The 53,469-nt window shown below is 35.1% G+C and overlaps 3 protein-coding genes across 3 annotated transcripts; 2 read left to right on the top strand and 1 right to left on the bottom strand.

The window, feature by feature from the left end:
* Positions 1-1,663: 1,663 nt before the first annotated feature.
* On the bottom strand, positions 1,664-19,068 carry LOC121430058 (major facilitator superfamily domain-containing protein 1-like). The gene is made up of 15 exons (XM_041627332.1): positions 18,711-19,068; positions 15,097-15,149; positions 13,666-13,778; positions 12,576-12,686; positions 11,988-12,096; positions 10,814-10,910; positions 8,844-8,942; positions 8,046-8,157; positions 6,555-6,611; positions 5,415-5,571; positions 4,852-4,949; positions 4,119-4,231; positions 3,438-3,552; positions 2,647-2,749; positions 1,664-1,802 (listed from the first exon to the last, which is right to left on the bottom strand). Exons 1-15 carry the CDS (start codon positions 18,898-18,900, stop codon positions 1,743-1,745), a joined length of 1,587 nt encoding a protein of 528 aa, XP_041483266.1. The 5' UTR covers positions 18,901-19,068; the 3' UTR covers positions 1,664-1,742.
* A 296-nt stretch (positions 19,069-19,364) lies between these two features.
* On the top strand, positions 19,365-35,306 carry LOC121429986 (ribonuclease H2 subunit B-like). The gene is made up of 10 exons (XM_041627255.1): positions 19,365-19,543; positions 21,757-21,825; positions 27,130-27,237; positions 27,998-28,074; positions 28,832-28,946; positions 29,974-30,144; positions 30,905-30,986; positions 32,397-32,460; positions 33,294-33,383; positions 34,021-35,306. The coding sequence occupies exons 1-10, from the start codon at positions 19,465-19,467 to the stop codon at positions 34,117-34,119; spliced, it is 954 nt and encodes a 317-aa protein (XP_041483189.1). The 5' UTR covers positions 19,365-19,464; the 3' UTR covers positions 34,120-35,306.
* A 2,860-nt stretch (positions 35,307-38,166) lies between these two features.
* Positions 38,167-53,097, top strand: LOC121429786 (zinc finger B-box domain-containing protein 1-like). Its single transcript, XM_041627017.1, has 14 exons — positions 38,167-38,288; positions 41,288-41,355; positions 41,911-42,024; positions 44,147-44,264; positions 44,615-44,651; positions 45,508-45,614; positions 46,871-46,998; positions 47,525-47,651; positions 48,372-48,525; positions 49,140-49,385; positions 49,687-49,808; positions 50,250-50,988; positions 51,473-52,057; positions 52,607-53,097. The coding sequence occupies exons 2-14, from the start codon at positions 41,300-41,302 to the stop codon at positions 52,849-52,851; spliced, it is 2,778 nt and encodes a 925-aa protein (XP_041482951.1). The 5' UTR covers positions 38,167-38,288; positions 41,288-41,299; the 3' UTR covers positions 52,852-53,097.
* The last annotated feature ends 372 nt before the right edge of the window (positions 53,098-53,469 follow it).

The raw sequence follows: 53,469 nt of genomic DNA, 5'->3' as shown, positions 1-53,469 counted from the left end.
CAAAAAAAAACAGGGTGGTGGATTTCAACAGGTCAAACCCCAAGACAGATGTAGAGGTTGAGGATGAGGAGGGACCTCTCCCAACTCGTCCTGCTTAAAGGGATGGTCCGGGCTGAAAATATTTATATCTTAATAAATAGAGTAAAACTCACAGAGCAAAATGCTGAAAATTTCATCAAAATCGAATAACACATAACAAAGTTATTGAATTTTAAGTCTATCAATATTTTGTGAAAACAGTTATATGAACATCATCATGAATATTCATTAGGTGGGCTGATGATGTCACATCCCCACTTTCCTTTTTCTTATGTTATTACATGAAATCATAATTATTTCATACATGTGTAGATGATGTGCCTCCATTATAATGAAATAACTTACAGCAATAAATAACTAATGCACTTAATCAGTTGTCAATCCAATCGTAAGTTCTTGGTAGAAACATTTTGAACAAACCTTATTTCATATAATAAAATACAAAAGAACAAGTGGGGATATGGCATCAGCCCACCTAATGAATATTCATGAAGATATGCCTAGAACTGTTTCACCGGAATAACGCAAATCTTTAAAATTCAATAACTTCATTATTTGTTATCCGATTTTGATCAAATTTTCAGCATTTGCTCTGTGACTTTTACTCTATTTACCGAGATATAAATATTTCCAGCCTGGACCACCCCTTTAAGTGCCCGAGAGATTACTGCTGTCATCGGAAGTAGATAACGATTGTGATGAGATTAAAGATGATTCAGGACTCAGATTCAATCAGCCATCCTCGCACACAATCGTTGCACTCCTCCACTCCCTGGGAATTAGTCCAGCCAGTCACGTCAATGTGCACAAAATCAAAACTTTCTACCGGGTACTCATTTAGCACCTAGGGTTTTTAGTTTGAGGAGTAATGCCGAAAATTTGTTTACAAATTATAATTTCCTCCAATTAAAGCCTCTTTATTTACTATCTATTGTCCACGGCGAACTGCATTTGCAAATTATGCATATTATTGAGTCAGAAAGAGGATCGAGGGTATTTGAATTCCAGTTCATCATGATTTAGCCGTGAACCAGAAAAGCGTGGTGGTTGAGTCGCTGCCCGGAAAGCACTAGATGGCAGGTTCGAATCCCACTGGTTCCAATTTTTTCTGACTCATGATTTTCATCGAAAATCGAGCATGCGATCATAATACATAGGAGTAATGCCAAAAATTTGTTTACAAATTTTAATTTCTCATTATTACACCAAGAATAACACATTTTTGCCCTTTTTGGGGGGTTACCCCTATTGCAATATTCCTCTACATGATTTTCCAAAAAAAAGTCTTGTACATTAACAACTAAAAATGATATTTTACAAAGATACAAAATGAAATGAAACCTCTGCCATCTTAGCCTCAAAATATGGCTATATATATATTGCATAATGAAAAAATATTGTCACAAATCATAATTTTCATTTGACGACCATAACGTCATAGATAAGTGTAAGTACAGAAATACATAAGACATCTTGTAAGACATTATATTCAAATCTGGCAGATTTTTAACAATCATTACAAAAATACAAATATATATATATAATCTTCTTATTGGTAATCAATGCAGAAAAGAGAACTGAACAATATACTTGTATACATAAATCCACTCTAACATAGAAAGAGAGAGTAAATTGTTCACAAAGCCATACTTAGAAATAGAGGTAAAAGGAGTTGGGACCTTCTGGCTGTGAAGGGGAAGTCTCTACTGCAGGATTCCATGTCTCGATAGTGCCATTGTATGAGGGTTGTAAGTCATAGGTAACTGAAAAGTAATAATAAAACAAATCTCATTAATACAATCAATCAGCCTCAAAGCTCTGCCACTTATTTTACAATTTATAAGAGCTTCCAAATTTTCCAGGGATACAAGAAAGACTGTGGCTGCAGAAGCAGGGGGCTGGGAGGTGGGGGGCTTCAGCCCCCACTTTTTTCCAAGACCGTGTACAAAAACGTAAAAATTACCACAGGAATGTGATTTTTTGCATGGTGAGTCCCCCCCCCCCCCCTTTGAAAACTGTTCCAACGCCCCTGAAAGAAAGCAGACACAATTCAATGAATATGGGAGGAATGCAGAATTCAAAGGCAACAATATTAAGATAGAAACATCTATGCATGTTATTCATTTGTCTTCATTGTTACAACAAATGTTGAGATGCCATCCGATCAAGAACATATCTGTATTTAAAGGCTGAAAGTCAGTATTTTCACAGAAATAACATAGGACAACACATAAACTGAAAATTTAGAAATCAGTAAATTGCATGAAACCACCAGTACTCTTTCTCAATTTTCAGTAATGACTGAAAACCAGAACTATTTGGCGGCTCTGCAAATGAAACTGCCTTGTTACAAATGGCTGGTAATAAAAATTTAATGAAACTGGACTCTAAGACATGACATAAAAATATTCATTCACCTACAAGATTGAATAAATTCAGGTCACATCAACAGTATATTAGGAGCAAGTACTAGAGCCTCCAAACTGTTGAAGATTTACATGGTCTGAAGCTCCAAAGTATGTATTTTTTCATCAAAATTAAGATGATGTTCATCCCATTTCTTGATTTTCAGTTGAAAAAAATACCATATTAAGTGGGAATTCTTACCTTAGCTCCCAGTCTTGAGAGGTATCTATTCCTAAGAGCAAAGGCTGACTGGGGCTGAATAGTACTAGATGTAGAAGGTAATTCAGACTGGTGTAATTTCTCTCTGTAAATACAAACGATAAGGAGTTATATATAGATGGTAAAACAGTTAAGACTGGTGTAATTCTGTAAATACAAATCATAAGGAGTTACATTTAGATGGTAAAACAGTTAAGACTGGCGCAATTTCTCTCTGTACATCCAAATGATAAGGAATTATAGTTAGAGAAACAATCAATTCAGATTGTACAATGCCTAATCAGCCTGTGTTAAGCAAGCAAATTGGAAGCTGAAAGTACAACATTCATCAATTTGCACATGTAGCATCCAAAATGTACCATTGCACGGTTTAATAGGTGATGTCACAATGCGCTTAGTACATAAATGCAGGTACATTAAAATACGCAAAGGGCCTACTTGCTATAAATACACATTGCTACTAAAAATATGATATGGGCTTGAATCATGGAGGATTTTGCTTTTTGCTTCAATAGGTCTTTACTCATTTTCATGAATTATCGTACCAAAAAATGATTGTTTGAATTTTTGCTGTACAACTTCAGAGACGTTTTACAACACAGATAGCGAATACTCATAAAAAAACTTATCTCAGAGGCATGAAGGTATAATATTTTCAAACTAGCTATTATAATAGACAGTCAAAGGGAGACCACACACTGTGTCATTCAGTTCCCTCTCCCCTTAATAATAAACAAATTTGTCTAAAATAAATTTGTAACATTATTACTCACTTCAAATCTTCTTCTTCCTTCTTGGCAAGAGCTTTCCTTTCTCTCGTTGACAGATTCAGACTACCTCCTCTTGATGAATCTACTAGATACATCAACACACAGCAGATCAGGGCAACTAAGAGGAGAAAATTAAGAAAAATAAAAGTTAATGCAATTTAGAATAATAATAGTAATAACAAAAGTAGTAGTTGTAATAATGAAAATAAGAATGATAATAATATTGAAAATAATGATGATGGTGATGGTGATGATGATGATGGTGATGATGATCATGATGATCATCATGATGATCATGATGATGTTGATGATGGTGATGATAATCAAACATGCAGTGTTGCAGGCATGTGACATCACAAAATCAAACTATTAAAATCCATAACTCTGTTTAAAATAAATGATAGATTTTCACCAATATGTTTCCTTTGACTTTCTGCTTCAATTAAAATCAAATTTATGACAGGGTTTAATTCTGCTTTAAAGCTGGTATCTCGTGGTATTTTATTTATTTATTTATTCATTTATTTATTTATCTGTTTTATTTTTCATTTATTCATCCATCTATTTATTTATTTTTAATTTTTCATTATTTATTTTTTTATTTTATCTTCTTTCTTTCTCCTTTTTATTTTAATTTTTTTGGGGAGGTGCTGATACTCTGCACATTGAATAAGATGAACTTACTACATAGACAGGATAGGTTGAAGACTTCATATAGGAGATAACCATTGGAATCAACAATCTTGCCTGCTATTACAGCTACTATAGCCAAACCTAGGTTCTGAATCGACTGCATACTAGGGAGGGGTACGGAAGAAGAGACGGGAAAGAAAGAGGGAGAGATAGTAAAGAGAACAAGTAAGAGGGGAAAGAGGCAGAGAGAGCATCGGTTAAGCCATAAGGGATGAGAACATAAAAGTACAAAAAAGAAGGGCCAACAGAGAAAGAACAGAAAGAAAAGTAAGAATTGTGAGTCATAAGAGAAATAAGAAAATGGAAAAAAAACGATGGGGATGAGAAAGGAAGAGAGAAAGGAAACAGAACTTTAAAACTAAGAACAAATGCAGTCAAAATTGAGGTCTAAAATCTGTGCATTATTTGTTTTATAAAACAAAGTATAATACTTATGATGCTTGCCTATGTGAGTGCACTAAACTTCTTGGTACAGTCTCTTAATATAAAAGGACGTTTACATTTAATGGCATTTGAATTTTTAACGTTTTGTACATATCCATTGTATATTCCTCCTATAGATAAATTCTTTTGTTATATTTCTAGTCTGATACAAATGATTTGAGTGTCAAAATAAGCTGAAAAATTACATATGTACTGTTAGATATTTGCGCTGCAAGTGGCTATCCATAGTTAAACCACAACTTAGACCAGATTTAAAATTAAATCTGAGTTCAGAACTTACAATCCATATGCTGTCCCAAGTTGATGTTCAGGCATGATGAAGGCTACAATTGGCCACAGAGCACAGGCAAGGATAGAGTAAGCAATTCCCATCAAGGTCTAGAAAAAAAAATAGAAATGACCCTCTTCATTACTCATTCAGATCTCTGACAAAAATGAACAAATAATCAAGGTAAAAGCTTAAAATTACATTGACAATGTGTCGATTGAGAAAGCCAAGAAATTAATGTTCAAACAAATACCTCACAACATGAATATTCTGAAATTATTGAATTGTGTGTCCACTTCAAACAGCCAATTTAACCACATATCTAAAAGACAGGGGTAAAATTTTCCTTTCCCCTAAATCAAGACTTCCCAAGAACCTAATTTTCCCCACGATTCCCAAGACCATAATTACTGTAACTACATAAATGGGAATATGAAAAAAAAACATAAACATGTATACGTAGGCACATATCATGGTTGCAAATAGCACTTACATAAATATGTATATGTCGGACACCTTCAATGGATGCAAACAGCACTAACAAAAATATTTGCATGTGGGACAAGGAAACTTACCATGGTTGCGAAAGGATTAATGAAGGTGAATGCTAAAGCTCCATGGGAAACCAGAGTCAGAATGATGCCTAAGGCCACCCAGAAGATATTTTTGCCTGTTCTATCAACAACAAAACCAAAGACGGGAGATGCGGCAGCAGAGATGAAATAAACCAAGCTGAAAGAGACAAAGATACAAATAAATGAAGAAAGATATAGACATAAATGAAATATATCATTAAATGGTTTCAAATTAAAATATTGATGCCAATATGACTTAAGAATGTACACTGGTTCAACCTAGCCTAGTTGCACAAGAAGAAATCAACACATCCACTGCCCTGAACTTATGCATAAATATGGAGTGGGTCATATATAGAGGTCAGTGGTACTGCAAGAATAGCATAGGCCATGTGTTTACACAGTGGACCTCCCTAGTTTCTATATATGGAGAGCTTGGAAGACCTTCACTAGCAAATATTATTTTTCTAACTTGTGGAAATTGGTCCATTTGCATGTCTCTGTTGGCAAGTTTAGATTCCAAATGCCTTTTATGTGACCTATCATTCATACACAATTTGTGTTGGTTCCTGGGTTTTTTCTGTTAATATCAATCTATTTTACATATCTCATTCACAGCCCTGTAACATAAAACTGAAGAGATTTATCATTGGGCTATTATCTACAACCGATTCCATTGATTACTGTGTATTACCGTATATTTACCGTGGAGCGTTGTGGCCCAGTGGATTAGTCTTCGGACTTTGAAACAGAGGGTCGTGGGTTCGAATCCCAGCCATGGCGTAATTTCCTTCAGCAAGAAACTGATCCACAATGTGCTGCACTCAACCCAGGTGAGGTAAATGGGTACCGGTAGGAATTCCTTAAAAAGCTGTGTGCGCTATGAACGCCTAGCTTAGCCGGGTAATATAGGAGCGCCTTGAGCACCTAACAAGGTGGATATGTGCGCAATATAAATATCCTATATTATTATTATTACCTATTATAATATCAGTCTTACGATCAATCACTAAGCTTGATGTTACAGGGCAAATAAAATGAATATGTTTCACAGAACAATCATGATTTATGAACATTTGTTTGAATTTAATAATGAAGAAAATAATTCAATTACTAGTATGAGATCTTTCCTTCCCTTACCTGTTTACAAGATTAGCTTCTGTGGGAGACATGTCAAACTTGTCTTCAAAGAATACACTGAATAAACAAAAGGAAATAGTTATTCCGCAACATTGTATATGTACACGTGACTCTGCATATTTTAAAGTCAGATCTCTTGGAACCATACAAATCTGTTAGTCTGACCATATAGAATGAGTAAGTAACGCACATTGCATAATCTGGTACAAATAAAATGCTTCGACATATGCGATTATCTGACTTGTGGGAGGACAACTTATACAGACCTAAAATTTCTGCTTAAAGGACAAGTCCACCTCAACAAAAACCTGACTTGAATAAAAAGAGAAAAATTCAATAAGCACAATACTGAAAATTTCATCAAAATCGGATGTAAAATAAGAAAGTTATGACATTTTAAATTTTCGCTTCATTTCACGAAACAGTGATATTCACATGTCGGTCGTTATGCAAATGAAGGAACTGATGACATCACTCACTCACTATTTCTTTTGTATTTTATTATATGAAATATGAAATATTTTTATTTTCTTGTCATTGTCATCTACAGTAAAGTTTCATTCCTCCCTAAACACGTGGAATTCCATTATTTTAACATTTTGTGCTTCAGTCAAGGAGGTCCTAATTGTCAAATTCGTAAAAATTGTAATATTGTATAATTCAAACAATAAAAAACAAAAGAAATAGTGAGTGAGTGACATCATCGACTCTCTCATTTGGATGTAACTGGCTCGTTCATATAACTATTTTGTTAAAAATAAGCGAAACTTTGAAATGTCATAACTTTCTTATTTTACATCCGATTTTGATGAAATTTTCAGCATTGTGCTTGTCTAATTTTTCTCTATTGATGCAAATCAACATTTTTCTGAGGTGGACTTGACCTTTAATATGAAAATGTATAATACTTTCTAATAATCATATTGCAGCTTGGGTAATTAATAAAGTGAAGTGAAAATTGATAAATATGGCGATAAAACATACAAGAAAGAGTTGATTATTTTATGGAATTGCTCCTTAGTAGGATTATACCGGGGGGGGGGGCACTCAGTATATAATGCATAGTGGGTATGTGCCGTGGAGGGGACCCCCATTTTTACACTCAAATTTCCGTTCCAAGGCATAGCATTTTTGTCTTATTGAGAAAAATAACAAAGAAAGCCGCTCCAAAGCATAGCATGTTCTTCTAATTGAGAAAAAAGAAAGAAATCCGCTCTAAAGCTTCACATATTTTCCGCTACGCCGTTCCGGCCGTATTGATCTGCTACAATGAGCTGCAATTTTGGTGAAAAGCGGCCGCAGAGCACTGTCTGGCCATCATCTCTGCGCAAGGACCCCCGTTTTCACAAACATTTGTAGTTCCGAAGCCTGTATGTTACGAGGACCCTCTTTTTACAATAAGCCCGCTCCAAGGCCCCCGTTTTTTGTCTCGCCCGCGGCACATACCTACTACTTTTTTGGTCGAGTACCCCCGCCCGGGATTATACTTACATTCCAAGCCCAATGAAAGGGAAGACAGTGACATAGTAGAAAACACAGACTAAAAAGATCAGCCATAAACTGATAGGGAAGTCCTTGATATCGCTCAACTTGATTGTTTCTCCTGCAAAAACAAATATGAAAACATTGGAAATATCCTTAGGGCAAAAGGCTATTTACTGATTTGGTATTAGAGCTGTATTATTCTTGATAATCTTGAAATATGATACTGAATTTGACATGAATGTCATATACTGTACTATATATCAGCTCTTACAACATCTCTGATGATTATATATATTTATTTTTAATACAATTCAAACAACAAAGACATGTTGGACGCTGAAATGAGACTAATAATTCATATCATATTATTCTATCATATATTCAAAAGCAATTTTTTTGTACTCCTTAATCTGATTTTCCAAAAAATAATGTTTTTAATACATTTAAGAGTTATTACAATTTTTTTCTATCAATTGTAGTTGTATTGACATTTGAAACTATGGAAACATACTAGTTCAGACTGTTGTAATTAGGGAGGTGACACAAAGGTTTTTGAAAAGTTGGTGAAAAATTGCAGAATATGAACAATTTATTTAGTCAATATTCCCTTGTTTTAATATCACGCCTTTCTCTCATGTATTACTAGATGTTCCAGTTCAAATTCAAGTTCAATATAATTTTCTCACCAATATAAAAAACAATATGTATAAGAGTGAAAATTACATGTACATGCATAGAGAAAAACGGAAACTACTGAAAAGTTCATAAGAACTTGTGAGTTGTGGATGATTCAATGTCACTTACCAGTTCCTCCACTACTTCTTTTGAGTATTCTTGCAGCTCTTATGTCAAAATATCCCAGGAAAACACCACATAAGATAGAAAACACACACATACCGGCTCCTAATAGCACAATAAAACAAACATAAAACAAATGTGATAACATTCACATATTCAAGTTTCAACATACATTTAATGATGTTGGGGGAAAACAAAGAAATCTAAGTTGGTTTAGATCAATTGAATTTCACTATTCATATGAAATTTTGATGATTTTGAATGAAATGGAAGTATGGAAAAACGATTTACCTGTAGGATTTCTTGAATTCTTACATGAATTTATCGGCTTCTGAAATCCTATCATCCTAATCAATAAGAGCAGCCCATACTCGTTAACAACGTTGTTCTGCTCTTTGGTAACATCACTAATGTGGTACTGAGTAGTTATTGTGTTAGTATTCATGTGGACCAATATACAAATAGTGAATAGGCATGAGTGCGATGGTGCGAGATTTCGCATGAGGTGAAAGAAAGATGCTCTATTCAACGAGGCATTAGCCGAGTTGAATAGAGCATCTCTTTCTTTCACCGAATGCAAAATCTCGCACCATTGCACGAACAAGAATATTCGCTATTTGTGTTGCACAACACCTTGGAATTTAGCGAAAATATGAAAAAACAAGAGTTTATCCCTGTAGTAATCTATGAAAAGGGGGCAAAATACAGAAAGCGGAAAGCAAAATCCCACAAGCACACATGACCTTGGGCAGCGTTGCACATTTAGCCAGCAGGCTTACGCGTATTGCGCCTTCATTTTTACTGAGCCCAATGAATTAAATCGTATTGTGACGTCACCTCCTAAAGCAGTGAAGCAGTACATTTTGGATGGTACGTCTTTTGTGCAACGGTATGAATGTTTGACATTCAGCCTCCCATTTGCTCGCGTACAACAAGCTAAGTAGGCGTTGTACAATATTTTAATACAATTGCTCTGAATGTTGCATTAAGAACCTGGCCAGGGGGGTGTTTCACAAAGATTTAAGTATGACTTAGAGTCGCACTTAAATGTCTAGTTGCGCGCAGTATAAAAGGCATGACAGCATTGGTCAGATCATGCCAAGAGGACGCGCACTTCTGCGTATTGATCAATAAGATTGCGCGTTGCATATCATGTACGCGTCGACATTTAAGTGCGACCTAAGTCATACTTAAATCTTTGTGAAACACCCCCCTGCTTTAAGAGTCAAGGACTTGAGGTGTTGGTACACAAGACTGATAAATCTACTGGCGTTACATAGAATGTATGTACAATGGACATGTTAGATGATCTTTGAAGGTTTCCATGGTGGAGAATATTGGAGGTTTTTATGGTAAACACCATGGCCCGTATCCTAAAGTCGGGTTTAATTTAAACTCAGGTTTAAAGTTGTGTTTTAAGTATGGATAGCCAATTGTTAGATAAATCACTGACAGAAGAGATATCATATTTCAGCTCATTTGGCTCTCAAATCATTCATACTTGTCTAGGAAGTATGAATAGATGACTGTCTTCACCATCAATGAATCAGGAAAAAGCACAGAAACCATAAGAAACATACAACTTAATAAAAATTTTGACAATTTTGGCTTCCCATAATTTTAGCACAGAATTAGACCATAGTCTAAGTTAAACCTGACTTTGGAATACGGGCCCATGTATGTAGTCCTGAAAAGGACTGTTTGTTCTTCTTCTTGATTGTATGTTAGTTCTGAAAAGAACTGTTAACGACGTTTCGACCAGGGTGTTCTGGTTGTCATCAGGAATGATGATCCACTTGAAAACTCAAGTTTATAACCATGTCGGTTATAAGCTTGAGCCAATAGGAAAGCAGGAACGAAGAGGTAATTACAGATGAACGAATAGGAAAGCAGGAATAGGAAAGAATGGACACGTCGGGACTAAATAGCCCTAAGCCGTTTTTATATTCCCACTGTCTTTTTTTCGTGATACATACCAAGCCAAAGGACATATCCTAATCTGATATGTCCTGGTATATCCTTGTCAAGTGCCTTGAAGATTGGTGCCAAGATATTCATGTTCAAAGTGCTGCCCTGCATAACAACAAGAATATTGAAATAAAATCAATATAGAAGAATTGCAATGATCATCCAATTTGTAGTCTATGAATAGAGTGTTGAGACATTTTATACATGTATGAGAAGGCACAAAGCAGAAATAAAAGTATACTTTATTACTTTAGCAAGCATTTACCCACATTTGCCACTCTTCACCTAGGTGTAGTAAATGGGTACCCAGTAAAAAGGAATTTGTTGAATGCTCAACATCTGATCACAGTAAACATGCAAAGGACAGGTTGATACTGTATGCCGCGATTAGGAACATTGTATTAAAGGCTGCAGAAACATTACATACTATTATTATCATATACTTATACCTTAATAGTTGCCATGGCAGTGAATCAAACAATCAAAATTTAAAAACAGAACTTTTTTTTTGTTTCAATCAAAATGATCATCATGGCCATTAATACTATTAGTCTAATAATTTCTCACTCTACTTGTTCTTGTTTTGCTTGGGGTAATCCCAATGTAATGCATCACCCTCCTTGACAAGCTGAACCATTTCAAAATAAGAAATAGACATAATATGATAATCAACATTGTTCGTATTGTCATGATAATGATAGTAATATTAATTCGTAGACCAATTCGTAGTTACTTCATGGACAATTTTGGTCAAATGAGCTTTCATTTCTTTCATTATGATAGGCAGATTTCAAAGCAAGATATTACGTAAGCTTGCCTTACATAGCAGGATGAAGAAATTGAATAGACCAGGTGACTAGAATAGCACACCAATGAACGCTTAATGAAGGTATTTGTTGCATTTCTACTTTGAATGCATATCATAGCATGTTGCACAATGTACTTGACAAACTGTGAAATACCAGTCGTGGACGCATTGTTGTTTTTTTGTGGATGTAAATCAAAAACACAATTCAAAAGAATATATGAATAATCAAGACATCAAAGTTGGTGCTTATCTCATTAGATTTTAAACCACCATGTCACTTTGGTACAAATGACCTTCCTCTGATCATGCGCAGAGTGGAACTACGAACTGGCTTATTTCAATAATGTCAACCAATTCTACATATTCGTATTTACCACTCTTGAAAAACTGAGTTGTAGTCCAAAGACCATGTTGAGCTCTTTTCCTTTGAACCAATTCACAGAGTATGTATTCTGTGCTACAGCTAGATTCTCTCCACCCAACCTGAACAATAACAATATAAACAGAAAATATTTGCATTAAATTATTTTCATCTGAGGTGACATTAATCGATGATGATGATGATTAATGATGATGATGATGATGATGATGATGTGATGACGACGACAAGGACGATGATGATGATGACGATTATGATGATGATGATAAAGCTGATGGTGATGAAGACAATGATGAGAATGCTGATGATGATTATGATGGTGACGAGGAAAGGATGATGCTGGTGCTGATGAAGATGATGGAGATGACGACGACGATAAGGATGATGATGGTAATAATGATAATAAAACAAATTATATTATAACATCACCAATAACATACATCACTCCGATTGAGGAGTTAGATAAGAGTAGATATGCATTTCTGTTTGAGCTACATAATTCTATTTATTTAAACTAATTATGTTGTAGGGAAGATATTTTTTCAACAATTCTATGGCAAAGAATATTTGAATGCTAACTCACCCGAAGACGAATCTTCCCACCAGCATGACAGTGTAGTTGTTGAGTGTTGCCCCAAGAGCGAAGATACATTGGCCGACAAGGACGAAAGCACCAAAGATAAGGGTGCCAACTCTATAACAATGAAATAATTCAATTCACAAGAAGTTTACTTGAATGAAAAAATGCAAAAATACCATTCGTTTGTTTATCTTGAGTACCTTTCAACAGTATCACAATAGAATATTGTTCAATAATTAATAATAATTGTACATTTATATTGCACAATTTCTATTATATACTCAACTGTGCATTACAATAATAAAAAGTAAAATAGTTAACAAGATTGACATTAAACATTTTGATTTCACCATATAACTGACTTTAATAGATTAATTCAATACCTCATTTGTACAGAAATTAATTAAGTCATTCATTCCAATTTATCTAATTCAATCATGTATTCATCCTTTAAGTATAATAATATATCCTTTATCAATTCATACATAACATTCTATCATTGATATTGTAGCAGTTTCAGACCTTGATTGATTACATAATTTTCTGATATCAGTTTCATGAAGTATGCTGTATTTTCACATCACTCATATTTGCTGTTCATCAAATCATTCATTCGTTCTTTCTTTCACTGAAGTTTTACTTTTGAAACATTCATTTGTTCAATTCATTAATTGCTCATTCTTCCATCCATCCATTTATCCACCCTGCCATCCACCCATCCATCCACCAACCATCCATCCTTCCTTCCATTCACGCATCCATTCATTCATCCTCCCATTCACACATCCATCCTTCCATTCACACATCCATCCATCCATCCATTCATTCATCCATCCATCCATCCACCCATCCATCCATCCATCCATCCATCCATCCATCCATCCATTCATCCATCCTTCCCTCCTTCCTTCCATCCATCCATCCATCCACCCACCAACCCATCCTTCCTTCCATCCACCCACCCATACTTTGTTCCTTCTTTCCATCCATCCATCCCTCCATCCATCTTTCCATCCATCCATCCATTCGTCTATTCATCCAGCAATCCATCCGTCCATCCATTCATCCATCCTTCCATCCATCCACTACTCACCTGACACCAAAGACTTTGTCCAAGAGAAAGCCTCCAAAGAAACAGAGAACAACATTTGGCCATGAGTACAGAGAGTAAAGCAGCATGAAACTAGCTGTGTCTTTGTGCATAACCTGCCAACACATAAGTGTTTAATAAAGATAATAAATTTCTATATGAAACAGTATTTACAGTCATTAATTAGAAACCAAAACACATTTGTCATTCATCACCCCTCCCCCACCACAACCCTTCCTCTTAACCACAATAAATAAACACATGCAAATTATTAACATCACAGTACCAGTATGTCATAAAATTCTGATTACAAATATATGATTTACTTCAGCATTTGAACAATAATCTCTGCTTTCCAGGAAAAAAAACGGAAAATGACTCCATTAGATTACTCTGCAAATCACACTTCTAGATTATTGCATGGCGATATCAGACAGCATGGCTGTGTTCTTCTGTGAGAAAAGATAATTTTCTTAAATATCTGCATACAAAGTATGCAAACCCAAACAAAAACTTGTGTCTGTCTCATATCAACCCATTAAGAAAACAAATCAAAGAGAGTTTTCATTGACAAACATATCTAATACAATACAATATATTCATTATTTCATCATTTTTTATTTCAGCAGTAAATGGAGGCATTGTTTTCTTAATAAAAGAATATTCTATGATTTCCTTGGATCATTATTTTACAGACAAGATTAAATTGTAAAATAACGAACACCTGCCAAGTACATGCAGAAGTATATGAACTCATTACACTTTCCATATAGAATTTCTGGAGAAATATATCTATATTTCCTCGTCACTAAAACTGAATATTCACAAATAGTAAGAATAGCAGGAAGTGTGGGAGTAGATTACAGGAAGGGATACATTCAAGGAAATGACTGGGTTCATATGACAATAAGAAAAATAAGCTCAAGAAAGATCACATGATCAACAAAAATAATGGCAGGAGCATGCACATATTTAAAAAGAAATAGAATGCTGAAGAGATTGAAAAATATAGACGAGTTAGGAGTGCACAGTGATCGATTTCAATTCAAAGTCAATGCATTCTTTCTGCGTGTAGAACCAATCAGAAACTTTTTGTTCATACATTTAAGCATCGCATTGTGCATGTTTCACAGAATTGACATGCTTCATCTGGGAAAATTTTGAACTTTTGTATTGATGAATAGTGCTGGTGACTTCATAGGTTCACTATTCCCATTGTAAACCAAGTCTTGATATTAGATCTCCGACATTCCCTATTATAGGAAGGCTAAACGGGAAAAGAGGCCGAGTGGGATTTCTTCTGAAAGACTTGACCAAAGAAACTGAACGATATTCCTTCAGACATCTTAACAGAAGTCAATGTTCAGACAATGAAAAGGATTCTTACTGAAAAAACTCTTTTTAATAAGGTGCCTTATTAAAAGGAAAACTAACCTGTTTAATTTGATCTTGAAGAGCGGATGGATTGTCGTAGCAAAAATAGCTCCCTGATAAGAAAACAAATGGATAAAATTTGAAATTGAGTACCTGTATCTAGTATTTTCAGGTGATTAATTTAAATGTAATATCTTCTCAACAACATGTAAAAATATATTTGTGACCAAGTATTACAAAACCAGTAAAATATATTCTGAAATTCATCATTACATTTTAATTGGTGATAAATATTCTTACGTAAAAGATTTTCAGATTTGATTGATGTACGATATACAATGTACAGCAAATTACAATAAGGATGATCCTTAGGCCCTAATGGTGTTTACAGAAAGAATTTTGACCAGCTACCCTATAAAAATAAGTGATTGAAATTTGCCACTATATTGAAAGCTATCTTTCCCATCATTTAAATACATGTAAATGCACATGTGACAGAAAGAGAATTCAATTCACATTCAATTAAATTTTCATGGTGAGATAACCACAAGATCCTATTATATGAGCATTAAGTAAATTCTTACACAGTAAGTAGAAACTAGGCATTATTGGTTAAAATTAATGAGATACGATACATGAAACCAAATAGCTATCAATCATCTCAATGAGTAACTACAGTGTACTACATAAATAGAAAAAGCAATAAATCATGTCAAGTTCAAAACCAATTCACACTTCAAAGGGTGAAACCATTTCTTGAACACGCCCATTTGTGTAAAATCGCCTAAATCTAATGAGAGCACACTTTCTGGTATAAAAATGGTAATAACTTTGAAAATATTCACCATATCCATACAAAAGTATACTTTTTTTAAAAGGATTCAAAAAATGGCATTTAAAATGAGGTAGGATGAACTGCTCACACTTTTATGAGCGAAAATGTTCAAATTTTTAACACCCCAAATATACTTTATTTACGACATCCATATTTGTTTTCTCTTTGCCCATACCATTAATTAGTTTTAAAATTTGTATTTGTACACATCACATGCAACTCTATGGTCTTGTGTTTGCTAATATTAAACAGTACATGTGTAACTTTGGTTTTCAACTGAGATATTGTCCAAAAAAAAAACAATGAAAATTGAAAAAGCAAAATATCACCTGTGTGGGGCGAGTTCAAAATACATGGCCATATACATGATGTATGTGGGCAGTCATAATTGCTCCAATGATCAATCTATGAAAAACCTACACAAGTTCCCACAAACCATTGCAAGATAGTTTTAGTGGACAAAAATATTCTTACAGACAAAATTATGCAGATTTTCTATTCAAAACATGAATGAAGAGATTGAAATGTAATGTGAATGAATTAAATTTTTGATACCACATTACAATACCTAAGAAATTGAGAGAACAATGAAAAGACTTGGAAATTTGTAAGATTAAAAAAATGTCAACAAAAATCCTTTCATCGATTGAAATGTCAATTCTGGCCTCTGGGATCAATTCACAAAAATGGTGACGAACCTACATGTATTACTGAACACATGAACATGTTTGACTCAATCCAAAGTAAAGGCCTAAGATGAATCAATCAATCTTTTAATATTACCCATCATTATTCAGATAAAAAATGCATTTTGATGTTCAAATTGGAATGTTATTGTCATGTCAATGGTCTGATCACTCATCAACTCCTAGGCTAAAGAAAGGTTTTCAATTTTCTGGTCGGTGATTGGAATTTTCTATGACAACAGCCAAGATGGTTGCGTTTTAAAACCATAAGCAATTTTTTGTAAAGTTCCTTAATAAAAATCATAGGACTTATTATTATTACCTTATTTATTTATTACCGGATGTACTGGAAAGATGCAGAAAGCTGCAGCCAACATTTTGATTTCGATAATCCTTTAGTCAAAACATAACTGTTTTTTCCTGAGTATTATTTTTCATGATTTTATCCATTCTGGAGTGGAGGCTGGGTCAGGAAATGGTTTTCCAAACCTTGTTTAAGATCAACTACATCAGTACATGCACTAGACCAAAAGCTTCAGGCTCTGTATTTTGGTTGTTCCGCTGAACTACGTTGGCTCCACTCACCATACATAGACTGAAAAGCTGCGGGGTCCGTGGCTACAGACGTATAGTGAACTAGCGTTGTTATAGATCGAGATTTAAAACTGTTTTTTGAGCGAAATTTACAGTTTAATTATCAGGGAAATATAAATAACTTAAAGGGGAAGTTCACCCTGACAAAAACTTTATTGTAAAAATAGAAGAAAAAATAATTAAAAATTTTGCCGAAGGTTTGAGAAAAATTCATCAAATAATTAAAAAGTTATTAGAATTTCAATTATTTGATTTGTGACGTCATATGCGAGCAGCATTCCTACATAGCGAATGGTAAAAAATCAATGAATTGTCATTTTCTAAGAAAATTGAAAATGGTTTTCACTGTACCTTTTGTATATCAATAGACAAATCATTTCACACCCAATCATGAACAGAAAATAAAATTAAGTCATCAGGAACCATGCAAAATTTGAAATTCATGCATTTTATATTACATAACACATGGGGCAGCTGCTCGTTTATGACGTCACAAATCCAAAACTTTGAACTCTAATAACTTTCTTACTCTTTAACGGATTTTCCTCAAACCTTCACCAATATTTTTTACTATTTTTTCTGCTATTTTTGCAACAAGGTTTTCTTCAGGGTGAACTTCCCCTTTAAACAATTGCATACCTTGGACCGGAGTTATTAAAAAAATCCACTGGATGATTGAGAAATCTGTCATCTAAGACATTTTCTCCCGACCTTAACGGTTTTCCCTGCAAGTTGCCATCTTGAATGACGTCATTATCGTTAATGTCTCGATATATCGCGATTATAACTATTATCGTTTGTCTTCGTGAGTGTATCGTATCGTATTATTGCCTTGTAGGTGTGCTGGTGGAATGCAATATCGATATCACATTCGTAAATTGTTGACGCCCTCTCCGTTCATTTGTAAATATTTCATAGTTTGGCTGCCATTTTGACCTGTTTTCCTGTGTCGTACCCAACTAAACATCGGTAAAGTATAATTTTCATGCATTTTCATCTATATCGTTTAAAGTATTTTAAAATTGAATAATTAAATATTTTTAATTTGTAGTTTACATATCCTTAGATTGTAACCTCGATGTGTTATAGAACCTCAAACTTTGGACTCTGGTCGGACAAAGGTGCTGGTGTTATAACAAATGGGAGCCCACACGGACACTTTACCGTCGGTGAATGGGGATTACAGTAAAATGTCAGAAATTGTTGAATAAATCCCCAGAAACGACGGTTATTCCTGTCTATACATGCACCTATTTTTTAATGTGCCAGCCAACTCTAGTCTTGGAGTTGGAGAGTAGGCTAACCTCACCTTAGTCATGTTAGTCTAGAGAATTGTTTAATTCTACTGTCCAACTCCAGCAGAGTCCAGCACCAGGCTCTAATAAAAAAGTTAATTAGTTCCTTAAAAAAAATAATAAAAAACAATCGGTCGAGGGCCAGCTGCCAGCCTAGCTAGTAGTAGTTGACTGAATCAGTTAAGACTTTCTCAGCTCATTTTAATGACAATGACAGTCACCCAAGAATGACGATAAAGATATCTTGCCTCAGTCTATCCTTACCAAAACTTAAGAAACAAATAAAAATAAGAATGAGGTATCTATGAAGGGCCCGTCTCGGATCACAACAAACTGTGGCTCCACAGCCTGAGAGTTCCACATCCTCAGAATCATCCTCCTGAATTCGATTCCTGTCCGGTCGTCCACTCAGCAGCGGTGCATTTTCATCATGATTCTGATCGTTGTTTTCCATCCTTACTTGATCCTGAACAAAGATTTTCAGTTTATTAGTTGACAAAAGTCAAAAGTTTTGAGTTTCTTTTTCAGCTAGCTGCGGATAGCATCTTCAAACTTCACAACATTAGTCAAGTCGGCTCAGTAATTCAAATTGTACAAATGGAAAACACAAAAGCAGCCGAGAGTTAGAGGTCGTCACGTGAAACAACAGCTGTGACAATATATTTTCAGCAATATTGTGGCTATCTATGCTAACTTTGGAAAGTAATAGAAACAAATGTATTCATATCATTCTTTTTATATAATCGTATTCCGTAAATAAAAATTATAATACAGTCCCTGACATTCATAAAATCATGTGATTTTTATTTTTAACAGCTCTCGTAACTTTGGAATTTCAACAATGATTTATGACATGACTAAAACTTTTATTTGAACTCCAGTCATTAACCTGGAAATGAGGTTCAACGAAAAGTTAGAAACGGCGCGCCACATTTGCGGCCGACCCGCGAACGACGAGTTGAAAAAAAGTTTGTTTATTTGCAGAAACAAATCTCAGTCAAGGTTAGATTGATAAATCATGGCACCAAAGTCAAAGAAACTGAAAGGAAAGGGGAGTACCAAATGTGATGGGGATCAGTGGGTGTGTATTACTCCAGGTAAGAGTGGAAAGTTCAACTTTGTCATAATCAGATAATTTCATGATTGATAGTCCCATATGCTTGTAATTGTGTCATGACACTGACTAAAAGAGTTTCTGAATGATCCTGACGACGCTGAAGTGAAGCCGATGATGACGAAGACGAAAGGAGAGAAGAGAAGAAAAAGAAGGAGAAAGGGGAGGAGAAGAGAGTAAAACATTGCCATTGACAGACTAGGAGGTGGTCATGGTGGAGAGTCATGCATATTAAAAGAAAACATTGTCAGATCTAGTCTGAGTGTCAGAGTCTGACTGTCTGTTTTATTTTTATTAAGGGAGGATTAATTTAGGAATTCTAAAAAATTAATAGTATTAGGTTAGGCCTAGATATAAGTGGTAACTTGTTAGACTAACTTAGTGAGTAGGTGAAGCTTGGTGCAGAAGAAAGTGAGGTCGGATGGGGGAGAGGAAGATGGAGAAAAGAAGACTCCAATTCGGGAAATATCTCCCACTATTGGAGACTGGGTCTACAAAAGGAAGTACATTGAAGAATCTGTCTTAGTGCAGAACATGTTACGCATCAGAAAATAATTTTATGCGCTTAAAACTTTGCGAGATCTTTCCAAATGGAACTCGAATATAAAAAATTGTCAAAAATGCATTTATAAAGTCTCTATCATGTCTATATTATAGCTCATCAGTGATTTTGTTGTTTTTTCAAAGTTCTCATAGAATACACACGTTCAGTAATGCGATGCCATTTCAAGTGATCAAAATATTTCACATGCGAAGAGGGGTCCAATGAGAAGCTGATATCGTAAAAAAATAAAACTGACTTCGTCAAAATTTTTGCATGTTTATATTTTGTAGGTATTTTTTTATTTATCGTAAAAGTTTAGTGAATTTTATAAGAATAATGTATTTGATATGATTGAATTCATGAAAAGTGTCTGGTACTGTAAAAGTGGAAATATTCGCGGTGTGGAAATTTTCGCGCATTTCGCGGCAAGATCGGCGAGCGCGAATTTAAAAACACGCGAATTTATGAGCGTCAAGTTTCGAAACGCGGTTCAATTGCGCTTGCGTGTATCGTTATGGCAAAGAGATTGCATAATCTGGTCTAAAGAGGGCGGCATTTACGCAAGCAAGCTTGAGCTCCAATATTGTGTGCATCGCGAGAATTTCTAAAAAGCAATGCGATCATTTTTTTAACAGTCGCAGATCGGTATTTAATTATGATTTTGGTTGCAATATAAATTGCTTTTGCTGTTTGATTGGTGAGTGTTTAGATCTGTTTAGTTTTTAAGACGTTGGGTCGATCGCCTGTGTTTGTTGATTGATCCCATGCACTTTGAATAGCCGTAATCCCCCCGATCCTTACCCGGTGCTCGGCCGTCCGTACAAGGCCAGCAGCTAGCATCGCCTCCTTTTGCCTTTCCCAATGTCCGCCCCTCGAAGAAAAGTTGCGCTAAATGTCACAAAAGCTCATAATTAGATCAAAACAATGCTGAATTATGCCGCCCTAGAGCTAAAATTATGATCAGAAAATACAATTTCGTTGCTGATATTTTAATTAAAACCATTCAAAGATGGCAAGAAGGAAGTTACTTTGTGACTATGGAGTGTGCAGCGCGAATTTAAAAACCCGCGAATATGTTGTGAAGCCGCCAAGCGCGAAAAATTAATCCCGCGAAAATAACAGCGTTTACAGTAATACAATCCTCTACCATACATGTATCAATCAATCTGATAGGATTATTTAAGTCTGGGAGAAACATTCAACGTCACCATCTAAAAGACCCAACCAGAGCTCAAATCTCTGTCAATTTGTAATAGATTACAGACACGTGCATCAAAGTGGTCAGTTATCTTCTTTTTTTTTAATGTAGTCTTGCCGTTAAGCCAAGATCTTCGGTCTGTAGCATAAAAGTTTTTCCATGAAAAACTCTGGCAAACAAAATTACACCATTGACACTTAACACATTGAAAAACTTTCAATATGCAACAGGCCCCCGTTTTCTGTTTTGACTTTTGTGTAGTTTTATGTCTAATTGGAAATGCCAAGATTTTCAATATGACATCTGGATAAGATGACATCCCTTTGTTTCTGTTTCATTTATATACATGTATTTATTTTTAAATAATCAAATTGCTGTTGTAGACTACTGAAAAACCTCTCACACAAACTAATGATTTTTTTTTGTGCTTTACCTTCTCTTTCCATTCTTTCAGAATCTTCACTTGATAGTATTGATGGTTGCCCAGATCCAACTTTTGTAAAGCTGAGGCACCCTAAGACAGGTATAAAAATTAAATTGTATATATTGAATACCTTTTTATTAGGTGGTCTGTCTATGACAGATCACCTATTGATTTCGTCAGAATTTTCTTTATTTCTTTATTCTTGGCACCTATGTTTGTCGCCAACTTTTCTCGAAATTGGCTGAATCAATTTTGCTGATTTTTTTGTCATATATAGAATCTATCATAGAGACGGCAAAATAAGCTTTTCAAGGTCATATGGTCATGATGACGTCATCTACGCGCCATTTTGTAAAATTCTTCATTTGATCATATCTTCATTATCATTTATCAAAAATTAACAATATTTACATGACATTAACTTCATGTCAAGGGTCAACTGTCAATGTCATCAAAGGTCATGTAGAGGTCATGACGCGCGCGTCAAAGGTAAAAAAATCGTCCAAATAACCTATAAAATTTTTTGGGTACGTTTCAGGTCATTTTAAGCATTTCAAAAATTTGCGCGCGCGCATCCGCGCGTTACACCTTAACGCAACGCAGAAAAACCGTTTCTTTTAATATCATTGCATTGCTAATAAAATTCTGAGCAATTTGATACCTTGATCAACCTTCTACAACCATTAATATAGAAATTAACACCCATTCAAGTTTGCAGCACGTGTGCGCGCGAGCTCTCACTATAGGCCATATATGGGCAAAAACATGCCTATTGTAAATTCACTGTAGCTCTTTAAAAAGTCCGTTGACCCCCAACTTTTTTTTCATATATCAATAGAGTATGAGTTGTAGATTTGATTTCATGTCACCATTGTCCCTAAATTATATCGTGACGTCATCAAAATGGCGCCCAAACTAAAAATTTCATTTTTTCAAAAATGACGTCATCAAATTTATGCAAATTTGGCTGTAACTTCTCGAATATAGATCATTTTTCGCCCAGATTTCAATATGTTGTAGTTTATAATGTACTCTTTCTCCTCAGTTAACATGAATCTTCGTTTTGAGAAACGCATCATTGCGTAAAACAGCGATGAAAAGAGGCCTGTCATTTTTCCTCATTTTGCGTGTAATCTCTATGGGACATGATTTTTTCTCAAAACTAGATTCAACATTCCTCTATTTCGTGAGCCATATCTCCATTTTTTCTGGTCAGTTTTCTTTAAGCTTTTAGTATGTTGTAGCTGAGATTCTGAGCTTTCGGAAGTGTGCCCTTCATTTTTTTATCAGATGCCGGGATCATGCCCGTATTTCACTTGCAAAATTGGACTTGTAATTCTCAAAATTGCTTACGTGTAATCTCTATGGGGAATATCGTGGCTCAATGGATAACGCATTTGACTTGCTTTCTCGAGGGCGGAGGTTCGAGTCCTGGGGTGAACAAGATGATTTTTTTTCCATTTTTTTTTTCTTTTTGCCACCTCTTACATGATCCTTTATGATAATTAAAAGGCATAAAAGTTTAAATTTAGCAAGATAAAACAGATTATAATTGCTTTTTTCATATCACATGTATTTTGCGTGTAATCTCTATGGGACATGACTTTTTCTCAAAACTAGATTCGACATTCCTCTATTTCGTGAGCCATATCTCCATTGTTTCTTGTCAGTTTTGCCTGAGCTTTTAATATGTTATAGCTGAGATTCTGGGCTTTCGGTATTGTGCCCTCCACTTTTTGATCAGATGCCGGGATCATGCCCGTTTTTCACTTGCAATATTGGAATTGTAATTCTCAAAATTGCTTACGTGTAAAGTCTATGGGAAATATTCTAGCTCAATCGGTTAGGCGTCAGACTTGCATCTCATTCAATCATGCGGGCAGGGGTTTGAGTCCGCGGGTGAACATGATTTTTTTTTAATATCTTGCGCACGATCAATTATAACAATTCTAATAAATAATAGCTAAAATATTGCAAAATAAAACAGATTATAATCACTTTTTTCATATTATATCTATCTAATCATATCCGTCCATCCGCTATCTGTTATAAATCTATGTATATTTCTTTCTATCTATCTATCAATCCATCCATCTGTCTGTCTATCTATCTACCTACATGACATATATGTCTATCTCTCTGTCAAATATATATCTACATGTTTGAATATGTCTCTCTCACTCTATCTATCCATATATATGTCTATCTGTCTATCTACCTACTTTGCATATGTATCTGTCTATCTATCTCTCTGTCTAATATAATATATCAATCTGTTTAGATATGTATATCTATCTTTCTATATATCCATCTATCTATCTGCCTGTCTATCTATCTTTCTATATGTATGTCGGTCTGTCTGGCTATCTATATATCTATCTATCTGTCTATTTCTATTATATATATCTATTTGAATATGTCTATCTTTCTATATCAATCTATCTGTCTCTATCAATCTATCTATATGTCTGTCTATCTATGTTTTATTAATATAACCACCTATCATTTATCTCTCAATCCATCACTTGATCCATCCATCTCGCCATCCATCAATATATATAGTCATGATCTATCTTCTATATATCTGTGTGAATATGTATGTCTGACGATTGTCATCACCACATTAATAATCACATTGAGCAATGGTCAAAATTTATTCTTAGGATGTCTAGAATCAAGATTATCAATCATATCTAAGTGAGTCACAGGGCGCGACAAACCCGCTTGCCCGCTTGCCCGGGGCAAGTGAAAATGACGTGCGGGCAAGCACCTCTCAAAGTCAATTGCCCGATCGGGCAAGTGGTCGTTGCGTCTTTTTTTTCTGTACCGTACCTCGTTTTTCCATAAATCATCCAAAATCCACGCTCAAACTCATGAATAAGCCTTAAAAAAAAGCGAGTATTAACGCAGTTTCAAATTCCGAAAATGCGTTATTTTTTCTGTACCACATATTTCCATACATGGTACCAGGTATGAAAAAAATCGGCAATGCAATGGCCGGGAAACAGTTGAATGTAGTATAGGGGTCCATTATGACTACCACCATGTGCAATTTCTAATGCACATTTTCCCCCTTCCGATATCACAATTCTGTGATAAAATAATTAGAATTACACAGGAAATAAATCACAGAGTCTCGCATTGGTGAGTTGTCATGTCATTCGGCTTTGCTTTTCAAAACGGCCTATTAACATCCAAAATAACTTGCCGTATTTGTGAATTATGACTTAAAATTCATTTGTTTCCCTTTTTAGGGGATGAGGTAAATATCAGACAATAAATCATCAAACAAAGCTCCATCTATTTTACAAGGCCGGCGGGAGGCTCACACACGTGCACATACTAGCTAGCCAGTCTGAGCTCTGTCTCTCTGCCAGAGCTCTGGGGGACAATTCGCTCAGTAAAGGCCTCAATGATGGTGATTTTCTTTTTCAGACAGAGTTTACATTTCGGGTATATTATTCAAAACTTCCAATAAAGTTTGATGATTTCTTCATTGTCATGTATATTTAAGTTATTAATGAATACATTCTCACCAAATTTAGACTCCCCCATAGAGAAATGCAATTTTCGTAGAAGTCTGCGTTTTCAAAGAACTTCAGGAAAAGTTAGGGTATGTGGGCCTTTATTACATGGCCGAGTACAGGTAATTACTGGAATAGGCGAAGTAGAAATTAGATATTGAATTCATTTATATCAAAGTTCAACTCACAGTCACACCCACACAAACACACGCGCACACCCACACACACACACACACACCCAAGATTCTAAGCATAGTGAAAAAAAAATACTTAAAAATCATAAGTGAACAGGTATTCCTCAAAATAGAAAAAAAAGTAGCATGTGAAAACATGTAGATAAAATTATTGACCGAATGGAACATCATAAAATGATGAAGAAAAGACTTGATGGTTTCCAACTAATTTTTTTTTTTAAATCAAGGAAATATGGAAAATAAATGACCATTTCATGGATTTAAAGATGCAAAATGTGAAATTTTAGCCACTCCACTTTTGATGATAAAATAATTTTTTCCGAGTCAATAAAGAGCTGAACATTTTTCACTGGCTTTCTTTATAGTTTCCAACTACGGTAAATGAAAGCAATTCTAAGGAAATATGTTACACAGGTAGCCATTTCATGGATTTAAAGATTTTGTTGAAGGGTTTTTTAGAACCTTAAATACCCATAAAATATCAATTTTTTTCTCCAAAATAAACGTAAAGACTCAGGCCTACGTTGCTGAAAATATCCTTTTCAATGTGTGTTCTTTTATACTGGACATGATTCTCAATTGTTATTTTGTATACCTTAATAAAAATAAGAGTAGTGCCGTCATAATGAAAAAATTATTTAAAAAATTGGGCAAGCAGTTTTTTCTATCGGGCAAGCAAATTTTTTCATCACTTGCCCAACAGGGCAAGTGACGAAAAAAAATTTTGTAGAGGCCTGAGTCATTTTATACATTAGCCGACTCTGAATGAAAAATCATGACAGACCACCTAATTCGTCCGCATGACGAATTAAATTCTAGTTTTATTATGTATTTTTTTCTTTCCTAAAGCATGTTTTCATTGACAAGTTCCTGTGATGAAGCAGAAATCCTGCAATTTCATTGGTCAACAGCAAATTTGTCATGAATTTCTGTGATTTTGTATTGTTGCAGACTTTTACATCAAGCATTTTTTTTAATCGCAAAAATAAACAAGGAAATTCTGAATATATAAGGGAAAATACTTCAAGCAATTTTATGTTATAGTGAAATGGTCATCATTATGCACCATTAGGTTGATATACATACCACTGCCTTTATATTTAGCATCTGTTGCTACACCATATATTATGCCTGTTCGTCGAACTGTTAAATACTTCCATTCAAGCAGAGAGATCCATTTATTTTCATATGATATTTTTCATTATTCTTGCTTGTTTGTATCAGTCTTGGTAGTTTTCTCCCAGAATAATTAGTCTGATTGGTTAACATTAAAGATAAACAATTTTTATTTATGTTGTCTCAATATTTAAAGTAAAGGGTCTGTATTAATCATACTTAGATTTTTGGTAGATCCTTATTCACTGTTGTATTATCTGTCTGGCAGTATACAGTTAGTCATAAGTAACCACCTCTCTAATGCAGCCACCTGCCTTTTTAGCGACTACTAAACAAATTCTCTTTGAGGCGAATCTTGTGTTTAAGAACCTGTCTATAGCAGTCAATTGCATATGTGTTTCCCTCGGATGGTTGCCATAGACAGCCTACTAGTACTTGCAAATATTGATATTATATGGTTGTGAATGTTTTAAAATCAAATAAGATCTTTAAGAATAGCCTTGGCAAGCAATTCTAGGCATTCACAGCACCGATTATAAAATGGTGGCTTATATTATTTCCACCTGCAGAGAATGGAGCCATGTTTCTATTCAGCAGTGACGGAACGGGTGTTTATGAGGTGATGAGATTCAAACGAGACTTTGGATCATGGTTCATTAATGATTCAATCCAACAAGGTGAAGTATTTCAAGAATGATGATTTCAATCCTCAGTGTAATGATTACAGGTGTTAACTTGAGAGCCTCAAGCCCAGGGGCCGGTTTCATAAAAGAAATTAATTTGCAATAATAGTTTATAGCTACTGATTCAATCTATCAATTTGATTGGCTGAAAATAAACCTATTAAATGATGCATTTATTATTATGACAAATCTCTATAAAACGGGACCCAGGAACCTATAACATAAACCTTAGCAATTGATTCTATAGTTGAATTGTATAATTGATTCCACATTGATTATTAATGCAATTAAACAAAAGTCATCCTTGAGATCAATCACTAAGCTTTTTGTATTGGGTCTAGTGCCCAGTTGCAGAAAGAGTTGCATTTAAATACAACTGAAAAATCAATCACATATCCCAAATACAGCATTGCAATTGGTTGGAAATCAAGCTGCATTTGATTTTTTTAAGTTATGTTTGATTGCAACTCTATTTGCTCAGGATGCTGACATAAATTGCAAAACATGCAAGTACTAGTTTTTATGATTGGAAGGATAAGATATATGAGATATATAAAACCTTTCACTTTTCAAATTTAGTTCAAGATTTAATGATGTTTTATAGTTTTTAAGCTCACCCCTTACAAGTGACTTATCTTTCAAGTACTCATTTAATTTTCTGTTTCCAATACAGGTACTTATTGCAGTGTACACTAGAAAATGTGCTAATTTTCGAGCTTATTATTTCAATTTTGTTTTTCACCTTTTTTGACAGATGGATCATTAGAAGTCATAACTCCTGTTGACCCGGTATTTCTAGCTCTGCCATACTTGGTGAAATCAAATCAAGAGGTTTGTCATTTTTCATCTTAGACCTATTTTTAGTCTCTCATTTTGTTAAAAAATCATTCCCAATATCAGATGCGGATAGACATTTGGGGTAGGAAAATCTTTGAAGACTCTTTTTTCATGTCAAATTTTGTGTGGATGCCTGCAGATGGAATTATTGGTTCTCAAGGCTTAAACGTTAAAAATATCCTTTTCATATCACTTTTTTGACAGTTTGAAAATCAGCGCCTTGTGATCAGTTAGATGTGATATTGCAATATTTAGTGTCAGAAGTCTGACCAGTTCAAACCTGCTTTGTTATAACAAAGACATTTAAAATTAGATACAAGACTGGAGTTATGTAACAGCACCACCTTAAGTCCTCAACTACTCAAACCTGGCCAGGTTTCTAACCATGTTGCAACATTCTGAGCAATGTCGGCCCTCTCAAATGATTACATGCTAATTCACTACTCAGTACTTTTGTAACAATATTTTTGTTGTCAAGTAGAAAAACAAGTACATTCCTCTCAAGAACTATTTAGCTTCTCTATGCAAATCAAGTTTAAGCTAATTCATTCTCTTTCTTTGTAATGATTTTCTCAAAAGGTGTATTTTAAGACAAGCAATTTATTTATAACACACAGTCAATGAGAAACCATAAATAGTGTTGGCCAGTTTGCTCCCGCTTTAAATGAAATGTATCGGGCCAAGAGATGTTAGTTTTGTTTGTTTATAGTTGCTTACAAAATTTGTGACCATTTCTTTCCTTGTTCTCCAGAGGAATAAATTCATGACCTTAGACCAGATTGTTCTTGATGACGATTACCCACAATGCATTAAGTTGCTGCATTGCTCTGGCATGTCTGACATAGAAAGAGTAGCGGAGGTCAAAGGTTAGTGTGACTTCAAGTTTTATTCCAAGCCAATGGAAGTTTTGTTTGTTTTTTCTTTAAAAGGAGAAACAAAGAAAACTGTTGGCGAAATCTTATCGAACTAGAACCAACAGAGAGTTACTTGTAATAATTCTAGCTACTAGAATTTCAGTTTAGATACATTCACGTAATTACTTTATTGTGATGTTGGGGAGAAACAAATACTCTGTTTGCTCCAGAACTTAACATTACCTAAATGTCTTTTTAGTCATATTTTTGTGTTAGGGGGGTTATTATGAAAATATTGGTGTACTATCTACAGTATATCACATGGTTAATTCCAGACTTCATACCAATCTATTGATCTGGTTTATATTTTTATAGGACTTACATTTTATTCTATTTGTCTTGCTTTTTACAATTTTTTTATATACATATTTTTTTATAAACATATTTTTCTTGTTTTAAATATGATGATATTTTAAGTGTTTTAATACCCGCAACTTTGCTGATTTAATTTTGATGATGATGGTATTACAATGTTATAATTTCAATCAGTTTTAATCTTTTTTGAGATTGTCCAAAATCATTTTTACTGGCTTTATTTTTTATTATCAGTCTAGTACTAATATTGTGATATATTGTAATCTTTTAATAATATACATGTACATTTTTACTTTGTAAATATGATAATATGAGTCTTTGGACTTTTGTCATGTACCATTTTCACAATAAAACCAGAATTGAATTAAATTGAATTGAATTACTTGAAGCTATCATCACCGTCATCGTCACCATCATCATCACTGTCATTGTAATCACTGTCACCATCATTATCATCAAAGGCAATGGACTAAGAAGACTTAACCATACAAAAAATCACCCAAACTAAATCACGTCACTATGGCTTCGTGTAGAAATAGCTGGAATCAAACACAACTCTATAAGTCAAATTCAACTTGAATTTGGGCCATTCAAGCACACATTTTTAGGACATGTATATGATTTATTGTTGAGTTTAAACATAACTTCTGTCATTTCTGATCAGGGAGTGGTGATGTGAGAGCCTTCCGATACGACAAATCAAAGACATTGGATTGGTTGAGGGACAAAGTGCAGCAGACAGCAGCACGCCTAGGACAGACAGATATACACGTCACCAGCGGAGCACAGTCAACAACGTTTGTACGGAGCAGCAAAGAGCAAGGCGCAACAGGAGGTGAGTCAAGAGATGCCACGGTCCCATCTTACAAAGAGTTACGATTTAATCCGATCAACCACAACTATGGAAAGCCAGCAACGCCAACATCTAAAATGCATGTTTATTTATTCAAAATGTTTTGTAGATGATGATGTATAGTCATAGATTCATCTTTGTCTTGACAAATCAGTTTGCTCCTCTATGTTTACGAAGGACATTGCGCAAATTTCCTGTAGCAAAAATGATGACAATGATGGATTTTCATATAGTTGTAGTTGATCGGATCAATCGTAACTCTTTATAAGGCAGGACCCAGATTTTAAAGCCAATTCAAATCAACAGCCTTGAACGGTGCCATCTCAAGTCTTCAAATACTAATATCTAGCCAGGTTAGATTCCTAACCCATAACGCAACATTTCTGAGCAGTTTAATCTTAAGACATAGGCCCAAATAAATGGTAGCAAAATGATATACTGCTCAATACGTTTATACCGCAACAACTAGGTTACTGAGTATCAAAATCAGGTACATTTCCTCCCAAAACAGATAAGTTTCTCGTTACCAATAAATTTGGAGGCGAATTTATTCTCTGTATTATTGATATATTATCTCAAAACATATATCTGAAGAATAGTTATTTATACGTGTAACACTTACTGAGATTCATCCCACAGACCAGCTTTAAAGTGTATTTTAGGTTCATATGCTGTGCTAATGTGAACACTTTCCTAACACCAAACTTTAAGTCACCCAGAGTCATTTCTATTTTCTTTACAGAGGATTACCAGAGATATGCTGCAGGCCTAGTCTCTGATTACCTTTCTCCAGACCTGAGTAAACAAATGTTTGATCACATAGGGTAAGCATCTCCTTTCTATGCCCTTCTCTTAGTTTTCCAATTTAAATCAACCTATAAAAAGGGGGACTAGAAATTATCATAACGTCCTCTGGTAAAAGCTTAAATGACATTTTGGGCTTTATTTTGTTTGTTTGTTCGTTTATATAGATATATGAGGTATACACAGTGCGTCCCACAAAAAACGAAACCGAGATTTATCAATGATTTACCATAACTTAATCACAAACACAATAGACAAATGACCTACCATTGTAAAGCTTAGAATCTCCTCTTTCATTTAAAATTACTTACATTATTTCTAATTCACGGATGAGTGAGCAAAAACAATTTGAAGAGGGGATACCAAAAAGTCACTTGGCGGGCTGTATCTGGGTTTCAAAAAGAAAATTACATTTTTTAAAAGTTCAATATCTGCTCTTTAATTTGATACCTCAATCACAGAAAATGGTCAATAAATAACAAAGTTCTGACTATTTGAAATAAGCCTCGAATTTCAATAATTTCATAAAATTAAGAGGTTTTACAGGCTAGTGTTCAAACTCACTCGGCACTCCGTTTTGTTGACGATCAGCCATGCTTCTGTGGGAAACCGTTAAAACACGTTTATTTAATGAAATTATGGAAATACAAGCATTATTTTGAGGGAACATAACTTTTTTACCTCTTGTCTATTTTCTGTGATTAAGGTATCAAATAAAAGAGCAGATATTGAACTTTTTAGTCATGTGATTTTCTTTTTGAAATTCAGATACCCCCCGCCAAATGAGGTTTTGGTATCCTTTCTTCAAATTGTTTTTCCTCACTAATGCGTGAATGAGGAATAATATAAGTAATATCAGATGAAAGGAGATTCTAAGCTTTAAATTGGTAGGTCATTTGTCTATTTTATTTATGATCAAGTTATGATAAATCATCGCTATATCTCGGTTTCGTTTTTTCTGGGACACACTGTATATATTTAGTATTGCCTTAGCAGGAATTTTTATTGAAATAAAGATTAACTTGTTTTTATGCCTCCCATCCAACGTAGATGATTGCCCTTCTTGTTCTCAATCTCACAATAAGTAAAGAACTTCTGATGGATCGATTTCAAATTTGGTCCAAGAGTATATCGTGATCTGATTATTTCAGAAGTTATCAAGGTCAAAGCAGTTATCATCTACTTTGAAATATCTTGTTTATGTAATAATTCAATAACCCTTTGTGGGATCAACTTAACTGGTTCATATAGACATATGTGAGTGAGGATGATATTATTTGGGGGCTCATAAGGTCAAAGGTCACAGAGGTCATTATTTGACAATTTTAGAAGTTGTGTACGTAATATAGTTTTGGTCTGGCAATGGCAGAGGCGTAGATTTGGCTGTTGGAGAGAATCCACCTATTTTGTTTTATTCTTTTCTTTTTCAGAATTAAAGAGGTATCTGAGAAAGTAGCCAAGGTGATTGAGAATGGGGCAGAACCTCCTATGAAGGTAAGAAAATTCACCAGGCAACCTGTCCATCAAAGGCAGCTTACTATGGTGTAACTGTAGAATATGTTTGTTTTTAGGGCAATTTGACTTTTCAAGAGGGCAGTTTTTATATTAAAGGGTATAATACATTATATATGCAGGGCCATTGAAAGGGACATTGATGCCAATCAATTTTTCATCCAAGGTCTTTGCCATCAACAGAGCTGCCAGCCATTATGTTTTTGCAATCAAATTTTGGCACTATGTTTCTCTTCATTAGGTACAATTTTTATTTTAAAAATTTAAGAAAATATTTATATCTGTTAATAGAAAATTGTGTCCTAGTCTTTATGATGCCTCTATTTCTTGAAACTTAACTCAAGGTTAGGTGATTGGATGAATGTAATTTCAGGTATCTAGACCAAAGGTCATTTGTATGTCAATATTTCAAAACAGTTTTGAGGATCACTGAACAATCAATTTAACGAAAGCTTTCTACAAATTAAATGGGAGCCTATTTTGAAGGTGGAAAAAAATGAAAGACGTTTTCATGGAATCGATGTGGGATGTTGCAGCAAAATAGGCTTGGATCTGCTCTGAAGCATATGGACTAACTTTGATTTTACAAGCCTTCTCTAAATCAACGTAGGATCTGAAAAAAATTCCAGCTTTAGATAGTATGATTATATTTGTAAGTACTAAAATATTGCAAAATGGAATTGATTTTCATTAAATCCTTTGTGTATTTTCTGTGGCATTGTTTGCATTTGGGGTCAAAAGATATAAGTGTTTCTAAAACAATATGTATCCTTCATAACTTTTTTCTCTCTCTCTCTGTCCATGTTTGATGACAGAAAGCAAGAATATCCTCAGATGCCAAAACAGAACCAGAGGAAGACTATTCCAAGGCATTTACAGGATCAAATGATACAAAGAAAGAAAAGGTAGGATTGGTTAACACCTGTTCATAATTTCTGGATTTTGGGCCCCGTCGTTGAAAAATTTGCATTTGTATGCAACTATAAATATCAAGCACAAGTCCATGATAAGTGCTTTTGATTGGCTATAAATCAAGTTGAGCACATTTTCATTTGTTGAGTTCAATTGCAACTCTTTCTGCAACAGGCCAAATGAATGCAAATAACTACCAAATTTTATTTTTTTTTCTTTCAGTCCATTAAACTGAATTATTTTACAATTTTAGTACCTGTGATCCAAGCCAAAATATGTATTTGGGATATATCTGGGAATTTGTTTGTGATTAAAATGAATGAACAAAACGTTGAAGTCCATCTGGAGGTGTCGACTGTTGTGGCTCAGTTGATAATTCTCTTGGCTTTGAACCAGAAAGTTTTGGGTCCAAATCTCACCACAGCACTCACTTTCTTTGGCAAGACGTTTATCTACATTTGCCACTCTCCACCCAGTTGTAGGAAATAGATACCTGGTATGAAGGAATTTCTTGAACGTTCGAGCACCCAATCAGGGTAGCACTTAAGCCAGGGTAACAAAACATTATATTGCATATGTTTATGAACCAGACCCTGTATTTTGTTGTTTTTTCTATGTTTTTCATTACAGAATGGGAAGATGACTGCGGCACAGAAGGCATTGAGTAAAGTGGACAAGAAAGGAATGAAGAGCATCTCAAGTTTCTTCTCCCCAAAACCCAAGAAATGATATCATATCGACAATCTATAAGCAATTATGTAATAAAACTTGTGTTATTTTGATTGCCTAAAGTTAGCCTTCTGTATGGTCTGGGACTCTGAGGGTAGATTTTATGGTATGAACATAATCCACACCCATATATTGATTTTCAGTATTAAGTACTGAAAAGTGAGAAGAATACTGATAGTTTCATGTAAAATGCTGATTTCTAAAGTTTCAGTTGTATGTGTGGTCCTATGGTATTTTTTTAAAATACTGATTTCCTCGTAGAAATACTGATTTTCGGCTTCAAAAGTACTGAAATGTTCCTTTTCAGGTTGGCAGCTCTGCATATCTACTTGAGTCAACAAGGGATTTTCTGAATCTCAGATGGACTTATTCTTAGATGATGGAACACCATCATGACTAACCCAATTTGTCAACTGGTAGATGGTCTAATCATCAGATGATCTAACTTCACAATGGCTTGATCCAACCATCACATGCTCTAATACTTGCTTGGTCTAATTGTCATTTCGTCCAGTGTCCAGCTGGTCTAACTTCCATGTCTGTACTTTGTATTTTGCACTTAGAAATGCAAATATTGTTCACAAACAGTTCATATAATCATATACATTATGGGGTGTTAGACCAAGCGGATATTCAACGAAATGGATATTGCTTAAAGAGAAATTACATGAAATGCTAAATGGAACTTAAACCAATTCTTATAGTAAATTGACTAGTTGTTGATGAACTATGATAAGCTTTGTGGGATGGCATCGACCAGGAGTAGACAAAGTGATTGTAGAACAAGTGGCATTTTATCCAAGCACAAGGGTAAAAATCTATGTCTTTTCCCGGGCTACTTTTTTTTTTTTAGCTTACCAGCCCTATTTTTCTACATTGCAATACAGTTTATAGAAGACCCCTTGGAAATTTTAGGGGCTCTTTATTAGTTTTCTTTGTTTGTGTAGGGGATTTTAGGGGCAAATTTGCCCCGAGTTCCCATGTATTTCCCCCCTGCTGAGCATGTACCTGCCACAGTCCCTATGTATTGAGATACTGAGCAAGATTTCATTATAACATATTTTCAATACACCCAAGCATGAGTTATCTCAGGCATTTAGTGGAGATAGTCTCAATTCAGCAACAACAGCCAAAAAAAAAGAAGAATTGTCAATATTTTCTATATTGTGTCTTTGGTTTTGAAATGTTATCATTTGTCCATATTCTTTACATTAGTTGAAAATTATAGCAGTCTCGCTATTCGATTTCCTTTAGTAGAGTGATATTGTGAAACATATCTATAAGGAAATACAAAACTATGGTATATTAAACTGGTCATTATTCAGTACTAACAATTACTTATTATTAGACCTGAGAACTGTAAACTATATCTACTGATATGTATACATATATTAAAGCCAGATTACTAAGACTTACAGAAATTTCAGTTGATTGATGAAGTAGGTGTTTATTTTATAGATACTATTCATCAACCATTCTCAGTAATAACATGGGTTGTAACTGAAAATCTTTACCACTGTTTCAAGATCAGCTTCCAATCTTGATGGCTTTTGTTTTCCTGAAGTTTCTGATGCTCTGAAGGTTTGTTATTCTGAAACGCCCAAATTGCACATACCAAGATATTTGTTAGTACTACAATGTAAAAGGGTGTTTTTTATCCATAAACATAATGAATTTGTGATTTTGAAGGTTTGCTAATCCCCAAATGAAAGGTTCTTAATCCAAAAAAGATTGATAGTTGGAAAATCAAATAATGTCTGTTTGTATGAAATAAGTGATAAATTATTTGAACGCTACTTTTGTTACTATCAAAATCTTGGAATAACAATTCGGAATAATGAACCTTCAGATGTCGGACTAATGAATCATTGAACTTGAAGTATCAAAATATCTGAACCTTTGGAATAGCAAATATTTCAGATTTATTGGAGAATGCATAAAAACTTCAGGAAATCTCAGTCAAAGTTCACTTACTCTGTCTGGTTTACTCTCAACGTACTATCCAACAAGTGCGGTTACACAATGGGGAGGGGGGGGGGCTACTCTAATTGTAACATGATACCTATGTGCTTCACCAAAGTTGAAAATAGGGGGCTCTGGAACTAAATCTTGGTCTTAAACATGGTGGTCTCCGGTACGGCTCTTGAACAACAATTGCTGAAAATGCAATGCTCTGGAACAAAAAAAAATGGGGATTTCCAGAACTCGCGAGCACTGGAACAAGAAACCACGAGTTTGAGGGTCTCTGGAACGGGGAAAAATAGGAACTTCTATCGTTTTCTCAATTGTTGACGCTCTGGAACAGAAATTTAGGCCGGAATTGGGAGTCTCAGATGCGACACACTTGTGTCATACATTTATACTAGGTAGCCTTCCCATCATATCAAACATCCATTATTGTTTACTTTTCTGAGTTATTCAGTATTAAAACAAAATTGTATATGATGAAATAAAAAATTTTTTAAAGGAATATGGTGTTACAAGTTGTTTTTTGATTGTTTTCAGTACTACTTATTACCCTTTTTTCTTATTTCGTGTTATTTCCTTCCTTGTAAATTGGTTGATGTGACAATGATACTGGTGATGATTTGGGATTTTGAAGGTCATGATGTTGATGGTGGTAGTGGTGGTAATGATGACGACGAAAGTGATGGTCTATTTTGGTCAGGGATATGCTCCGCTGAGACTTCGTCTGGCTTCCGCCACGGTGTCTCCTACATCAGTGTGTAGGAGGAGGACTGAAAAAAAATCAGAAAATGGTTTTAAAGATCTCAGAAGAAACAGCAGATATATCAGTCTAGTGATAGTGGTGATGGTGATGATTATAGTGGTGGTGGTGATGGTGGTTGTACTAGTGATGATGGTCGGGATGGTGATGATGATGATCACTGGCAGATCCAGGGGGGGGGCACAGCTGGCCCGTGCCCCCCCCCCCTTTGAGAGGCACAATTACAATTTGTAATGTAAAAATGCCATTGAAACAGAAGTGTTCCCCCCCCCCCTTTGAAAGTAAAGACCTTTTTTTCTCCTCCAATTTTTTGTGGACGAAATACCCTTAATTTTTCGTTAAATTTTTTTTTTTTGCTTGTCGAATTCCTCTTGGAAAATGTGCCCCCCCATGGTGATGATGATGATGGTGGTGGTGGTGGTGAAGATGATGATGATGAGGATGATGATCTATGATTGTAATTAGAATAATCTATGATGGTGATGATGATGATTACGATAATGATTGTAAACTTATACTATTACAGTGATCCCGGAGGTGATATAACTTGAGATAGCAATATAAATATGATGAGAATAAGAATAATCAGCAGCTAGTGCAGAAAAAAAAGAAACACAGAAGAAATAAGGTGATGGCAACTATCAAGAAGTCAATTAGGGTGATGATGATCAGCAGGGATGTTTAGTGTCCCAGATAAGAAAAACACATGAAGAGCTGGCACCTCTTTCATTATAAAAAATATATATGTCATACGTTTTAGGAAATGCACTTTATAATTGGGCACCATTTTGTTATATTATTATTTCTTCTTGTTTGGTTTGACTACAGGTGGCAATTAACCAGTCAAGCGATTACTATTTTGCCACTGCTTTTGGGTTTATTTTTCTTGATTTATTTACTTTTTTTTTATTTCTTTCTCGTTTTTCCTGTTTCAGTATATTTGCCTCTTTTTCCATTCTTATTTCTCTTTTCTTTACTATTCTTGTCATTTTCCCCATATCTTTTCTCTTTTGGTTTTTTTTTTCCCCCTTCTTTTTTTTCTTTCTTTTCCTTCTTTTAAAAACATTTCTTTTTCTTTTTTTTCCATCATTCTATGGGCTTAGTCTATCTTTCAGACTTGTTTGCTTCATTAGAATAAATTTCAAATGCTAGCGTAGTTTTCATAGGAAATACTCCATAAAAAACAAAAATTATCTTAAACTCATTTTTCTGGTTTTATATGAGATGGAAAAATGAAGCTTTTGAACAATTTTTTAGATCTATTTTTGCGGGAAGTAACAGGGATAATAATCGATGGCGTCTGAAATAATCCTGTAATCGCCATTTTGAATTCTTTTCAAAGGTGGTTGTCAATGTAAACGATGAACGTCGAGATTATCTAGATTCGCTTTTCATCGGATTTTCACATGTGAAATTACCTAGGCTTGCAGAAATCTGATAGGTATAGTTTAATTCTGTTTTATTTTGACTAAATCCTGATGGAATTAGCGCTCAGTTGTTTGCTAACCTATCTTGATGATTTCCCCCTAATAATAATTGGCGCCCGCGGTTAGCTCACTCTGCTCTGGTCCCATATACTAAAAAATGTGTTGGGGATTAAAATTGGGTTACCTAAAAATCATTCGCTTTCATGGCTGCTGAACGCAATAATCAGTAGTGTTAGTACTCTCCAAGCCACCTGGCTCTTGTTTTCAGTAGTCGAATATTGACCTTGCAAGGAATGGAAAGAGTTCCATATGCACCCCTTAGTCTAAAACTTAAAATAACAAAAGATTGTTGAGACTTCCGGTTTGTTCACTTCATTTTTTTCCATCACTTTTTTACTCTTGCTTACCTCAGTTGGGACTCAAACTCACTTTAATTTATCTGCAGTCAAGACCTTTCCTGCTATGCTAGCGAGAAGTGCTGATACCGAAAAGGGTATTTTAACAATTATCTGTGTGTGTGTGTATTTGAGTTTTGTCAGACGTGTATCAATCAGATATGATTATTTACGTCTGGGACCGACCTTTAACGTCACCATCCGAAAGACGGATAGCCGATAGTTCGACTAGTCTTTACTCACAGACCCTTTACTCAATTACTGACTAAAAATACCGGTATGTAAACCGATGTCTGTGGACAATTACACGCACTCGATCCTGCTATTTGACGGAATAAAGCCATATTTTGGTATGTATTTCCACTCCCCCACGATATATGTTCCATATTATGGTTAGATATATTATTCTGAACTTTCTCAATGTTTTTATTTTTAATTCTAGTAGGGGGGGTGCATATGGAACTCTTACCCAAGGAATAACTATGATAAAGACGATTAGATCCCTATTTAACATGTTTAAATAGTTGCGTGTGTGGTGCAATTACTGTGAGTGTGACAGCTCGACGGACTTTTTGCCGGAGATGGCCAAATTCGAAGATGGGGTGTGTGACTGTTTAATCTCTCACCAATATTGAGCTTTCCTAATATTTTTGTTCCAAACTTTTATTTTCACATTTGACAATATTTTCACCATTGTTTGTTAAATTTGTCTAGATCTATTTTTAATTGTGATATTTAATTTCAGCTTCAGACATAACAAGTCTCAAGCTTGAGATTCCTGCCTTTGGGACCCTTGTCCGTACCTCCCAAAATCTCTTTCTCATGCTTGTCCTATCTCCATATATATTACACACAATACCTGTGATCTCATGCAAAGTCATGGAAAATATCAAGCTTAGCTGGGCTTTGATCTTGGTAGCTCTGCAACTTGTGTCTCAATATTTCTTAAAATCTGTATAAGGCCAAGTAAAAAAAGAAAGTAGTTGATCGTCCTCGCGCGCATCTGTTTTGGCCGCCGCATGGAAATTTTTGATATTTACTATTTTCAAAAATTGGCTAAAAAAAAAAATCGTGATGTTCCTTTTTTGATGTTCCCTTTTTCATTGCAGCATCAATTTTCTTGATATTTACTATTTTTTATGGCTGCTGCATAGCGAAAAAAATCACAAAATTGGCGAGCGATTTACTCTCATGTGCTTTGGGAACTCTCTCGCCAACTTCAAAAACAATTGCAAAGTCCAATATCGCCGTAACTGCAAGAAAGAAAAAAATTCTGATTTGTTTTTCTATTGGAATTTTGAAGATACCATCATGAATTAGCGTGAAAATAAAGTTTGCAAACTCGGGGAAGATCACGGATTTCTTCATTTTTAGTGCATTTTAGGGGACCCCGCTTTCTGAATCTGAACTAATCCGTCACATACTTTGGAAATATGGCGCAGAAAAATCAATTTTAATGACGTAAATTTGTATTTCGGCGGGGTTTTTGGTGAGTGATAGCACCTGTACTTCGATGTGTGTTACGGTGATTGACTGCTTGTTGTGACTCTGTTGGGTAATGCATGACTTGTGTGCATGTGCTGGGATGATGTTATTGACTGTGCTAGCGCAAGATGTGAATTTGTGAAATGAATTGAATTTTCTAACGTCAGCAGGCAGTGCATCGCATATTTAAGAAAATAATTTCAAGTGGGTTATTCTTTATGAAGATTTAAAATAATTAATGGGATTCCAAGAAGTGCCAATTTTGTTCAAATTTGATAAACTTTATTCTTCCTTGAGCTATTCAATTTGATGGAAAATTGTAAAAATTAGTATCTAACAATTACAGTTACAAACAAGAAAATAATAAACATTAGGCCCATGAGAACAATTAACTCAATCATCATTTAACATTTGATGTCAATTAAAAATGAATAAAAATTGAACAGTATTAAACAACATGTAAATGAATATACAAGCAGCTGGAAAACTGCGATGTGAAACCATGCCCAGAGCTAAAAAAAAAGAGATTGGCTCTGGAAAACTAAACATGGCTCCATGGTAATAAAATGGCCCCACCCCCATGCATTTTACCTTTACAAGAATGTTTAAATCATTCACTTGACATGAACGTTTTGTTTTACAATACAGTACCGGTATACATCAGTATAAATACATCAATAGAATTTTATCACATAATACATTTTCCATCGATTTCCAATCAATTGTATATTATGCATATATATATATATATATATATATATATATATGTATATATATATATATATATATATACATTTCTACTCATTTATTATTAATATTGAGCATGCATCGATCACATATTTCGAGCTTGGCATGGCCTGACAACGATTTTAATAAAAAATAGCAAAAAAAATAGTAAATAGTAAGGACCTCCCTCATCTCTGATGTCAAAAAAGGGCCGAGAAAATGCCTCCTTGTTTTTAAAAAAAATAGCAAATAGTAAGGACCTCCCTCATCACCGCTCTCAAAAAACCCGGACGATCAACTACTTTCTTTTTTTACTTGGCCTAAATTGAAAAAAAATAAAGGGGTTAAGAAGTATAGCCAATCTTTACTGCCTGTCCATGTTTCATGTTGTAAATTTTTCATTTCAGATTGATCCAGCCATGGCTTCTAAACCTTTCAATACATCGGCTAAGGAGCCGATGTCGGTCAAGCTCAGGTATGAAAATCAAAGATTTTTTATCAAAGTAACCTTTGAAACTTCTTTGAAACTGGGACATCATTCACCTAATTTAAACCAACCAGTTAAATCCAAATTAAGAATGTTATTCAAATCTCAGCAATAGAACAAACAAACAAAATCACGCTTGTTGTGTTACTTGCATGATAGTATTTTTCATGTTGTTCTAACATTTTGAAAATATTGTTCAAGTAGAATTAGTTGTAATAGTACTAGTAAAAAGAGGTAGTTTCTGTTAATTGCTTCTTTTATAGTTTGTAGATTTCTTTTTTTTTTTATCTTTCCTGTCCTTTTTCCTTTCTTTTTATTTTTTCTTCCTTTTGTCTTCTTATTCTTCCTTTTCATACTACTACTTTTTTGTTGTCTTTTCCTTTATCTCCTACTCTTCTGTCTGGTGGTAGCAGTAGAAATCACTGCCCAGGAGTACATTGTAGAATAGTAATAGTAGTAAAGGAAACAAATTAAAATTATGATCTTCAAATACTTTGTGTAGCTAGCAGAATATTATAATGCAGTCTTTTTTCCCCTTAATAGAGGGCTAAATGCTTCAAAAAGTGTAACACGTCAGCTGGAGATTGACAGTCGTAGAATGGAAGAACGGCTGAGAGAGCTGAAGGTTGCTATGAACAGAGAAAAGCAAGAAAGAGAGTGAGTTTGCATTCATATTAAACTTTGAATAACGCTTATTCATGTCTTGTTACAGACAAGAAGTCATTGAGAATTTTGTAAGGAAAATGTTGAAATTTCAAGCATCTTTTCAAATCAAAGTGGCAAATATTTACAGAATAGCTGTGAATATTTTGTTCTCTGCTTTTGAGAATACCAAAGGCCCTGTAACATAAAGCTGAACGATTGATCATAAGGGGCTTACTCTTACGTTCATCTTACACAATACCGTAAGTAACAGTGTATTAACCGCACCTTTTTCTCGGCGGGGTAGAAGCAAAAGTCGGGGGTGCGGTTTATACACGGTGACAGGTCTGAGCCAGCCCGCCGTAACCCCTCCCGTACATGTACGATGTCTGCCAGTTCACAACACATCGAGTGGCCGGGCGTAGCCGCCCAGGCAATGTCGTTTAGAGGGGTATGAGCCGCGGGTAATGGGAAGCGATTATTGCAATATTACTTAAATGTTGTCCATAACAAACGCACTCACTTTCATGACACTAATTTTGACTTTATTCTCGATTCAAAGTAGTGAAGTTCCCTGACTAATTTAAAAGAGACGCCAAGCATACTCGGTAATATTTTGTCACCGCTGAGCGAGAGTTGAGTGAGCTTAGAGATTGCGTTGTAATGTGGTTACAGTGCGACTAAAGCTGGCGCTATTCAAAGTCCCGTTTCGCGCCAGCTTGTTTTTTTCTTTCCTGTTTGCTTTTCATAAGATACCATGTAAACCACGCATGAGAGAGACGGCACGAAGCCGTAAAAAACAACTGGAAAAAATGTCAATTTCTTTGTTTCTTAAACCTTCCTATAATCCCGTATCCAAAATTCATGCTAAGACATCAAATTTCTGAAAGTGATTGTGAGATTGTGATGCAAGAAATGTGAATGTTTCTTCCTCCTACGCTGGGAAAGACACAGATCATAATTTGATAAGATGTACTGGCATGACTTGTACTGTATCGTAGTTTGCAATGTAATGGCAGTGCTGTGTGTGTAGACTGTGACTGTGAGGTGAGCGAGTGTGTAAGTTGCCAATATTGGCGGGACCGTTCTTTCTTTCTAACATTTGTAGATGAATTGATCAAGAACAGCAGATTTCTGCATACAGGTAATCTCTTTGGATACTTTGAAATCTTAAAAGCTTAGATTTTGTTTCTCCGTACCTCAAATATGCATGTAAATGTGAGAAGATTTTTTTTTTTTTTTTTTTTTTTTTTTAGTCCAAAGTTGGGGGTGCGGTTAATACACGGGTGCGGTTAATACACCGTTACTTACGGTAATCAATGCAGTCGATCAGAGAGATTGAAGGTGTAAAGTTTCAGGTTCATTCAAACATGAAATATGCTTACTGCACTAGTGGATGAAACTTCCTGTGAAGGAAAAGAAACTGTCTCAAAGAAATCTATTTTTTTGTTTGATTATACATGTACCTCAAGTTTTAACAGGATGAAAAGGAGTTCATCTGATTATGTATTTTTGAATCCAAATACTATTCTGGCTCATTACTGAGAACCTTACCAGGTACCAAGATTTGTAGCTTTTTAGGCAGATTGTATTGTATTTTTTACAAAGGACCCGTTATCTGGAACAAGTTACCAATTTTTGTTAAATCTAGCCCATCTTTAAATGTTTTTAAAAGGAGATATAAAACCCAACTTATCAGTAAATATTCAAATAATGTATGATCAGGTTTTTTTTTTTTTTTTTTTTAATCGTTGATATATTATTTATGTATATTGTCGTTGTGTTATGATTTGTGTTTTCCCCTTTTATGTTCATTGTTTATATCTGGTATTCAGTATTTATTACATTTTGCATTTTACAATATCATATATATATATTCATTTTCCAGATTTTGTTAAGGTGGCAACGCTAATAAAGCTTTCCCTTTCTATTTGCCTCCTCATTCATTTATAAATCATGTACACTCTTTTCTTTTTATTCAACTGTTTTCCAGATTTGATCATTGTGATATCTTAAATTTCTCATGTAATTTATGTAAACTTTGTATGTGCCTTGTATTTGTTTTTTATGATGAATGGAATAAATGCTATCAATCAGTCAATAGTCACTTATTGTATATGCTTTGTATTTTTGTCAGGAGGCAGGGGAGTGCCGGTTCAGGTGGTATATGGTCATCAGCGAAGACAACAGCACCGGTCAATGATGTCATCAAGAAAAAGAGTCCAACAAAACCTTCCAAACCGGGAGAAAACAAGGTATGCAAGGATTTTCTTTTTTCTTTTCCTGACTTCTTCTTTCCAACTTAGAGAGGTGGTGCTACATGAATATATTAAGAATTAAAAATACCATTGCAGAAAAAAATGTATTCTTTCATAGTTTGACACTTATTATTTGAATAGTTCATGAATGAATAATATTTTGAGTCTCATTTATTCTTATGCAAAGAGATTTTGGTCTGCTCACAGTAAATGAATTTATAAAGAAAATACATGCCGTAAAGGAAATGTCTTTATATGTTATGATGAAACCTAAATATTCCATGATGTTAATTAGAATTTCAAACTCATAATGATATTTTTTATTCATATTTGTGTTTTAATATCAGGTCAGAAAAATAAAGGTTCTAAAGGATACACCTATTGGTAAGGTTCTTCTATCTTTTCGAGATATCCACTCTACCTGTAAATTTAAACACATTTTTTGTTTCATATTAGTTTTTTGTCTCGCCTGCATAGCAGAGCGAGACTATAGGCGCCGCTTTTCCGACGACGGCGGCGTCAACATTGAACTCTTAACCAAGGTTAAAGTTTTGAAATATCACCATAATTAAGAAAGTGTATGAACCTAGTTCATGAAACTTTGGACTTAAGGGTAATCAAGTATTACTGAACATCCTGCCTGAGATTCAGGTCACATGACCAAGGTCGAAGGTCATGTAGGGTCAATGAACTTAGACCATGTTGGGGGAAACACTATCGAAATCTTAACCAAGGTTAAGTTTTTAAATGTTATAATAACTTGAAATTATATGGACCTAGTTCATAAAACTTAGACATAATGGTAATAGTGTATCACTGAAGATGCTGCCTGAGCTTCAGGGTACATGATTAAGGTCAAAGGTCACTTAGGGTCAATGAACTTTGACCATGTAATCAAGTATGAATGATTGTTTTGTGCATGTCTTTGGTCACATGATCATAGTCAAAGTTCATTTTGGATCAATGGACAAAATATTCTATTATCATATCAGTGTTTTCTTCTGAGAATAAGTATTCATTAACTGTTTTCAAAGGCAGCACTTCTGCTATATCGAATTGCTTAATGCATGCGAGACTACCAGAGGTGTTTCACTTGTTAATCTATTGTATATGAACTGTATTTTAAACATTTGTTCTTTGAATAAGTTAGGTGAAAATTTAAAAATCAGATTAAATATATTCATTAAGCATCTTCTTAATTTCTTATCATTATTTGATCATAATTACTTACTCCTAACAGAGTTACCAAAGAGAGCCCCAAAGAAAACTCAACCAGCCCTAAACTCTGTGAGGAAGTCATTCTCTGGACCACCTTGTGGCCAATGTGAAGAAAAAGCAGTAGCATTGGTAAGATAATATTGGTCTTCCTCCTCCTCCTCCTCTTCCTCCTTCCCCCTTCCCTTTTCCTTTCTCTCTTTATCTACTTCTCCCTTTCTCTTCCTCATTCTTCTCCTTGTTCTTATTTTCTTTCTTCATTTTCATTTCCTTCTTCCTCCTCCTCTTCCTTCTTGTTCTGGGTCTCCTTCCCCTTCCCAGTTTCTCTTCATAGATTTCTCTCTTTTCCTTCTCTTCCTCATTCTTATGCCATTCACAGCATTTTGTATCCTCTTGAAAAGCACTATATAAATCCACTTATTGTTTCTCCTCATTCTCATTCTCATTTTCCTTCTACTTTTCCTCATTCTCCTTCTTTACATCCTTTTTTTTTAACTTTCTTCTTCCTTGTTTCCCCTTTTCTTCATTGTCTTCAACATTCACACCATTGTCATCAGTCAGTTGTAGTAGTTGTAGCAGTTGTCCCCTTTGTCTGTCTTTTGATTTTTTCCTTCTCTTTCTTTTCCCCTCTTCATTTGCTTTTCCACAAATTTCTACATTTTTCCTTCTTTCCTCACTTCTGTTTTCATCTTAATCAAACACTTCATCCTACCTTCTACCTTCTTATTGTTAATACTTTTGTTCTTCTATTTCCTTTTAACTTTTATCTCTTTAAAGGGGAAGTTCACCCTGACAAAAAGTTTATTGTAGAAATAGCAGAAAAAATAAAAAATATTGCCGAAGGTTTGAGAAAAATTCATCAAACAATTCAAAAGTTATTAGAATTTCAATTATTTGATTTGTGACGTCATATGCGAGCAGCATTCCTACATAGCGAATGGTAAAAAATCAATGAAATGTCATTTTCTCAGAAAATTGAAAATGGTTTTCACTGTAACTTTTGTATATCAATAGACAAATCATTTCACACCCGATCATGAAAAGAAAACAAAATTAAGTCATCAGGAACCATACAAAATTTGAAATTCATACATTTTATATTGCATAACACAATGGGCAGCTGCTCATTTATGACGTCACAAATTCAAAATTTTGAACTCTAATAACTTTCTTACTCTTTAATGGATTTTCCTCAAACCTTCACCAATATTTTTTACTATTTTTTCTGCTATTTTTACAACAAAGTTTTCTTCAGGGTGAACTTCCCCTTTAAGCATTATATTCTCACCGTCTATCTTTTTTTTTATTCTTCTCTCTTGTACTCAGTTTTCTTTTTTCTCCATGTCATCAAATGTTATCAATATAATACATTCTTTCTTTGATATTAGACTTGCATGGAATGTGGAGAGAATTACTGTGCAGGATGCTTTGCCAAGTTTCACCTCAAGGGGGCGCTCCGTCAGCATCGTTCCATCCCTTTCCAATCCGGTAGCAATGAAAATTCACCACACAGTAGGTGAGTTGTCAAGTATCCAGCAAAAGAAAAAGCTAATGAAAATCAGGGGGGGGGGTCCAATTTTGAAAACAAATCAAGCGAATACATATCTAGTAAATGACAAGACAAACTAAGATGTTTTATAATAATCTTTACAAAATAGGAACACTAAAAGTAATAATGATTTTAAAAACAAGTATTGAAGTACAAAATGGAATTATAATACACATAGGATGTGCTGTTGTATTTCATGTTTATCATGTATACTCTCTGATTTAATTTAGTGTCTTTGTTTTGAAACTGGCATGATGTCAGTTTACTTTTAAAAATCTGGTAAAATTCAAATTCCATTTATTTGATGATTTTTTTTACATGGTGTTACGGGTGTCAGTTACAAATTAACTTGCTCATATTGGGGTCTTCGAGGGGAGGGGGTTGCTAAATACAAAAAACTTCTTTGACTTGTGGAATGTGAAACAAATTTGTTGAACGTTATTTGATTCTAATCTTTTGTATTGTTATCAATACCGTTTTGCCTTCTGTTTAGTTTGGAAGCAAGTTCCAATTCCCAGCCTGGTTCTATCAAACAAACAGTTCCCAAGACAAGTTCAGGAGCAGACAGTCATTCTAACCAACCTGGTAGGATCATCATTGCAAAGACTACACCACCAAAGGTATGTCACACTGGCTTATCAGTCAAAAGGGAAAATTACACAAACCTTATTTGCAATCAAGTACACACGCCAAATACAAATTGTGCAGTTGATGAATTAATTTCAACAAGAGTAGATCATTTTGTCTTTGAAAAGCCAACCAGCAATCATCCATCATAGATTTTCAGTTGATATCAAGATGTATGATCAAATTGGTGAAAATGGCTTTGCAATTAATTGAAGGTTTCTTGCAACGTTCAATCCTTCATTTTTCAAAAACATGCAATCCTTCATTTGATATCTAGCAAGAAGTAATTAAAAAGGAAATTATTTTCGTAGAATTTACTAGTAACATGGCTTAAATACCCGTTTCAATGAGTTAAAAGACTACATTTGTAAATGTGAGTATATGTTTATTTCTATTACGTCAGTGTATTTTGGGGATATTGCCTGTGAATGAGAAGTATTTCTATTTTGTTGAATATGGACACAGTATATTCACTGAAAGATATTAAGACACTATTCCATCATCTGTTCATGATAATTGTCATTGTGGTCAGGCAATCGGAACATGACATTTGCACAAGGATTGTACAATGTTGGGATCACTAGGAAACTCTCTTGTCCGTCAATTCGTAGATATTTCGAAAGCTCTTTCTTGAATGCTGTGTGTGAGAATCCTTCAGTCATTTACCTTTTTTTCCTTTTTTCCTTTTTTTTATTTTTTTTTTGTCAATCCAGAACCCTTCCCCTAAACCTGCTAATTCAGCTTTCGATGGGGAGTACAATGAAGAAGAAAGCGCTGCTTCCTTTGCTGCTGCACTTGCTGAATGGAGGCAAGCGAAGAAAGGGGGTCAGCAAAATGGCATTGCTGGCCAGACTGCCAAGAAAGATGGTATGTAAAATGCAACTTTTGATTTCGACTTTGTTTGTTTCATAAAAAGGCAAATTTACTGGAGATTGCTCTCCACCAAACAGATGCACAGAATTCAGTAGGTTGTAACAGCTTTCATTGAAAATAAATAACACATTGTTTCATGAGACACTCTTCTGCTGTGCTATGATTGCAATGTAAATACTATTTAATCTTATTTTGTGTTGCTTTATCTTAGAACATAGGCCTCCTGTGACTATATTCCAAGTGTTAGAAATATGACTGTAATTTATCTGTAGGGCTACCCAATTTCTCAAATTTTTCCCAAATTCAATTTTTTTTTCTGGATTTCATCTGATTTTCTCAATTTCTTCCAAGGACCTGATGAGGATTAATACCCAGGTGTTACTCATACAACAGCACTGCTCATGATTTACTCAGATTTGATGTTCGAGAAGTTCACATTCAATATTGTATAATTTACGTACAGTTTAGCATGATTCTCATTCAGTTTGTTTAATTCAAATTCAGTATCAAACGTGCTATATTCAGTATTGCATAATTCACATTCAGTGTTGTGTGACTCACATACAGCATATCATAATTCACATTCTGTTTGACCTATCGTATCCTAGTGCATGACATGGGCAGCGGAACGGCAGCTGCGATCGATGAGGACAAGATCCCGGTAGAGATCAGCTTCCAGGATAATTCATCAATGAGCTACGCTGACAGACTCCTTCTGAAGAAACACAGACGCACCGACCTTCCACCTGCCTTGAGCCCATCCCCGAGTCAACTGGCAAATCATTACTTACCTAGGGAGACTCATTCCAGAATCAGTGATAGTGATTTGACCAATGGGCACATTGACCCCTCAGGTGAGACAATTTATGCACATATTCTGATGAATGATAACTTACTAAGGAAAACTGGGAGGGGGGCGGACTTTTGATAATCAGCAATACTGTTTCAAGATTAAATTACATTTGAATTTTGGTCAATTGTAACGCATCGTTTCAAAGTGATGTAACATTTTCAGCAACATTCTTAGATTTATGTATGTTATTAATTGCATCACTTATTCCAAGAAACATGCATTATACCCTTCAAGTGTCTACCCCCTGTAATTTATTGATCTAGGACGAACTAAAACAAAATTATGTTGCTATTTTTTTGTAGAGGAGGAATTAGAGATGGAAGAGGAACATCAACGTTACGCAAATATTTTCATCAAAGAATCACCCCGAGAAGAAATGGTACGACCCAGTAGCACTCTCACAATCATGGAGATCACAGACGAGGTATGTGTAAAAGCATGTCATGGGGGTGTGTCACAAAGATTAAAAGCCTCTTTGGTAAATCCTCTAAAACTGCACCATTCCAGTTCATTGCGTGTGCCATTGATTTTGGTTTTGTTAACAAAGGGGATAGAGTTCATTTTATTGTTGTGTCTACAAGACTTGGCTCTTCTTAGTTTACTTATGCTCCATTAGAAAATATTGGGACCTACGTAAAATAAAATTATCAGCTAAACTATAATCTATGAATAAACATTGTCATAACATTCAGATGATTACAGTACTGCTATAATCTATCCTCATGAGGAAAGACAGGTTTCAAGTTAAAAAGGTAAAATAGTTTATTATTTTAATATATTGTATGCATGGTTCTTATGTTTTACAGCCATATTCAATGCCTTTGTGAATAATTCATATCCTCTTTTTGATGTTTTGTTTCTTCAGGGTCCCTTTGTGGAGAAAGATCTTGAAGTCCAATCTGTTTACAGCGTTCAGGAATGGGATTCCGTCATCAACGCTCCATCACCGCATGTCCAGGTGATGACACCAGATAACAATAACTCTGAAATCAAACTCACAGATTCAAGCACGAAGGGGGACAAGCCGAAGGTGATGCCTTCGGGAAAAGGATCAAGGATTGATGACAGAGTGTCAGGGAGTGCTGCAAAGTCCGCAGTCGGGAAGGATCATGAAAAACAAACTCCGTCCAGGAATTCATCAAGGAATACTGTCCGGTCAGCATCTAAGGCCGGTCCTGGCAGCGGGAAGCAGATTGCTCAAGGAAGACCTGGCTCCAAGACCAGTTCTGCTTTGAGCAGTCAACGAGAAAGCACGATCCAGAAAAATAGACCGGAAAGTATGGTCAATGGGAGTCAGTCCTCCAAAGAGCGTCAGTCTTCTGCAGGAGTTGGGAAACAGAAAGGACAGGAAGATTCTCAAGGCAGGCGATCAGCAACAGAAAGGCCACCTTCTACAGGCATCACCACATTGCCCTCTAAGGAACTCCGGGAGATTGGTAGGATGCGCTCTGGCTTGCAGCATCAGCAGGGCTATCAGGATGGACTGGGATCATTCTTCATGGGTGGTGTAGAAGTCAAAGACAAGGAAAGTTCTGGTGGAAGTCAAGCAGAGCCAGTGAGAATGAACACACCTACTAATGTACTACCTGAATGTTCCTATAAAGGTGAGGATTGCTAACTATGTGTGACAAGCTTAAAGCTGGTTTGCATCGCTAGTTCTATGAGACTGCTTTTGAATATGGTATTTGAATTCTCTGCATTGCATTCTGCTGAAAATTGCTAGGTTGTTCATCATTATGAAGTTGATAATTTTCAAGCTTAACATGAGGAGTAGCAGCAAGCAATATATACTTTAGAAGAAATTCTCTAAGATCACGGTTTCTTGTTGCCATATCAGAGTTCTAATGAGTTTGTGTAAACCAATTTTGTCAAATTTTGAAATCTAAGCTAAAAAAAAATGAGCACATTTTAATTTTATCTTCTCCAGAGCATTGATAAGTGAGAGTTGACATGATGCATTTGTGTTCATATGACAGGTTATCAAAACTTTTTCATAATCTGGTTTGTGTAATATCATGTTTCTATACTAATGTGCTATTTGTGTGAAAGTGCATTTGACTGAATTTTATGATCTTGCTTGATTTAAAGGTCCATCAACCTGGAGACCCGATAGCAGTATGTCCAATCACCCTGATCAGCCTGCCACAGTTCTTTCCCCATCACCTCCAAAACAAGCCAGAGACAACAAGTCATCCAGCATGTCTGGAAGGAAACGATCGTCTCTTCCCTCAGCAACGGGGGCAGCATCACCCACGAAAGCAAACACCTCATCTTCCTCTTCGAGCAACCGATCCGCCCCAACTGGCACTCCCAGAGCGATGTCAAGCAAGCCACGAAGCAGCATCCAAGAACGGACACCTAGAACATCCGCAGGAATGGTCCAACGAAAAGCAGGTGCTTCGGATGTTGACAATACTCTCCACTGGAGACTCAGTCAGGCTGACAAGGCGAAAGGATCCAAGGTGGCGCCAAGGAAGACAGCTACCGGAGACCACTCAGCATCGTCTAGTGCGTCCAGTATGCCTCCGAGGAGTAGCAGTCGTATCGAGGTCGATGGTGACGACATGACGGGGTATGATGACGATGGGTATGTGAGAAGGAGAGAGGAAGAAGACCATAATGCCTTGGAACAACTCACTTGGGAACTAGCCTCTAACGAAGGCAGAATTACAGGTAGGCTATTCCACTCATCACTACATTTTGTAAAATATTGGTTAATAATTATATGCTGGGGGGGATTCATTGCTTGATTTAGAGTAGGCTACAGCTTGTTGTCCATAAAATAACTTGTATCGTATCACTAGTATTTCATAGATTCAGTTATTAGAAAGTTTCCAAGATATTCCAAGTTTTCACCCAGCACACTACTTTATTGCTAAAATGTTATCTTATTATATAATATCAATGAAATGAAAACATGATCCATTATGTCTTCTGCAGTCCTATTAAGCTATATGTTCAAATGATAATTTTGTCAATATACCTAATCTGGGAGGTGTTCATAAACGGTAGGTCTGACTGAAAGTTATGATTCCCTTTTTACGTGCTTAGTTCCCCTGAACATCATCTGACCAATGTGGAGATGTGATGTATATACCACATTTAAGTGGGAATTAAGGTTCAAGTTAAAGTCAGACTTAAATTCTTGTGAAACAAGAACCCCATTGTTGTAGTTCTTTGGAAGCCTTTACCCATTCAATTGCCATCTGTTTCTATCTCTAGCTGATGGGCGCATCTCTAGCCTAAGCCTCATCGAGGGTCTCGATGAAAACCTTCTACTCATGGCCGAAGAGGACCAGGACCGGGCTCTAGGAATCACACAGGATGATGGACTAGGGTCTGGTCTAAGCACTCCCTGCAATGATCTTTCCTTGGACCAACTCAGTGAGGAGGAACTGCAGTCAGACTTTGTGGTCGCTGCGGATAACCAACGGTATAAAGAAGAAGTGCAAGCTCTGAATGGTTAGGAGTAGTCTTCTTGCATTTAACAACGTGTTCTTTTAAAGGAAACCAAAACACAATCAATCTTATCAGAAAGAATAAAATCAGAGGAGCAATCTAAAACTTGTTTCATCAAAATCGGTTATTGAATAAGCGAGTTATGGAAGTTTGGAAAGTCTTTTTGTACTTTGTATGGGATCCTCAAATTGGCAAACATGCTTCAAAATCACTGATTTTGTGGACAACTCTCCATTTGTTGTGTACACAAATTTTAAGATTTTCCCCTTTATTTTACATATTTCACATTATCTCCTCCTGACCTTGACATATGTGGTGTGAATTCCACATCTTCCTGTGACATATGTTATGCTCAGAAGGAGGCATGATGCAATATGAAAGATAATAGGGGTAGTGGTCTCCTTAAAGGATATTTCCTTTTCCAGTAGGGCCTATGGGTATTGATGAAGAAAAATACTCTAGTTCTATCATTCATTCTTTCACTGAATATTGCATGACAGTGTGTGGACATGATATTCTATTCTTGAGTATGTAGATATTGCAATTGCATGAAGTTGGAGAAAAGTTTGTGTTAGCCAGGACTGTAAGATTAAAGAAAGAGAACATTACTAATGGATATTGGAGTA

This window comes from Lytechinus variegatus, chromosome 16 (genome assembly GCF_018143015.1).
Source record: "Lytechinus variegatus isolate NC3 chromosome 16, Lvar_3.0, whole genome shotgun sequence".
Classification (NCBI taxonomy): domain Eukaryota; kingdom Metazoa; phylum Echinodermata; class Echinoidea; order Temnopleuroida; family Toxopneustidae; genus Lytechinus; species Lytechinus variegatus.
The sequence above is the reverse complement of the archived record's forward strand: the minus strand, read 5'-3'. Positions and strand labels throughout refer to the sequence as shown.

What these genes read in the sequence shown, in the direction of transcription:
- LOC121429786 (XM_041627017.1), top strand. Translation starts at nt 41,300, where the DNA reads ATGGCTTCTAAACCTTTCAATACATCGGCTAAGGAGCCGATGTCGGTC. An exon ending in CCGATGTCGGTCAAGCTCAG is followed by an intron (nt 41,356 to 41,910) that starts GTATGAAAATCA and finishes TCCCCTTAATAG; the next exon opens with AGGGCTAAATGCTTCAAAAA. An exon ending in CCAGACTGCCAAGAAAGATG is followed by an intron (nt 48,526 to 49,139) that starts GTATGTAAAATG and finishes ATCGTATCCTAG; the next exon opens with TGCATGACATGGGCAGCGGA.
- LOC121430058 (XM_041627332.1), bottom strand. Translation starts at nt 18,900, where the DNA reads ATGGAAAACAACGATCAGAATCATGATGAAAATGCACCGCTGCTGAGT. An exon ending in TATTTGTTTCTTAAGTTTTG is followed by an intron (nt 15,150 to 18,710) that starts GTAAGGATAGAC and finishes TTTTCTTATCAG; the next exon opens with GGAGCTATTTTTGCTACGAC. An exon ending in AGGATATGTCCTTTGGCTTG is followed by an intron (nt 8,943 to 10,813) that starts GTATGTATCACG and finishes TTGTGCTATTAG; the next exon opens with GAGCCGGTATGTGTGTGTTT.
- LOC121429986 (XM_041627255.1), top strand. Translation starts at nt 19,465, where the DNA reads ATGGCACCAAAGTCAAAGAAACTGAAAGGAAAGGGGAGTACCAAATGT. An exon ending in GTGGGTGTGTATTACTCCAG is followed by an intron (nt 19,544 to 21,756) that starts GTAAGAGTGGAA and finishes CCATTCTTTCAG; the next exon opens with AATCTTCACTTGATAGTATT. An exon ending in TGGTGAAATCAAATCAAGAG is followed by an intron (nt 28,075 to 28,831) that starts GTTTGTCATTTT and finishes CTTGTTCTCCAG; the next exon opens with AGGAATAAATTCATGACCTT.